Below are 65,047 nucleotides of genomic sequence, written 5' to 3' on the forward strand. Positions count from 1 at the left end.
ACTCAAGCTACCCATGCAAAGTCAGGGATGCGATTGCGTCCTTTGCACCACTGTGGAGGCCTGACCAGTGCTGGGTTCCCTGCTGGTTGTTCCGGGATGGCGTTCCCGTGGCTGTGCACGTCTGCCGAGCAACCGGGTCCTGTGGGTGGCAAGGCCTGGGGGACACCCGCACCCACGGGGGCCCTCCTCACCAGCACAGCCCGGAAACAGCTGCTTGGAGGATTTTTAAAAAGTCCTAAAAAGAGACATATATAGAAAGTGCTAAGAAGTTCCCTTTTTCTCTTCACAGCATTACAGCCTTTCCTGCTTTTGCTGTGGAGGACATGGAGATGGAGAATGAGAATTTCTCAGTCTTCCGATGATGAGCTAGAGCAATAAGCCTTTATGTATAAGCTTTCCTTTTGGCCTGAATTTTAAGCATTTTGCCAATAAAATTATATCAAGAGCAGTCATCACAGTATTTTTATATATGGTCTATAAATATCATGTTCATACATGGTATTTATCATACCATGATTTATCATACAAATCTGGAAATAATCCGCTCAGCTATGCCTGATTCAGATCCGGTTCCCAAGCTGGGGAAAGCGCACAGGTGTGTGGTGTAAATAGAGGCTCTAGCAACATGCCGAGTGGAAAGGAATCGAGGCGTAATGGAGAGGAGCCGACGAGAGCGCAGGGTAAGTCCTGCTTCCAGGCCCAGCAATGCCTTGTGCTGCTCTGGAGGAGGAGGAAGAAAACAGCAACTGGGAAGGGGGCACTTGGGTGGGTGAGTTCATGTTCCTGGAAATGAAGAGGGGTTCGGTGAAAACAGGGTGGCTGCTTCACAGGGAAGATTGGTAACCCGCTGCCCTTCATGCCCCGCGTTCCCTTTGCATGCACTGGGAACCTGCTTTGCTTAGAAACATCCTCCATGGAAATCACTTTTTACCACCAATGGGACTTCATTTCCTAATTATTTTACCAAAGGAAACAGGCTGTCCCAGCCAGGGGTTTCCACGAGTCCCTTAGGAGATCGTGGAAAATTTACGTTCTACCTAAATACACTTTGGCTGCTCCTCTATATGCCTCTCAGCATCCTTTGGAAGAGAGGTGCTGACACCTACCACACTAGGGATATCTGGAAATGAAAACCACATGCTCCCGAGCAAATGTTTACTTGAAAACCTGATTAGCATCACCAGGTCTCTGCACTCTGAATCACTCTGAATTTGCATTAGCGTGGGCTTTTCTGTTGAATTGGCTGGAGCTCAGTCTGGTATTTAGGTCTTTTATCTCACCCTACTGTCTGCGGAAGGATAAACAACACTAGAGTGTGAAGTGAGGGCTGTGCTCATAGCTCACATGTCTCCGACACAAAGCCTGGGCCTCGCGTTTCCCCCACACATGGAGTTTACTCTGGGTCAGTGTTTTGCATCACGAGCCTTGGTGGTGTTTGCTCCGGGCCTGAGAAGCCAATGGTCAAAACAAGTGTCACCAGCGCCAGCTCCAGCTTCCTGCTCTTGAGAGCAGGGCTCACCGCAGTGCACAGAGGGTCCTGAATTTTGTGGAGCGGCTTGTGAGGAAGCAGCTGAGCTCGGGAGACCTCATGAGACATCTCCAAGCAGCTGAGATATCCCCGCAGACAATTTTCCAGCTTGCTCAGCGGGTACCAGGATGCTGAACGGGGACCTGCTGTGGCTCTGCCTGTTTGTTGCTCTCGCTGACAGCGGATGCAGCATGGCACGATGCCACCCTGTGTGCCCCCGCTTCCTTCCTCAAGTTCTCCCCAAGCTCGTCACCATTTTTGGTAACTTCCTCAGGTTGCTGCAGGCCGGGAGGAGCAAAGCAGGTGACTCCAACACCTCGCCGAGCTTCAGTCTTTGTGGATTTGGCTCTCAAACGCATTGTGGTACCTCCGCGCTAGGGCTGAGGCAGAGCTCGGGGGCTGAAAGGTGGTGTTTTTGCACAGAGGTTGGAACGGAGCGGAAAGAGATCCCATCACACCCCTAAAATGCCCAGGCCTTTGAGAGCCCCAGGAGCAGGCAGCACCATCAGTGACACATGAGACTTTCCCCTTCTTGTTATTTTTGCCTCCGGAGCATTTCTGCAGAACTCACGGGGTCTGCTCAGCTGTGAGGCTGGAGCCACATCCCCGCCAGCTGCCGCTTCACCTGCGTGCGGGACGAGGGGCTCCGAGCCCGGCACCACCACAACCTGCATGCAGGGCTCCGAGCAACGTGGGTCATTGATACGGGGGATTTTCCTCGCTCACCGCTTCTGCTTTTTTAAAAATTCACTGGAATCTCGGTGCGCTACCCGCATCTATTTCAGCTCCTGAGCGGCTTTCGAGTCTCAGGGCAATGGTAGTGGCGGTCACTCTCTTTTGAAAAAATGAAACTCGCAAGGAAGTCTGAAAGCAAATTTGTTTTCCTGCCTGGGCCACCAGGTGGGCCGAGTCCGGCCGCAGGCACCACACGGCAGATGGGATGGCAGAAGGGACGCAGGATATTGCCAGCAGTGTGGGGCCTGTCACAGCAGTAAGTGATGGACCGTTGCTGTCCTGATGACTGATGCCATCGGAACAGGAATCAGTGTGGCATCCCCGTGGTCTGGGCTGGGATTGCCTGACCTGGTTGGGGCTACCGGTGACTTCCCACTCTTTTGCAGTGGGTCTGGGTGGCACCAGGTGCTTCCTAGGCCTGGCACCATGGGATGGGACCACCTTGCTCTGGGTTTGCTGGCTGCGGCATCCTCATGCTCAGCTCCTCCGTGCAGCGATCCCATCCTGGCACAAACACCATCCTATGCGTGGTGAAATGTGGAGGAACGGAGGGAAAGATGGAGTGAGGGATAGAGGAATGTGTGGGAAAGGATGGCTGGAGGATGGACAAGATGAACAGAGGGAAGGATAGCGAGATTAATGGCAGGAGGGATAGAGGGATGTGGGCAGGACATTGGGAGGGAAGGTGGATGGAGAGGTGGGAAGGGTGGATGGAGAGGTGCGGCTGGTAGGGGAGTGGACGATGGAGGGAGGGCTAGCAGGGATGGCAGGGTGGCCAGTGGGATGGGTGGTGGGAGATGAGGGCTGGCAGGGGATGGATGGTAGGGTGGGTGACGGGGCAGGTGGCAGGGTGGGTAGCAGGGTGGGTGGCAGGGGATGGATGCTGGGGTAGGTGGCAGGGGTCAAGGGTTGTCATGGGGTGGCTGGTGGGTCCCAGGAGGTCCCGGGGCGGACGGAGTCGCGGCCGCGCACCCGTGAGGGGGCGTGTCCCGGAGGAGCCCCGCCCCCCGTCGTAGCCCCGCCCCGCGCCCAGGGCCACCGCGAGGAGCGGCGCGGAGCGGCGCCCGGACGAGCCGAGGATGGGCAGAGCGCCCCGACGGGAGCTGCCCTGCAGGTGGGGAGCTGGGAGGAGGGTTGTGTCACCGCGGGGTCCGAGCCCGCCGTGTGCCTGGGGGGCCCGTGCGAGCGGGACATTGCGGGCGCCACCGCGCTGGGATGTCCGTGCCGCGCGGTGGGGGCTTTATAACCGGGGATGCTCCGTGCACCCGGTGTCGCGGGTGAAGCTTGTAATAGGGACCCCGTCAGTGTCACCGGGGGCTTCCCCTCTAACGCGGGGGAGCCTCCGCGGCTCATGGCCCCGCGGGCGTCCTGAGCATGGCGGCAGCGGGGACCCTGCACCCGATGTCCCCGCCCGCGGTGGCACCGCGTCCCCTCGGGGTCCCCGCGAGCAGCCGCCGGCGCCCGGGCTGGGTTCGGGGCCGCGCTGCCGTGACTCATTTCTGCACCGCGCTCACTTGTTTTCCTCGGCGCGGGGCTGTCCAGGTGCGAGGACGTGCCCTGTCCCTGGGGACCGCCCTGCTGCCGCCCCGGGAAATCCCGGGGACACTCCGGCCCCAGCCTGGAGTTTTCACCGAGGCGCGGGGGTGGCAGCAAGTCACCAGTGTCGCTTTGCGGGAGCACTGCCCATGGCACTGGGGGGACCCGGGGCTGTCCCACTGCCATCGTCCCTCACATCACTCACAGGCCACAGGGACCCTTGAACAGCCCCTGGGGCCCGCCCCGGGACAGACCGTGACCTCCAGGAGGGATTTGCTTCTCAGCAGCAGGATGTGGTTTGGGGTGCTACAAACCCTGCAACATTTGTCCCTCGTGCGTCAGAGCTGCAACGTGCACCGGGCTGGAGATGTCCCCCTGTTGCTTTGTGCGCTGTGAAGGATGGCACTGGACCTGGTGCTTTCCAGGGCGCTACCGGCACCTCTCGTTTGATTGCCAGCTCCAGTGACCTGCAAGGGGCACCCTTGAATGCCAGAGTGTGTGGACCCAGCTGTACCCACTTGCACCACCTGCAAACCATGTTTGGCTGCTTGGGATGGTGTAAACCCTATAGGAGGAAAGGGCCAGGCTGATTCAAATCACTAGCAAAAGAGGGAGATTTCAGAGCTTTGTTTTGATGTTTACTAAAATCTCAGTTACCACAGCCCCCATTAACCTGCCGGGTTATTTTTGGTAGTGCTGCTGTTGGTGCTCAGCAGCTGCAGCCTGGTGCTGCTTACCCTGCTGTAAGGGGCTTTCTGATGCTGAGCAGTTGCCCTCTGCTTAGGTTTTCCACTTACATTAATTTCCTAGGCCTTGGCTAGGTGCACAACCTGCAAGCTCTGGGCACGTGCACTTCATAGGTGGCAAAGAAGCAGGTCCAACATCTCTTCTGGAGCAAAACTGGGATGGAGGCACAGGCTGTTTCCAAAAGTTGCCTACTAAGTGTTGTGGAGCTGTGGGTACTGTTCACAGTAGAACTTTACCCTAGAAAGATGAGGAGCAAGAAATCAGCATTTCTGCTGTGTGGCAGTTGTGTCCTCAGCTGCAGGCACGCTATAAGATTGGAGGGCTTGGATGATGGGTAAGCTGAGCCAGGCACTGCCCCCAGTGCTGCGAAGCCCTGGGGTTCCAGCTCGCTGCAGCTCTGTAGCCTGAATCTCAAATTAAAGGCATGAGCTTGGCACCGCGAAAGAAGAACTGAAGCTAGATGGGAGCATGTCGGGGAAGCACCCTATGTGCTCCTTGAACGCTGCCTGTGCGTGGCAGTCCTCAAGGAAGGACCTACTCACACAGATGGGGGCTTTGCTGTTGGTGCAGCTCCGGTGCCCTGGAGCAGAGGAGCTTGGATGAGCCACAGGAGGGTCCTGTGACTCCCCCCTGTAGCTTTGGGCTTGTGCTCAGGAGCAGGCATGAGGACCGGTCAAGGTTCCTATGTTAGGAACATAGGAACGTGTTTTCTTCCGCTTCCCTATGAGGTTCTGTGCTGTGGGATTCCTGTTGTCACCTTATTGGAGATGGCCAGGGGTAGTGGGGAGAGGTTTGGGTCGCCAGTCCGCTGTCAGCACTTTGTCTGCAAGGTTCCCACCCATCCAAAGCCATAGCTCGGCCAGGGCTCTTCAGGTGATCTCTGCAGATCTCCAAAGCGGTGCCATCTCACGCTGAGTGAGGGCAGCTGGATCCCAGGCACCTTGGGGAGTACCAAAGCCCCCCAAGCCCAATATTCCTGGCTTTAACATCTTGTCCTTGACCACCAATTAATACAGCGTGAGGACTTGTCTCCCCAGAGGCGCATCCCTGTGCCTGCACAGATGCTCTAATTTCAGGGCTTTCAGCGCCCGAATGTGATGAAATGGCAATTGCTCCTTAATTAGGAAATAGGGCTGCTGTTAGGAAGGGTTGAGAGATGCGATTTTTCCCTAATGAAAGCTGCTGAATAGGCCTCCTTGTAATGAAGAGCAGCCTCGTGAGGGGCACTGCCAATTGCTCGTCTCTAGCGTTAATTTTGTATTTCCTCCCCATTGTTTCTAATACCCTCTTGGAAAAGCTGGGAGATAAATGCTGCATTTTCCTTCTGCCTTGTATCCTGTTTGGCAAGCCGGGAGTAGAGCCTGTGCAGCTGGAATACATGAATGGCCAGGCGTGAACTCCTTCAGACTCGCTAATCTCTGATTTCAAGCTCTGCCATTGAGAAAAAGCGAGTCAGGCTTGTGGTTGCAGCATCGGGGCTCTCTGCCTCCATGCAGTGAGGGCTGTCCCTGTAGTGGGGATGCTTGGCCAGCTTCCAAGATGCACATTTGAGTAAGAGATGAACCCATCAAGTATGAAGGCAGTATAACATGCCAGGAAATGCATCTTGCTTGCAAATGGTGTGGTGGGCCACACTCAACTCACTTTTGAGTTTTGGTTCTTTTTGTATCCCATGATTGATTTGACTAGATGATCTAGAAGGTCTTTTCCAGCCATAATAATTCTATGTGCCTTGTTGATCCATAGCCTCCTGTGCCTGAGAGTTCACCTATGTTTGAGCGTACTGATGGTAAGAAAGAGCCTGGAGGCCAGATCATGCGCCAGGCCAGCTGTGTGGCTAGGGCCAAGCCAGCCACCTGCACGGATCCTTCCCGTAAGGCTGCTTGGTGCATGGAGGTGAGCGGGAACCATCGCTCCTTCCCCAGCTGTGCCAGCAGCAAGGAGTTGTACAGATGTTCTGAGCCACCAGTGGGGCCAGATGTGAGTGTGGCCCCATTGCTGAGCCACAAGCGGAATTCGAAAGCACTGCTTGGCGTGTTGGCAGAATCTGGTTTGTGTGATGACAGTTATCAATGACTAGCCATGCTCCTGGGGACCATCCTTGTCCCCGGCTTGTGGGGAGATGGCAACATAGCTTGGATTTCCCTTCACTGCTTCATGCCCACAGCTCCTGCAGTGCTTGGGGCTAGCAGAGCAGCTTGGACACTTCAGCAACAGTGCTGGTGTCTGCTTTGGAGTGAGTTTAGGTAAAAGTGAGCAGGGCAGGAGCAGTGGCACGTGCTGTCTCATGTGACAGGAGACTTGTCCCAGGGTGTCTGGGAATGGCAGGGGCTGCTGGAGGGTGTCCCTTGCGGTCACGCTGCTCGTGGCTGCCTGGAGCTGCTCTCGCAGGAGGAGCTCAGCCCTGAGCCCAGTCTTGTGACTGCCTGTAACAGCCACTGCAAAGGGAATTTGTCTCCTCTATAATCCGGCATTGGAGTTTCCTGTGCTGTAACAAGACATTTTTGCTCTGCTACTAGTGGCTGAGTTAATAGCTTCTTGCAGTGATGGATGTATTCCTGGTGTGTTCACGCTTTACGAAAGACAGTGTTCTCTTGAACTTGTAGAAGTGTTTTCCATCCCTCCCACAAAAGCCCGTTCTTTGTTGTTTCAAATTAGCATGAAATGTTTCTCCTTTCAGCTGCTTCCCCCATTGCTGTGCCTCTATTTAAATCCTCAGCTCAGAGGCTCCTCTGCAAACAAGCTCTCATCCTTTCAGGTGGCATTTCCCGTTTTTTATTGTTTCTGGCAGTCTGTGCATGTGAAACTTCACAAATGTTACTTCGTTCTCAGTGTCTTTGTGTTGATCAGCTTGGCAAGTTGGTGCATAGCTTGGGTGCAGGCTTGTATCACTGGGGCTGTGTAATGATGTTATTGTGACTCTTAGGTTTGGAGACATTGCAGCCTGCGTGACCTCCAGTGATGTCCAGGTGACATCCTGCTGCTCCTCCTCACTTGCGTGTGTTAATCTTGCCCCTCTGAGAGGGCTTCTTCTTGGTGGTCCAGTCCTTGCTAAGGTAGAGCCCAGGTACTTGGGCCTCAGTTTGGGATGCCACTGCCCTGGGCTTTCCAGTCCCAGCACCCTGCATGGGTTGTCCTTCTGCAGATCTTCATGGATTTGCACATTTGGGATGCTGTGGTGCTGGAGCCTCCCTGACAGCTCTGGAGGTGAACATGTGGTTTGGAAAAGTGTTTGATGCTCTGGGCTGAATAACCTGGTGGTGGTGGCCACTGCTGGTCATTGCTAACGTTGGCTAGGACATGCATCTCTTCTTGGCCCAGTCTCCTAAAGGTCTGAAAGTTTCACCTTTTATGGTGGTGGTGTGGAGGTTGTACCAAGCCTTAGGGCCAAGGTGGGGTGTGAATCTTTGAGCTTTCAAAATCAATGCGAGTCAGTCTTGCTTGTTCTTGGCCTGAGGGTCACCAGGAGCAGTCAAAAACATCCTTGCCATCACCTTTGTTTTTGTGGAGCTGCAGCCAGCTGTGTGGGGAGCGAATCTAAGTCTTTGGGCGACCAAGCCAGAGACTAGGAAGGACCCTGTGTTCCCAGCAGGGCCTGCAGAATGGAAGGAAGTACTTCTAAAGCCTCCTTTGGATGCACAGGGCCTTAGGGGACAGATTTACTTGCTTGTTTATGCTGTAAGTTAATCTATTTAGTGGGTTTGGCATTAAAGCTCACAAAAAGCCTCCCGAAATGGTCATGCTGCTTGCTTGTAGTGCTTTGTCTCTCACTTGCTTTGTTTCACAGCTGGAGTAGTTAAGCAGAGGCAGATGCAATTGAAATCTCATGTGTTAAGTTTATTTTTTCCAAATAGGCTGAAGGATTTAGCATCAGTTCCTGCCATCCTTCCCCCTGGGGGAGCTGTGGGGAGAGACAGTGTGAAGCAGGGCTTGGAGACTTCTCTCCACTAGTGACTCTTCGTGCTGTCCTGCGACTCTGTCTCTCTCTGCCTTCTCCATCCAGATCGCAAGGTCTCTGTGCTGCTCTGCACAATTGCAGCATATGGATGGTCCCTGGTCCAGTTAGGGTCAATTGATGCTTTTGCAACGGGGAAAAAAAAATCAGCAGAGAGCAATATGGGATGGGTTTTGGGGTGAGAAGTTTTAGGAACAGTTTGGAGAGGCAAAGGCAAGTGTTGGGCCAGTGGAATGAGGAATAGGGTTTTTATTTTTATTTTTTATTTTTTGGTGTTCTCTCAGCATCCTCTTTTCTCCTGGTCTTTGATGCTATCCTCAATGTGACCATGCCACCCCCTGAAGACCGTGTCCAACAAATCCATTTCCATAAGAAGTGCATGACATCCAGAAGACCTGTGACCCACGCTTAGCAAATAGTGAGGCACTGAGCTTCCTGCCAAGTCAAGGACATTGCTCTGGCATCGTGTGTTTTGGGAGGCTTTTTCCTGCTGAGCATGAAAATAACTGAAATAACTGGCACCCTGTCTCTGTGCCATGTGAGCAGTCATTGGCCTCCACTGAAAGAGACTTCATTAGCCTGCCCTGCCAGGTGAGCAGCCACATGGGGGAAGCATCAGGAGGAAGTATTTGATGCTCCCAAAAAAGGGCTTCACTTCTTGCTTGGCAATGGCAGCTTGGGTTGCTGTTTTTATTCTGGGAAGCACCTTTTTTTTTTTTCCCCCCTCTAAATGTTATGTTTGCCCCTTTTTTAATTATTTATTCTTCTCTCACCATTCCTCTTCTGTGGCACCTGGCCACTTCTCTGCTCAACTTCCACCTTCTCTGCAAAGCCACCCTGGAGTTTCCATTGCATGCTGATGACCGTGCTCAGCAGCCTACCGGGCTCTGTTGAACGTCACCACTATCTCAAGCCTAAATCTTTGTAGGGCTTAACTTGATACTGAAGTCGTAATTGACTGTGGTGTTGGGTGAAACTTTAACCTTCACTGTTGTGATAAAGACTGATAGAAGCTAAAATTAACTCTTGCATCATGTGGCCAGGGGGTTTCATAATTGGTGCCAGGAACATGTGCATTTCCTCTCTGAAAAGTGAATATATATAACTAGTTTTTGCTTATTCAGATCAGATATGTGCCTCTCCGGCTGATTTCTGATGAGTAAAAGAGCAGGTGTTTCTTATCCTGGCTGGGTTTTGGTGAACCCCTGCAGGCATGAGAGTGGTCGTGTCTGGGTGTTCAGGATCTGTGCCTGTTGCAGGCTGGCCGAGGGCAGGGTTTGCACCCCAGAGAGGTGCAGACGTGTTGTGCAGCATTGGCTGCCATTGCAGGAGCAGACACCGACTTTGTGGTCCTGGCCAGAAGGTGAAGCACAGACTGCCAAAACCTTGGGGAATGTGGTCCAGTGTTTTGGGAGGTATCGATGCAGAAGAAAGAAATGGAAGCACAGGGTAGGGCAGGGTTTATTTATTTATTAGGAAGTTACTGCTCAGAGTCAAAATTCACTTCATAACTTTGCAATCCACTGCTCTGTAGCTGCTCCTCTGCCTGGAAGCAGGAGACTGGAAGAGTCTATGGGAATCAGGGGGCTGCAGGACTGGAGGGGCTAACAGGAGTTTCTTTACCCACCCTCAGGACAACTCAGATCTGTTGCTGTTTGTTCTGCCATCAGGAATGGAGGGAGAGAGAAACTTCTTCCTCTTACCTTTCTGTGATCACCTGTAGCCCGCTTCCTGATCCCAGCAGAGCTGGCTACATTTTCTCCCATTCCCTCACCTTGAAGGTAGTTTTTCAGCATCTCTAGCAATGCAACTTTTGTAGCTTCTTGCAGAAGCCATTGCAAAACGTAATAAACCTTATTCTAACAGCATCAGGGTGATGCATTCCTCCTTAAGCCTTTCACTTCCCAAAAGCTTGATACAGACCATTGTGTTAGAGAAGCTAGAAATAACAGAATGGAGATGGAGGGTGCAGCCCTTGTGTTTACCCAAGGATGAAGGCAGCATCTTGTGAATGGTGAGAGCATCTCTAATTGGAAGGACCCTTGGTGAGTCACCAGGGCTGTACTCAGAAGAAAGAGGGAGGGCACCATCACAACTGCTCTTGATGGTTTGGTGGGGACTAATTTAGAGATTCTGTTTTCTTGGCATTGAAGTACATCACAGCTTTAAGGGGGGAGTCAGTGGAATTCCCCGTTATCTGTTTGTCAAAAATACACTAGATCCTGTCTTGAAAAATGGTAATCGCGCAAAAAAAAAAAAAAAAAAAGAACGTTTTAAAAATAAGTCAAGAGGAAGTCTCATTTTGCAGAATGGGTGGTGAGGATGTTTGTAGACAATTCTGTGCTGGACACGACAACACTGTTGTGGTTTCAGTTTCCTCTTAAGTTTTGCTGCTACTAGTGTCTAGTGCTGGCCCTGTTCTCCACAACCGGCCCTGTTCACACTGCTAGTCTCATAGCAAGGGAAGGCTCACTTACAGAAAGAATAGAGTTTACAGTCATCTTCAGTTTGTGTGAGTCTGTGATGAATTATAAGCCATTTCCATCACACAAGGAAATGTACAGTTACACTAAAATTCAGGCCTTAACATGGAAGCAGCAAACCTCCAAATGACAAGTTTGAGTCCAGGTCAGTCAAAACACAAAGTCAATGTAAAGTGCTCTCATGATCCTCTAAGCAAGGTCCCTTGGCTTCCTAGAAACTCCTGCTGTTCTTTTCAGTGTCTAGTGTTATAGCAGATGGTGCCGTAACCTCACTGCAAACTGAATGCCCAAAGGGCACCCACAATTCCTGAATGGCTCTCCCATCAATTTCTATCAGACCCTAGTTTGGAGAAGAATTCTGTGTTATCTTCATCCTGCCACGTGTTCAAAGCCCAACTGATGGGAAACATGGTGGTGAACCTGTGAAATCAGCACACAGTTGTATTTACAGTTGTATTTACTCTGGTATTCACTGAACTCTGTGGGATCGTGGCTCCCACACTGATGCTCTTATTAGACGTTGCTGAGACTCCTGTTTGTCCAATTGCAGCTACTACTGCACAGATCAAGACTCTGGAAGGAGGCTGCCTCTTCCTTGCTAATACTAAAACTGCCGTTGCTCTGGACTTGTCCTAGCATGGCCAAAAGTTGAGCATAGCTGAAAATTCATCCCTAGATGCTATGTGTTTCCTTTCAGCTTTTGCACCCTGTTTTGCACACTGACTTTATCTTGGTATCTCTGGTTAGATTTGGAGGGATACTATCTTTTCTGCTTCATGAAAGGATTTCCTAAAGCAGCTCCCTGGAGCTGCAGTTTAATCAATAATACTGTGAAAAGAAGTCCATTACTTAAAGATATGGTGGTTTCTTTCTGAAACCACCATAATCTTGTTGTGGTTACATTTTGCACCATTTAGGGATAGCCACACATGCTTGTCTAACATTTTCTCATCAGGAATGGTTGAACCTCTTTTTTTTGGTGTGTGAGAAAAGGAGAGGTGAGAACTGTGCAGTGCAAAGCTGCCAACAACAGATTTCCGTTACAGTCTTCTCATGGACAGTTGGATACTGGAGCTTTCCTCACTCCTCTACCATGAGTTCAAATCCTGCTTGTGCTGGTGGGCCATAGCAGGGTGAGGAAGAGGCTAATGCCCTGCAGGAGGGATGAATGGGCACTTGATTATAGGCACCTTGAAGGTGATTTGAAGACTTTGGATGAGGATCAATGATTGGTTCTGTGATATTGAATGGGGATTTTCCTACTGACCTCAATGACTCCTTAGGTGTCTGGTTGAAGGCTAACACATCCTTGGTGTGGAGATAAATCCCTTGCTGCCTTGTGACCTATGTTCATGACTGCTGTTGCTAACCTTCATCTGCTCAAAATCTGTAAGTAATAATATGTCTATTTGCTCTTATTGTTTTGTTTTTTCTGGATTATCACTGTTCTAATATCTGTCAAATAGCTTCATAAAACTGTCCTCAGGTGGTTTTAAAGCACACACTGTGTCTTCAATGGTGGCAGTGACTTACTCTTTTTACAGCAGAGACTTTTAAGTGGCATGTTTGTAAAGCTTTCTTCAGTTATTAGTTTATTGAGAACTATATTACCTCTAGCACACTTCCTCAGAGCTTATATGTAGCTGTCCAGAAGTGGAAGTTTAGTGAGGAGTTCTGGGGCTCTCAAGCAGACAAAGCCACCTGCAGAAATGTTGGCTTCTGCTTTTGTTTGTTGTGAATCAATTTTTTCCGATGAAAGAAGTGAAAGCTAAACTAAGTGACTCTGTTGTAACTTCCATGTTCCCAGTATTGCACTATTGGAACTTCTTGCAGATATTGAAACATTCGGTCATGCAACTGCTGGATGAGGAAGAAAGTGTGATTATTCCTGCTTTGCATATGCAAAGTGTCTTGAGAGAACAAGGCTGATAGTTGTGTTGCTTGAGGATGGCTGCCTAGAAGCTGAGGCAGCCAAGCTAACCCTCGTGTGCTGCCTTGCAGCGAAGAGGGATTCACCCTGATTGGGATGAGCCAATCTCAATGACAGAAGCGCTCTCTCTGAGCTGCCCGTAGATGTTGACGTGCTTAGATGTTCACCTAATTTTTGCATAGCTAAAGTTAGGGGTGATGAACCCTACTCCAGGGATGGACCCAGGGTCATTTAGGAGCTTTATGGTAAATAGTTAATCTGGGTTCTCCAAAGATACTGGATGACTTCTGTTTCAGTTATTTTCATGCCTTGAATCCTACTGATTTTTTGACTCTGGATGATAATCCTGAAGTCGCCATCCCTGAACACCTTTGTGTGAGAAACATACCAAGAGCTTTGAATGGTTTTACTTGCCCTTATGAGATACTAAGAGGGTGGCAGCTTCCCAAGTTTTGCTTGTCTTCATTGTGCAATTTGGTGTGCTTTTGAGAGTCTTTGCAGGGGTGTCACCAGAGTTGCTGGTGGTCCAAAGTATTCAGAGAAGGAGGAGGAAACTGCTTTGGCAGAGAGGGATTCCAGATGAGTATTCACAGTGCAGGTGAGCACATCCCTTCTAGGGCTAAGCACATTACATCTGACCTAGCCATCAACCAACTCTGGATGGCTTATTTTCATCTGCATCGTTGTCATGGTCAAGAGTTTTGTGAACAAGTAATAGCATAATTCGCTGGTTTAGATGATGGTAGGTGTTGACATGCTGAGATTCTGCTGCCCGAAGTGTCTCTTTATCTCTTTTAGCTTTTGACAGCTTCACTTTGGGAACTTTTTGGAGGGGAACTGAATTATCCTGGTCAATCCACTCAACCATCAGGGTTTTCCTGCTCAGCAGCAGTGAAACCTGAGTGATGCTGTCCCTTGGTCCATTGCTCTGAGATTGCAGCTGGTTCTTGCTCCTGCTGATCTCTCTGCACGCACTGGGGGAGTGCAGGAAGTCCTGGGACAGTTTGAGCTACTCTAGCACTTCCTCGCCAATAACTTTTACCCACTGGAGGAAGCCCTGGGAGATGAAATCCTGGGTAGGGTGGAGTCAAGTAAAGAACTTCTTAAGAAAGGATCTAGATGGCTCAGGAAACTGAATATGCTCATCCTTATTACCAATTAATTTGAACTTTCTAGCCTTAACAAGGCTTGAAGAAGTTTGCTCCACCTCTCAGGTTTAAGATATTCCAGTCACCTGAAAGGCTAAAGGTGAATGGCTCTGTTGAGGGGCCTGAGTGGCCACTGACACCAGTTCAAAAACATACTCATAGCAGTTATCCCAGCAAGGCAAATGTTTACATTCCCTTATTTTTCTCCCTGAGCCATCAGACTTCTGAGTAGCAGTCTGCAAACCCACAAAATTGCTTCTAAAGACTGATTCAACATGATTTTGTTGTATTTTTTTTTTTGTTTGTTTGTTTTCCTTCTCTCTGTGAGGATTTTGACCACCCCAAAAAGTAAAGCTCCCCTTTTGTTTGCTTTGGAGAGATGTGAGCTTCTGTGCACAGAACCCTTAAAAATGGTAGATCTTGGGATGACTCTCATGTGTTCCATTTTTCAATAATTCCCAACAAAGTGTGAATTATTGAAGCTTCTTTTTGTTCTTGTAACCATAAATATATGGCTGTGTGCTAATTAATGCACTGTCATTCTTGTGCTAGCTGATATTTTCTCTAAAAATATCTAGAGGTGCATCTCTGCTGATAAGACTAGGACAATAAGTTTTATGCAGGAAATATGCTGAGACCCAGTCTCTGCTCTGGCTGTTATAGAAGGCTTCTGGTGATGGGTCTCAGGAAACTCTATTGGGCAGCAGAGGCAGGAGATTTTGCCTTGCAAACAAGATGACATTTTGATTGATGTCCACATAAACCCAAGTCCTTATGGTTAAGACAAAAGCCCCTCTGTACATAACTTTTGGAGTGGTTCTTGAATCTGTTGTCCAGACTGAAATAAAGACCCAAGCTGGATGGGGGACCAACATGTGGATCACATGAACCAAGTGTAAAACATGGCCTCCGTGCATATGTGGATAAAACAGGGGGGGAATTCCCAAAGGATAAGAGGTAGGAAAACTCTTCCCTTCAGATACTAGTCAGTGGTCAGTCTCTCTGTAGTTGTTCCTCTAACATCAAGGGGGAAACCTTCCTGCTCCATGAATATTGAGGAGGAGTAGGATCTCTTGGTTCCTCCAGGTGCACTCCTCCATGGGCAGGGGGACCAGCAAACTCGGATCTCCTTCCAACAGCAGGAGAGGACCTCGTGATGGTTTGAGCCTGAGCTACATGTCTGCTGTACTTCAAAATAAGAATGAAAGTCATTGTTTGGATCTGGGCTGCTGTTTTCATGTAATTTTCCTTCCCTTAGTGTTTCCATGTCTGAGCTGTGCAACCTGCTTCATTATCCTGTAGGTTGCTAGCAAGCACCAAGTGACAGCATAGTTATTTCTGACTGAATCATTTGTGTGTGGTCTTTATTTTTGTATTTTCTTGAACATGACTGTTAGGTTTCCTGGAACTGTTTGGCCTAAACCAGAGCCTTTTGCATGTTAGTAGCCACATGGCTCACTTGAGCAGTGTGGCGGGTGCCACGTGTGGCTCTCGGATGTGACAGGAGAGTGAAATCATAGTCCAGAATAGGAAATAGTGACACAACTTCCTCCTGAATCCAGAGTACTTCTCCTTTTGGCACCATTTCACGGGAAGGTGAAGAAAGAAGATCTTCATAGAGAATGCAGAAGTGCAGGTTACTCTTGGAAACCATCTTGATGGGCAACCCCATGTCAGAGTCCTGAGTGTTTAGGCTGTGGGGAGGAGTATGTTTTTGTGCGAGTGGCTTCAGTTACACAGCTTGTGGCTTCCTCTTCAAGCAGGAAGTCTACTCAGTGCGTGACGAGAGGTAGAGGATGGGTGGGCTGCAGGCTTTGCAGTGGGTCTTCTTCCTGAATTGTTGCTTACTCCATTTCTTCCCCCATGCACTTTGGAAATTGGTAGTTCGTATCCTTGCTTGCCTATATGTCATATTTTAGATGTCAGCCCTGCTTGGGGTATGTTGCTTAATTCTGCAAGATTATCACCATTTTCTTTAGTGATTCATGCTGTGCCGCCAGAGGAGGGGGAGTGATCCTCTAGCCATGGGTTGCAGTAGTTTGGATGTTGTTGTTTGTTTGTAGCGGCTGTTGCCAGGGTGGAACTGAAGCTGTTGTGGATTTAGTTGGAATTTTCTTTGACATAATTTGATTACCGAGTTAAACAGTACAGCAAAAACACCACAGGAAAAGGAGCTTATGCAAAAACACCTAATGCCGATATGTATTCAGATACACAGATGACTTTCCAAAGTCACGTGGTGGATTCTATAAGAGACCTTGTGCCTCATCCACAAAGTCCTTGTGGACTTGCCCTGGCAACTGATGGGGTGTGTGAGGTGCTTGTGGGCAAACATATGTGTTCAAGGGCACACGATGTATGAAGGTGACTGAAGGTGAGTCATGTTGGGCTCTGGGCTTCTGGAAACTGTGTATACGAGCAGAGGATTTTCCTTCTCCATGCTGTGCCTACTAGGTGGAGAAAGAAGTGTGCATCACAGCCAAGGAGAGAGCAGATTTCACATCGTGCACCAAAGCTCTTCTGCCTGCTAGGGCATGGTGGTGTCCAGCTAATTAAAGAGATTGCACGGTTGGGAGATGCTGGAAGACTTTGAGAACATTTTCAAGAGAGGAGGTGCCATGACAAGGAAGTGCCTGAGTTCTGGCAGTAAGAAGAACAGACAGCGCAGAGTGGCTGTGAGTCTGGTGCTGCAGCTGGTACAGGATCTTTGTGGTCTCCTTCCAGTTCTGCCATGGCTTTAAACTGAGACTTCGGGTGAGTTACTTTTCTTTCCTCTCTTGGCTCCTTTCAGCCCTTATTTTCACCAAAGGCATGGCATAGCTGTGAATGCAGGTGCCTGGGGCCATAGCACAGGCTGCCAGTACCATTTCTGCCAATAAGGGATGTGAAGGGATATAGTGGGGTGAAGGAACACAGGAAGCACAGGGGTAAATTGTGCTTCCTTCTACCTGAACTTTTCTGCAAGTGAGGGGCTATAATAAGTTTGCAAAACTGGTAGGAAATTTCTGCCCAGTGCTCTGTATATCATTGACATCTTCTGAAACACAAAAGACTCTGTTCTAGATTGGAATTTCTTGGCTACTGCTGGGAGTCCATCTCCTTTAGGCAGGCTATTCTGGGGATGAGCTTGCTCAAAGGCAAAATGGATGAGCTGAGGCTGTGGGCTGAAAGAGATTATATAGACTATTTTCAATTTTTGCATCTCTGAGGGTTGCTTTTATGAGACACTTTGGTTCATCACTTGCTTGGTTGTTTTGTGAATCTTAATCCAAGACTAACGGCTTTTGCTTTCTGCCTGAAAGGGTCAACTGCATCATGTGGACCATCTCTCTAATTACATTTCAACTAGAATTCGAGTGTTCTAAAAAACATGCATTTTAGAATGAGTGTTCTCAAAGCCAGAAGAACCATCTCCATCACATTGTGATGGTAAAGTCCCCTAGTGCATTGCAGTATATGGGTCTGCAGCAACAAACTTCCCAACACTCATCATAGCCATGGCAATATTTGTGTTGGTCTATTGAGTTGCTGTGGTGGAGGTTAGGCTGCAAACACAGAGCAGCTCTGCCATGGCACAAACACATAGCCAGTGTTTCTTAGTATGCAGATCATTGCTAAAACTGTGCTGGAGTTCTGAGAAGGTGTCTTCATCTATGACAGTATGAAGGAGCACAGTCCATATCTGAAAGTGGCAATTCTTGACTTATTTTGACAATGGTGGACAGTTTTAAGACCAAATCTCTTGAATATCATTAGGCAGCTAAATCTGCAAAGTTTTTCTGTCCATGCTTGGGATGCTGTGATGGTTAGGTATGGTCCTTGGCACTGAGAATGTCAAATAACAAAACCCACCACCATCAGCAAAAAAGCTTTGTTGGAAACCAAACTTTATTTTTCTTTTCTCTCTCTTTTTTTTTTTTTTTTTGGCAAGGAAAGGTTTTAGAAGCACTTTCTTTCCCAGTCTAAAGGAAGAAAACAAATAAGTGCACACTGTGTGTACACTAAGCTCCTGCCAGCCTCCCTGTGCCCATAGTGGAGGCACCTGCTTGGGAGATGGCAGCCTCAAATGGATTTGGCTCTGCTGCTCTTTTCACCTTAGAGCCAAGTTCCCCGATCACCGGGTGCTGAGCGATCCCAGGATCAAAAAGCATTTCCAGTGTTGGGGATATTTGAAAGCTCAGCCTGAAGGTGGTTTCTTGCCCAGTTCAGATTTTCAAGGTCATGCTTAGGAATTGTAGTTTGCTCCTTAATTGCAATTTTGAATCTTCTGCAGCTCTCAGGTTTCCCTTGATTGGCTTCCTGTGAGAGTTTACAAATGTGGTAAAAACAAAATTGCTGTTTTTGTGAGAGAGTTGGTGGCGTGAGATTCCTGAGCTCAAATAAAATGCAGCTTCTTGTGCAGTGCTTTGGGGGTGCTGCAGTCCGACCCGCAGCCAGACACTGCACAACAGTGGCATTATATCCAACGTAAGCTGATTTACATGCTTGCTTTTTAAAAGTGCTAATCTATTTTTTTCCCTTTTTTTTTTTTTTCTTTCTTTCTTTTTTTTTCCCCTCTCTAATCTTCTGCAATCTCTGCCAGGTTCCCAGCTCCTCTGCCTGGAATAGGCCCCAGCTGAATCTTTTATCTTTCTATTTGGCAACCCTGGGTGAAATCGTTAGCAAATGAATGACACTTTTCCTGGCTCATTAATTAGATTTACTGAGCTGAGTGGCTGCTGTTGCTACAATACTTCAATAAGGTATTTCTGTATTTTGTTTCTCAGGAATCTGGGTTAAAAAACAAAATAGCACTCCAAAGAAGTCCTGGTACTAGTGGTCAAACCCCCAGCTCCCCTGTCTGAACTGGTGTTGCTTTGATAAGAACACACATCCTTACCTTGCACAGAGCTTTATTTCTGCAATTTGATATTGCCCATGCTGATCTCATTGCCTGTCGTCATCTTTACTGCTTGGTGAGTTCAAGAATGGGTATCTTGATGCTTTGTTCCTGAGGTACCCGTGGCAGGATATCTTGGTTAAGGCAAGTGGTTCTTGTGGGTTAGAAATAACCTCTGTGAAATATTAGTAATGTCTTTTTTTTTTTTTGTATATTTTTTAATAAGGTTTTTGGCATGTGCTGTTCTCCCTGCCTTACCTGCCAAGCTTAAAAGTAGGGCTGTGAAGACTTCATAAGGAATTAAAAATAATTGGATACAAGAAAAATAATATTTTCATCTTTTCTGCTCTTGCTTTGCAACGTGGGTCTAACAGGGCGCTGTGGAACAGGAGCCCTTGTCTCTCATTTTGGAGGGGGAAACTGAGGCACAGAGAGGTCACTCAACATACCATGGGACCTCAGAGCTCTTGGTTTCTATTGCGGACTTTCGGTTCCTCCTGTAACCGCTAGACAACACTGTCCTCCTCTCATCTTAAGGTCTGAATATCCTGACAAGTGTTGGGGGGGGGGGGGGGGTGTCTCGCTTTTCAGTATGGGCCCGGGGTCCCAGTGCCAGGCCACTGCAAATGCTGTGGCCTGATCTGTGCTTGTGATGCTGATGTGCTGCTCTTGCTCTCATCTCATTCATAGATGAGCAGTTTGGACATGGAGAGACCAAAGCATCTAGTTGGGAGAGAAGGGTGGCTCCAGAGAACGAAGCACTAAAATGGACAGTATTTAGGATCCTCCTCTACAGAGTACTGCTTCTCTTGGGCTAAGCATCTAAAATTAATCATTTGCCTTTGGGCGGAAAAGACAGCTGCAAACACTTGTAAGTGGGTTTTTCAGTCCTTTCTACAGTCTTGCAGGTCTACATAGTGATGACTCCACCTAGGTCTCATATTTGTCTAGATTACTGAGGGTTTCCTGGACTAGCGACATCCAGGAGATGGACTCCAAGTCTCCTTGGTGCATTCAGTTGAGCATTTGCAAGAACACTAATATGGAGTCTGCCCTATTAGGGGGGTGTCAAGGAATGTAAGGGGCCTGTCCTGATTCTCCTCTATGGGACATTTCCTCCTTCATTGCTGGCTAGCTGCAGTGGGGTGAAGTGCTGCAAAGCCCCTATTTGCCCTACTGAGTCCTCTCCATGCTCATGTAAAGAAAGTCAGTGCTTCTAGCAAAGACTTCCTAAGGCGGCTATTCACGTTGGCTTTTATTATTTATTGTCTAATCAAGCACCACACTGCTTAAAGCCTTTGAAGGGAGCTGCCCTCTCAACACTTTCTGAAGTTTGGGGTCAGTGACCTGCTTCAGTCAATGGAGTCCAAAACAGGCTGCTCCTGCTGTTCGACTAAGACTGCCCTGAGGAAAGGGTTGGTTTGGATGCTGTGTCCTGCAGGCTCTCGGAGCCCCTTTGATGTAGTGGCTCATGGAGGATTGCAGGATGGTGACAGGCAAAATCAGGTATTGGCCATTAACACAACATTCCTCACCCTGCTTTGGCTCATGCAAAGAGCAAATCCCCATGGTCATTTGGGGGAAGCAATGCTTGGGCTTATAAGAACAACTGTGGTGTTTTGAGATGAACTGGTGCTTCAGTTACTGGAAGGAGTTTTGTAGGGGAAGATCTGCATGGGGAGTGCTTTTTTTTTTTTTTTTTTTTTTCCTCTCCTTCCTAAGAAAGTTATGACCAAACACTATAGCTATTCACACTTAGCCCACTTGAGATGTACCCTCCCAGAAACAGAGTGATTATTTATCTACTGAAAGGACCCACTGCTGCTAAAGTCAATTTCCTGCTAACTAGTTTTTCTGCAGAAGGTAGAGGGTTCTGGCTAGCTAATTAGACAGGTCTTTACACCATTCTCATTGAATTCGCAGAGTGGAGCATATTCTCAGAAGGGATATGAGCTTCTCAAGGAGGTCAAGCCCTTCAGTTTGGGCTTTGTGATCCCTGACAGGCTCCTGGGAACTCTGTGGTTCAAAGCTGCTGCATTGGCAGGTTCTAGAGAAGCTCAAACTTCATCAGTCAAAACAGATATATTTTGAGTATTAATATTTTGCAACTGAAAGCAAAGAAACACCTTGAGACTTTTGCAGAGGTAAAGGGAAGGGAAATGGGTTGACTCTGTCTCAGGTGTGAGATAAGTGCACAGGTCTGCTCTGAGCCTCCAAAAAGCTGTGCGTTAGCTGACCAGAATGACCTTGCTTTGCTGAACTCATGCTGTTTCTTTTACTATTATTTTTTTGTAATACCAAAATGAATTAATGTCTAGACATTCTCAGAAACAGAAAACATCCCTGAGTAACCAGCCAAATTCAGGTATGTTCTGAGTAGACAGATAAAATGGAAGGGATGGAACACCAGAGAAAAGCACAGAATTAATACAGTGGGCAGGTTTTATATGGGCTCTCAAAGGGTGAAATCGTTGTATATTTAAAGCGTTGTCCGGATACCAGTGTGGTTCCTTGTCTAGCCACAATCATCCTGTGTGACCTGGGCAAAATCTCCTTGCTTTTATGTGCCTTGGTTCTCCATCCCTGTAAGGGTAATACCATGTAGATGTGCACACACGCACGCATATATGTACCTTTTTGCATATGTTTCTATATATATATATTTTTTTTCCTTGACAAAGTAATTTGAGGAAAAAGGAATTAAAGATTGCCCAGACTTGGTGTTGAGGGAATAGGATGTAAACATTTACCTTAGTTTGTGATTCTGGGGCAGCTGGGTGCTAATCTGAGCTTTGGGAATGGAGTAATTACACCTTAGGTCAGTGTGACTTCCTGAGATATGTTAATTTTTTAATGTGGAGTAGAAGCATGCAAGAGCTGGGACTGTTTTCTCTCACTGAGGCTCTCTAATAAACGAGGACGTGTCTGGTTTACTGTCAGGAGGACTCTGCTTGTGTTGTTGTGTGGGATAGGATCTGTCATAGCACCCTGATGCTCCTGGAGTTGCCTTTACAGAGATGCTTCACATGGCAGTTGGAATAGGGGAAGAAATGATAGAATGGGAGATGCTGGATGCTGGTCTCCATACCCCGGGGGAGCTGAAGGGGTTGCTTATGGTGCAGGATGGAAGAGGGTGATGCGACTGCAAGCTTGAAATTGGTTTCAACCCTGTCAAAGTCTTCCAAGCCAAACAGCCAGATGGGGACCACATGCAGACAATGTGTGGGGAACTCACTGTGATGGGGCTACCAAGAGTTTTTGGGGTCTGGGCTCTGATTTCCTAGAAATACGTTGTCTTGTAGGCCGTCCTCTCGCAGCAGAACGCAGGGCAGCTGCAGCATAGCTCGCTCCCATCCATGCTTGGGGCTCCCACGGCCCATTATTACTTCAGTAATGACAAGTGGGCTCTTGCAGGATGCAGCATGTCTCATCCCCGCACCAGGCCTGCCTAGGAAGGGCTCTGAGCAGAGCGAGGGGACACAGGGATACTGCAACATGGGGGGAAGCAAGGCCCAACTGGTTGCGTCAGCACCGATGCATCTTTGCCCTCTTGGCTGGCAGCATCTCTGAGATTAAAGTCAACATCTCTAGCGGTCTCATGCTTGCAGCTTGGGGGTGATAGTGGCAAACAGGACTACGGAAGGGTTTGGGTGTCCTTGCTGAAAACCCTGAAATGATGCATCGCACGCACAGGATGCACACTTATAGTGGGGCTCTTCAGCCTCAAGATGTTAATCTTGCTTTGTTAATCTGAGCACAGTTCATGTCAAAGGCAGCTGGTGTGTGGATAGTTTAATCTGATGTTATTTTGTTTTGGGGCTGAAGCCCTGGTTCTTCTAGATAGAGAAGAAAATCAACAGCATGAAGCACTTGCCTGGTTCTCGTTTCCAAGCAATCCTGTGTCATTCAAGCCAGGTATTGCCCTCACAATACAATTTTTAGAACAAAGAAAGCAAACAGAGACCGAAGTAAAAACAGGAACTCTTACATAAACAATACTATGGTGCTGCTGGTGCTTCGCAGTGTTTCTTCCTGCTCTGAAACATCTGGCAAGCTAGCGCCAAGGCTCCGGGGATTTGCTGGGCTTGCAGAGCCCGTCTCTCCCGGATGGTCTGCCCTTCCCCGCAGGAAAGTCAGCTGGTAAATGACTGAAAAGCTTTTCCATTCACTTAAGTGTGTGTGTGTGTGTGTGTGTGTGTATATATATATATATATATATATATTCGTATCCCTGGAGTGTGATATCCACAGGGAGAGGGAGGACTGGTCCAGCCAGAATGCCCAGGTCTGGTGGTTACAGCCACCCTAGCATGGGCAAGATGTTTCTGTGCTAATGCCTTGATGTAGCTCCAAGGGAGACCAAGAGCCACCAGGTACATCTGAAGGGAGCCAAGGAACAGAGGTAATCAAGCTGCAAGCCAGATCTCCTGTCCAACATCATCTGCACATACGTGGTCCTTGGAAGAGCTGGCCAGGTCTCACTCACTGCAACATGAACCCAGACACTGGCATGCAAAGGATAAAGGTCTTGTTTGATCAGAAATGAGAGGTTTAATTTTTCTGGCTTAGTTTTACTTTTTGAATTGCCGTCAGATGAGTGCAAATGTCCTTTTGAAATGATTGGTTGAAAAGTTTCGCTCTGAGTCTTCAAGACCTCTCTGGTCACCACATCTTCTCACGCACGCTCAGAATAGAAACAGTTTGCTGAAATCCAGTCACATTCACTGGGGAATTTGTTTGCCTCAGATCAATTTCTCTAACTTTTTTTTCGTACGCTCAAAATTCACCTTGCTGATGCCAGCCCTGGGCATGAGCGGCTTAGCTCAGCCTCAAGGACAGGCCTTGAATTTAACCCTGAACGCATGCGCCCATGTGCTCCATGGGGCTCAACCACTGCATCTTGCAGCTGGGAAGAGAGGGATTTGCCTGGGCTGCATTTTGACACCTCTGATGAGGCTGGCTCAATGGGAGTGAGTCGTCCCTGCTCCCCTCGTAGTGAAGGGGAGTGAGGTGCTGGGAGTATGATTTGTCTTTATTTAAGGTATCTGTTTTAAGTAGGTCACTTGAATAGCTCTTTCCATGATTCGGAGCTGCTGTTTCGTGGCACCTCTTGGCTTCAGTTTTTTGGAACTTGCAACCTCTTCACCCCATAAGCCTTAGCCTTAAGCTCCAACTGCTAATACAAGTAATCTTGGGGATGGAATTTGGGAAATCACATTAAATAATTCTTCTTTGCATCAATGTGAAGGACTTGGATGGAGGCATTTATGCAGAGGTGACACGTCTTAGGCATTTTCCAGTTTCCTGTTGGGTTCCTCTCCTGATCCCCTTAGCTGCGGGGACTTAGTGACTATTAAGAGAAGCAAAGCTGTACCAAAGGGAGCTGGGGGAATAAGCACCTAGAGATTAGCGCACTGAAAATGGCCAATAATGTGGGCTCTAAAGCCATAGAGCGGTCACCTGGCATAACAGGAGGCTCAAAAAATGTGTCCCCAGCCTCTAAGAGCGGCTCCTCTGTGCCTGCTCGATGCTGTGGTGTTCTTGGGTAACCTGCTCCCCACGTATGGCGGCTCTGCTTTCTATGCACGGGGAGCACTTAGGTGCTGTATTTTTCTTTTTTTTTTTCCTTTTTCTTTGGTGTTGCAGTTCTGGGTGAAGCGATGCCCAGCCCTGCTGGATAGGATGTCGTGTGTGTGAAGCTTCTTTGTGGTTACGTGTCTCCTCCTCCTCCCCCTCAGCCAGGTCCTGCTCTTCTGCTGTGGTAATTCATAGGGATTCATGGCATCCTGCATTCGTATCTCACATGTGCTTGCTCCTCCCTGAGAGCAAAGTGCCCATGTGGCGTGCGGTACAGGCCTAGGGAAGCCAGACTGAGGAATAAGGAGTCACTCTTGTCCAGGTTCCTCTCTGGACCTCGGCTCCCTTAGCCTCATGATGTGGTGCTGGGGCTCAGGGGTTTTGGTTGTTGCATTGCAGCTCAGATGCTTTCTTGGCGGGTCTGCTGCTCCTTACTACAGGAAAGTGGCAGAGGCAGTTTTCATTCTTTCCATTTTCCCTAGAAAGGCTTTTCTTACCCCAGTGGTGCTGATGCTGGTGCCTTTGTTGCGCTGCCATTTCTGAGCTCTCAGCTTGGAGACCTTTTGCCTCTGGTCAGAGATGTTTCCTTTTGCACATTGGTGTGCAGTGTTTATGGTCCCGATCAGCAGCCCAACAGGAAGAGAAGGAGTAGAAATAACTGCACAGATATGTAGTTCTTAGGTGAGGCTTAGCTTTCTAAACACCTTCACAGTCAGCTGCTCATGGAGACCTCTGTGTGCCCTGGACTATATTATGACCACCAATCTGCCATCCCCCGGAGCAGTTTCCATTTGTGGAAGTGTATAATGAAGCAATTTGGACTTCTTTCTGCAAAGAAGCATCCTCTGATCCAAGTCCATGGTTTGGCTCACCTAGTCCAGCTCTGCCTAGCTGCAAGTTGGATGTCTGCACTGGAGTTCCTCACCTTGTTTTTAGTGGAAAGGAGCAGGCATGTCTCAGTAGGACACAACTGAACATCTTAGATGCCTCTTGACATGAACTGAACTTCCCCAGCATAGCCAGGTAACTAGTTTGTAAAGAGGTGTCTGAATTTAGCTACCTGCAGTTTGAGATGAATCATACCTTGCGTTTTGGCTTTCTTGGCCTGTCTCTTCCAGCAGTTTGCAAAGAGCTGCACCCAATGCCCATTTTCTATGGATGTGCTATGCCCAGCATGGGGCTGCCCAGTAACCTGTCAGGGACCTGGCAGCTTTTCTTGGGCACAAAAACTGGTTGCTGCTTTGCCTCATTTGTATGAACAAAGCTGCAGCTCAGTGTTAAAGGGCTCTGTAACAGCTTTCGTACGTTAGGTGCTTTCCCTGCTCTGTGGTGGGAGTCTTATTCAACCAGGTTCTCAGGCATGGTGAGAACAAGGGGTGAGCTCTGCGTCTTAGTAAGCTTTCCAGTTCTCACCATTTCTAGTATAAATGAGTCTTATAGTTCATCAACACAACAAAACTGCCCCCTGCTCAAGGAGAACTCAACTCCTGCAGTGCTCTGGTCTGCTGGACCCCAAGATCTTGATATTGAGGGAGCTACCAGGCTAGTGCCTCTTCTCTTTCCAGGGAGAATTTTACCAGTAATGCATCATATCTTCCTTCCTCGCAGTGAGCATGCTAGGGATTAACCATTCCATTTAACAGCCCTTCATGTGGTTATTCCACAAGCATGTTTTCTCCTTGTACTACAGGTTTTTTCTTCTTCATTGAGATGAATTCATGGTCGAAACCCCAGTCTTCTATTTCACTCCCAAAGGCTGCAGTTTGTTCAGAATCCCATTTTATGTCAAAATCCTGTGCCAATTTTAAGACCCCGAGCCTGTGTTGGTTCTTGAAGCTGTTTCTTCTCCAGTTTCTTCTCTGATGGTTCCTTCACCCTGATGGCAGCAAACACTCACAGCTTTGACTCTAGGTGCATTTGGTCGCCCCTCAGCCTTTCCTGCCTCTTGCTGAGTGCTCTGATCCTGCTGTCGCTTCCTGACTGCCTGTGTGCTTTGCTTGCCCCTAAATTCTGCTCTAGGTATGCCTTACTCACAGACTTGTCCCTAAGATGCTCAGGTTCCTCCTTGGAGTAGAGTGTGAATGAGGTCCTTGCCCTAATGCTTCTCCTGCATCCCTTGACTAACCAGATGGTAAGTGGAGGTGGAGCTGGGTTTGGCAAGACGGCATTATAGTTTAGTTTCTGCTTCAGCTTTCCTTCATATCCTGGGAGAAGTTGCTTATTATTTTGTCTTCTTTTCCTTTCTTCCCTTCCCACCCCAAATAAAAATGGGGTGGGAGGGATAAGAGCACATCCTTTTCCTGCTGCTTCTATTTTGTTTTGTGATGGGTTTTTGTTACGTGTAAGTACAGCAGGCAGCATCGTGGGGGCATTGCTGTGATTCGTGTCTGTAATCAGCCCTGTCCTTGCATTGCAGCTGAGGAGAAGGAGCAGTCCTTGGGGCTCCAGCCCAGCTGCCATTGACTCCTTAAGAAATGGGAGTCAATAACAGGTTTTTCAGTCCTAAAGCGCACTGGTTCATACTACCATCCTGTTGCAGTGGCAGTGATGATCTTGGCAAGCCGAGGTGGTGTGGGTGGGTGAGGACATGTGCAGGTGGCTTGGTGGAGCTGATGATAGCGATGCCTGAGCAGATTCCTCTCTTATTTGTTCTCCGCAGTGGGTAGTTCCCACTGGTTATTCTGTGTCTGGATTCAGTAATGGCTTGATCTGGGACTTGCTGAGCAGCTTTTGAAAAGACCCATGTCACTTCTCTGCTGACTGATTCTTCATTGATTTGGGGAGAGGAGACTTCCCTGGAGCTCAGATTCTGTGGTCTGCAGAGCGAAGGTCACTCATGGTGCTCCCTGTGGTTTGATGCGCTATATCTGATGAGCCTGCTGGAGGGCTCGGGGTAGGAGCAGCTTTCGCCCTTGCTCAGCAGGACAGGAACCCATGGCCCTATAAGGAAATAACACGATGCCGGGGTGTTTGGATGGTATATGCTCTCCTTTGCAAGCACCCTAAAAGGATGTTTGTCAAACCGGTTGCCTGCTGGATCTTTTGATACCATGCCTTTTTGTGGTTTGAACGAAACGTCTTATCACCTTCATCTCACTGTTCTTTGAGGTACTGCACTTACTTAGAGGTAAACAGATAGTAGATGAAGTGTGAATCTTAAAAATCGCAGTTTCCTTCTGTCTCTGCCCCCAATTTCTACAAAGGCTTCCTTCAGCTGTTGCCTCTCTTGGCTCTGAATTTCTATCTTTGGCTCCCATACAGGGTGTAGAGGAGGCAGTAAAATCTTGCAAGACAAGGAGAGCTAAAACCAAGATTTCTTGTGTCACCTAGGCATAACACATACTTTCACTGGAGCAGCAGGTATTGTGCATGTGCTCTGCTCTGCTACATAATCACATATCCAGCTCTCTTGCTGTGTGGGGACATATCTGTGAGGGCACCAGTGCTGCCCTGTTCCCCACTGCCCCATCTGGGAGAAAATGCAGAAAGTTGAGGTGCTTCTTGAGAGAGATGATGACCTTGCTGATGTGCTTGTAAAAAATCTTCCACAGGAGAAAAACAAAAAACCCACCAACAAAAAAAACACTGTCTAGGAGCAGATTGCTTTAACATCAAATGAAGTGGTTCTCCTCCCATTCGATAGCACCACCCAGGCCTCTTCTTCTTTAGTCACATCTGTCTGCCTGAGCTGTGTGCCCTGGGCTCCATACAACTGCAAGCCACGTGCTGAGCCAGATCCTCCTGCCCTCCTGTGAGGGGGCATCTCACCGACAGCCTTCGCCGGAGAACCCGAGCAACGTGTTTCCGAATCAATCCCCTGGGCTAGGGGGCTTGTTTTTCCTCTCCTGCTTCCTGCCATGGATGCTCAGCCAGCAGCCCAAGAACAATTGAGGCAGGAAAGGGTGTTATCCTTCTGCAAAGGTATCCAGGGGCTTTCTGCAGCCCAGCGAGGCAGTGCTGGGCCTCTGTGCCACAGGGTCCCTCTCTGAGGTGGTGGAGAACTTCCAGCCAGGTCCTTTCCCATTTGTGAATATCTCTGAGGAGCTGCTGGGATTTACCCCTGTGGAAGGGGAAATCTCAGTTGGTGACACAGCTGCTGGGTTTTCCTCTTGTGCGGGAGGTGATTTGAGCAGAGCAGGATGCTCCTTGCAGTAAAGCCTCTGTGTGACCATGGATTCGTAGTCCCGTAGGCAGGTGTGCCCTGGCCTGAACACATGGTGTCCACTGTTTGCCCAAGCTATCTCTCCAACCTGACTGCTGTGTGTACGATGTGAGTCCCTTCTTCCAGGGCGTGGGGGGCATGAAGGACCAGAAGGATCTCCTTTCCTCTGGCACCAAGCGGAAGAAAAGTCATGAAAGTAAAAGACCACAGAGCATTGAAGACAAACTAAGTGACTGCAATTGGAAACCTTCCAAAGATTTTTGTATCCATGGAAAGTGCCCTGAAAGCTTCTCAAGTTGTCTAAGAACCTTCCTAAACTACCTTTGATGCCATATCTCATTCATCTTAGTTTGAATAATCAAATCAAATTCGTTTCCTATTAGTAAATTCTCAAGTCACTTAGGGCATCCAGGCCTTGTGGGGATCAACTCCAATTCTGTTGCGTGCCTGTGACACTGTTAAGTGTCAGCCACGTGCCAAAACTGAGCCTAAACAGGGGGAAACCTTGGGGCAAGTTGCTTTTAATAATCCCCTGGTCCAAAGAAACCTGTGGAGCTTGATGCTGTCCCTGCTGGAACCGAGAGCGCTGTGGTGGTACCAACATGGTGTAATGCTCATCAGAACAAGGCCCATTTTCTGCATGCCTCATCCTGTAGCTGTTTACAAGCAGGTCGTCCTCTTGGCTGTGGTTCCCAGCTTCCCGGTTCCCCTTTCAGTCTCCGACGGTTCCTCTTGCCGCCTCCGCCAGGGTGTTTCGCAGATGCTGTGTTGATGGTGGGTGGTCATCCTGCGTGAGACGGAGCGGAAGGGTTTAGTGCCGCGAGTGGTGGTGAACGTCTTGCGTGACCACCTGCCTCCATGGAACTGCACAGTGCAAGGCAGCGGGGAGCCTCTCCAGGTGAGAGCTTGCCATCTCCTTTCACAGGTGTGGTCCTTGTTCAAGGGTGGCATTCAGTCCTTGACAGACTGTGTTCCTGCAAGCTGTTGTGTCTCCTAGGAGCAATATCTCGAATGGCTTCATATGGGGGTTGAATGGATGGGTGTGCATGCAATGCACACGCCCAAAGTGCTGCTGACTTGTGACAACCTGATTTCTCTTTATTTTCTCTATGTTTTTCTCTTAATTCATCCCTCAAACCCTTCTTTATTCCCCAGGATGTTCTTGTACCAGCTCCCAAGAACATATTTGACATGTAGAGAACAGTCAGGGGAAACCCTCATCTTTTGTAACATGTTGTTCTGCTTGGAAATGCGCAAAGCATTACCTTGGTGATGAGGGCATCTCGAGAGGGGTTCGCTCCGGTAGTGTTGTGAAACTGCCACTGTGGGCAGGTCACTGCACAATGTCTGCGTGGTCCCTGTCACCGGCATCAAATATCTTGTACGAGTGCATTTATTTAATTATTTAATTTTCAGAAATACTCAGCACTTTAACATCTTCATGGATCACTACTTTGCAACACTTTACAAGTCTTCTCTAGTGTTCCTGAGATATTTAATAGAGCTATTTGGAAAGTCTGTTTACGTTCTTCTGAACTGTCCCCTGCCTCGTTATTTCACGCCATGTGGGTGGGAAGGAAGGGAGATTTTGGGGAAAAACCAGTGGGTGAACCTGAAAAGTTTCTGCTGGGCTGTGGTGGGCAAACTGAGTTCCCTCTCACCAAAGAGTCCTCCACAATCACTGTCTTGGGGGAAAATGTTTCGATCTATGTGCGATCCATGTAAGGAAAATAATAGATGAAGAATCTGTGTTTTGTGGTTTGAAAGTTATGATATTTAGTCTGTAATGCTTTGCCCTTAGGCTTCCTGCCCATTCCCTGCTGGGATATGGGAAGCATCAGGAGGAGGGCACTGGGCTGGCGCGGGATCCTCTGGGAGCGCGCGGAGCATGAGGTGGCAGCGTGGTCCCCTCTGGTGACCACACTGGCCTCTGAAACACGCTGACGTGCAAAGATGTGTATTTTCTTTTGCGAGTTGGGTGTTGTAAAGGGTACTTATGAGTCACACTGTTCTCTTAGTCACCGCTTTCCTCTTGCCACAAGTCATGACTAAGATGCTGATGTGCAGATCTCTGCTCATTCGGTGCCTTGCACCTCGGCAGAGCCCTCTCGGGTGCTCCCCATCCGGACGTGGGAGATGTGTAAAACTTTCGGCAAAGGCTGGAATTACATGCTGGAGCAGCAGGAAACTAGGAGCAGGAGTCCACGAGCTTCTTCAGGGTGAAGCAGAGAGCTTGCATGTGGCAGGTCAGTGTTTCTTTGCTGTGGATGTATTTTTGACTTGCTTGGAGCCATTCATGGCTTTTCTTGAGCATCAGAAGGGCCGAGCAGCGAGGCTGGATGTGGCCCACCGAGCTCCCCAGCTGCTGGGGACCCCAGGATCCAGACACAGCTTTGCAGAGCCGTCCCAGGGGGTTGCCAGGACAGAGTCTGTGCTGGAGAGCTGTGCCACCAAGGCAGCAGGGAGGCTGGGGACAGCCGGGACCTGCTGGAGGCTCTGCTGGGGCACTGAGTGCACTAAGAATCCAGCCCTACCTGAGAAAGCTCATAAAAAAGTATATGGGGGTTGATTTGTGAGTAGTCTGAGCAGGAGCACATGGCATAGGGAAAGAAAGGAATGTGCTGACCTGGATGAAAGCAGAGGCCCCCTCAGCTGATGTTTTTCCTGGTGTTGGCAGGTTTTATTTCATTCTTTTCCCTGTGATATTTTTTGATTTTTCATGTTGATTTTAACCAAGAAATAGAGTCTGCAAGAGAGATTCCCTGCGTGTTGGGAGAGGAGAGGTGGGCGCCCAGTGTCAGTGCGGCTGGGGACGAGGTTGCAGTGAAGGAGGAGGTCTCTGGCTCGCAGAATGGGTGCGTGTGTGACTGCTGCTGTCCTGGTTTTATTTTCAGGGCCCCGGGCTGGTACGTTTGAACAGGGTGGGATAAAACCTTCCTGCCAGCCCAAGGCTTAGGTTTGTACCCTGAATGCTGGAAGAGAGGCGGACGCGTGGAGAGATGGATTGTGAAAAGTCTGCAGCCCCGCATGCAATCTGCTATTTCACAACATCCTCTGGCATTTGGGCTCAGCCTGGCCCTGCCCCAGTATTTTCCTTCATTGCCACAGGGACGTTTGGACCTTTTCTTCATGTTGGCTGCACAGCAGCAAGGTGAACGGTGGTGGAGACATCATGTAGCAATCCTGGCTGTTGCATGGCTAGCACCCGGGCTTTGCAACTGCCACCGGTGGATATTAGAGCCACCAGAAATGATTCCTGTGCAATGCAGACTGTAGGAGCTTGGGGTCTTCTGTCTCCTTTTCCACCCAAGCCTATTGCAAAGTGTTGCAGTGCTGATCTCTCGCAAAGCTATCATCGATGGAAACTAACCCAAGATTACCTCCTTGCCACAAACGTGTGTGTAGGACTTTCTCCATCCCACCAGCAGGAACCATGAGGACACAGACATGTATGTGACACCTTGTGGGGAGGCTTTAAGCCTGTTGGCCTCGCTGGTGCTTAAGTCCCAAACATGGGCACCTTTGCCGTGGTTGGGAGCAGAGTGGAAGATGATGGCTGTCAGAGGGGAGCATGATGTTGGCTTTGGGACTGGAAAGGGGGCATCAGCTGGGCTATCTTGTCTGCACTAAGGAAATGTTTTGGAGTTTTTTCCCTTGTTCTTGACTAAAGACCCAGTGCGCTAACTTTCTTCCTTCTCTTTCTTTAGGAGATGAATTAAAATGCAGCACACCACGTGCACAGAGGACAGGATCTATCATGCACTGGAAAGATGTCTACATGGGCTTAGCAGAGATGCTGTCTCCAGCAGATGGGCTGGTAGGTGACCTGATGGCCCTGGGCCAACTTCACTTCTCTGACAGGGGATGAGACCAGGCTCTTCTGTTCTTCTGTCTCTGGCTTCCATTTGGCTTCTGTTACCAGCCTACCTGAGCACTTGGTTAGGAGTGACCTGCTGGGAATACTGGGAGAGAGGAAGCCTTTTTTTCCCTTCCAAGGTTCATAGTTAAAGGTTGGATCCCGCCCAATCCGTCTTCCTGTGCTTCTCATTGCTGTGGGAAGATGTACCAAGATGCTGAACAATTTGTGTTATGTTTTGCATAGGTAAAGACCTAACAGAGATGCAGTGTATCCTGCCAGTCATTCCTACATCAGGAACATCTCTTTTCACCATGAGGAAAAGCTTTTTTGGTTAAGCCATCCACCTTGCTTTGCTTTGATACAAGTATATCCCAAAACCTGTGTGAATATCTCTGCTGCATTGTCAGAAACAAGTGTTATATCAGTCTCATTTAAATCTAGCTCAGATATCATGTTGATCCTAAGGACCTGCGCCTTGTTCAGAGGGCTGCGAGGGGATTCAGCATGAGGTGGTGAGGGCAAGGCAGCAGTGTGCAGCAGAGGTGTCATTTCCAAATGACATTTCCACGACTCTTTCTCCTACTATCACTTTTGCAGACTTTTACACTGCAGTTAAAGCCCTTGTTAGTCTTGTGGATAAAAGTGTATCATGAAAGACCTGCAAGCAGTATCCTACATGCTGCTGTGTACTGGAGTAATCTCTGTCTGGACTCAATTTCTCATGCCCACAGGAGTGGTACCAACTCTCCATCCTGTAGCATCACTCCAGGAAGTTGATTCCTGCTGCTGCCACCCAGGACTCCTGGGTCCTTTTGGCCTCCCCCATTGTGGGAAGCAATCCTTGAAATGTGACCTACAGTCACTGTTCCTGGAAGAGCAACCTTGCTTTTGGCTCTGTTAAAGTGCACCCTCAAAGGCGTCCACCTTGCCAAGCATTTCATTGTGCTCACTGCAACTCGCCTCTCCCGTAATTATAATTAATCAATCTCTGTGTCACTCACAAACTTCACCCTTGCATAATCCCAGACCCTCAGTGTTGTTTGTACGGGAGCAGCCTTTAGAAAATGACTTCTTCATAATTTGTCCAGCTCATTAGCAAAGGTAAGGCTTTGCTGGGCTGCAGTTTGGTGGTGTGGCCCCTCTCGGAAGCAGCCTGGTGACTTCTGTGTTCCAAATGATTTTCTGCTACCTATCAGCCTGCTTTTGGTCTGCTTCACATAAGCTTTATGCATGTGGCAAAGTGACCTGACATTACTGGGAGAATTTTGGGCGTTTTTCACATCAGAAAGTTCCCTTTCATCAGCCACATTTGTGCTCTTGCCAAAAATCTTCAGCCAACAAACCCCGGTTTCCGTAGTTATCGGTAGATGCAATGGTAATAACTGCGTTGTCCCCTGCCCGAGGGTACCTTTTCCGGACAGCCCTCGGGCAGACTTCCTCAGCCAAAACTTTTACCTCTTGGATGTGGGTTTTCTCATCCTGCTGACTCTTATGTTTGCTTTGAAGAGCTGCCGTCTCACATCCTACTCGGTTGCAATCGGAATAGGAAACATGTTGTTATTGCAGTAACATACGTGATTTGGGAAGAAAAAGAATAATGCAGATATCTATGTACGGACCTTAAGAAGGCGTCCTGTTTCTTTTCAAAAATAGAGCAGAAATGTTTTTCATTTTCTGCCTTTCCTGTGTTATGAATGATTTTGTCCTCGTCTCTTAACAGGTCTAAGCTGTTATTTAAAGCAAGTTTTTGCTCCACATATTCTTGATGAATCTTTCCATCCTGTTCTTAGTTGTACAGTAGCCTTCTCCTTTTTGCTTTTTAACTTCTTATATCACTTTTCCAATTTAATTGCTTTTCCCTCCTTTTCATTATTTTTAAATGGTAAAATAATGCACTGCAGTGCAGTTTTTTGGGTTGGAATGTCATTAGAGTTTTGTTATTTTCTGAATTATTTAGTGCTTTATTTTTACACAATAATTTTACGGCAGGTTGCTCCAGAGTGGCTGAGCGATCACTTCCGATACATCATCATCTCCCCACAGAAAGAGGTGACTGAGTAGCTGAGGTTTGTGAAGCTAGCAAGGCAGAGAATTGGCCTTGCACAATCACAGCTTGGCACTCCAAGTCTGCTCGTGGTGGCATCTGTGGGTTAAATAGCGCCAGCCCAAAGCTAGTGATGGGGTGTGCGAATAACAGTATGTTGAGCAAATTTTGTCTTTCAGACCCATTACCCCAGACTTACAATGGGTTTTTTCACTGCTCTCCATCCTTGTAGATATTAAAGAGTGGCCCGGATGTGTTTCTGGGCAACCTGCTCTAGGTGATCCTGTCTGAGCAGGGGGTCTGACCTAGATGATCTCAACCAATCCTTCTGTGGTTGAGGTCCAGCCATACGCAGCAGGATACTGCTGCGTAGGTCCCATTGCATGGGAGACCATGATGGGTCATGGAGCCATCTTGGGATAAAGAAAGAGCATCAGAAATGCTTGTCCTGGCACCCACAACCCTCACGAATGGGCCTCGGAGTGGGTGGAGGCTGAGCCCAGAGGTGCCCATGGTGGATGCAGTCCTAAGAGGTGCTGGGGAGCCCAGTGCAGGTGGGCCAAGCTGCTGCATGGGACACGGGAGCTGTGGTCCAGGATCCGGAGAAGTCTCCCTGGGGCTGCTCTACCTTGCAACTAAACGGCTCCTTGCAGGGTAGACTGTCTTGACCTCAGTGCTGGATCCTGCAAAGCAATTCCTTGAGCTGGTGAGACCTTTGCAGTCCTTCTGAGCAGCCTCTTGAAACAACCTAGGGAAATGATGACATCCCTTTGCTTTTTGTCAGCTGCTTGGTCCGTGTCACCTTTGGCAACACCGGGCACTACTCGCCGTGGGGCAATACGGCCTTGGTTGTTTCTTTTCCAAGCTGCTGCTTGCCCCCGTGCAGAGCAGCAAAGGGGAAACATCAACCGCGACTGCCAAATTCAGGAAGGAGGCACTCAGCGAGGAGAGGATGTCTCGGTGCAGTTCTGAGAACAGAATCTTCAAGCCTCATCCTTCCGAAGCCGCCCACAGGCTCTTCGCCCGCTGCCGCTCATGCGAGGTGCCCTGCCCTAAGCTTGGTCGGTGCCGATAGCGATCGAAGCGAGAGCGACAAGTGTGACCAAGCTCCTCTGCCACATGCACCGGTTGGGCCCGGGCTTGCTGCTGCACCATATCCCCCCTCCAAGGTTTTGAGCTCCCAAAGGGAGGTTTTTCTTGGGGTCAGGTAGTGGAGGTGTGTAGTGGTGAGCCTGAGGTTGCACAAATAAAACGCACAGCGTCCTGCACTGGGCTTCATGACAGAGGTAGCACATGGTCTTGTTCAGGCACCCGGGATAACCGGGGTCTCATTGTGCTTCTGCTCCTGTTCTGTTGTCATGGGACAAATTGGGACCCTTGTCCCTGTCTCCTACATGAGGTGCATTCACAAGGGCTACTCTCGGCAGTGTGGGATGGGAGCTCTCCTGTGATGAGCGTGTCGGGACTCTGGTGGCTGCAGTTGCATGATAGGATGCTCCTTGCTGGACTGCTTGCCTTGGAAATGTAGAACCGACTTGTTTTGGCTTATGCTATTTTACTTTCTGCTTTCCCGGGCTGGGGGGTGCTTGGCCATTCTGCGACAACCCTGCCTTGCTGGCAGCTCTGATCAGCAAGGTATGCGGAGGGATTCCCCACCAAGGCAGGACTTTCCAGCATGAGTCGTTCACTAGCGAGACCGCAACGGGAAGCCCAGGTCCTGCTGTGACGAGCGAGAGCATCCCTTGACAGCCCCGCTGCAGGAGGACACATCTAGGAGAATCCCCAGCTGCTCGGGAATCATGGCAAGAAATGATTTTGCAAGAATTACAGACGAATGCAAAGTCTAGGAGAGGGAGCAGCAGCCGTATGAGCTCCTCGTGTGTCGCTGTCTGCTGTGGAGATGATGCTGGTTTTCTCCACAGGGAGTCCATAGGGTATTTCCAGAGGGCAATTCCACTCTCTGGAAAAAAATGGGATGGAGTATGAAAATACATTGCTAGATTTGTTTTTTTTTACCAGCCCACCATCTCCCCCTGGCCCATTCTGACCCTTGGGAATAAAACTGATGCTGTGTTGCAGCTCTTGTCTTATTGCAGCTCTTAAAAATCCTGTCTAGCTGCTGAAGCACCCACCGCATCCCTGGTATGTGGTGCAGCCCTCCAGGCACCTGCAGGAGGATGGAGTGTGAAATGGCCCCATCCTGCATGGGAAAACATCATGCTCAGTGCCCAAATATCTTTATTAGCCGAGCTCCAGGAATATGTCCCCAGGGAGTAGTTCTGCTCACGGCACCAGGACATGGGTGCTGCCCAGGCCGTGTGCGCCCTGGTGAGCGAAGGCAGTTGCCACTGAGGGGCCCATCCTCGTGATGTCCTGGCTGTTGCCTGGTGGCACCAGACCCTTCCTTTTGCTCCTTGGTCTTTTTATGCGGTGTCCGGGGATTTCTCAGCTGCAATGTGTCGCGCTGGGGAGTGCTTTTAGCCAGGGCTCAGCTGTGCAGGGGCTTGAACAGCGGTGCTTTGCCAAATGCAGGGGCTCAGGCACGCGTGTCCCACTCCATGCTGAGGGACTGGTGCAGCCCAGCGGGTCCCCGCTGCAATTTCCTCCCCTCTCGCTAGGGCAGAGAGGAAGGAAAGAGCCTGCATCTTGCTGGGCTCTTTGTGCCTGCGGTCACGCTGGTGCAGGAAGCAGCCTGCTCCTCGTCTGGTGGTGTGCGGAGATGTCATCCAGCCCTGCTGCTCTCACCTGGGCTCCCCCTGTCACTCCAATTCCCGTGTGGAATTCGGGCCGAGCCTCAGCAGGTGCATCCAGAGCGCCCCGGCAATGCTCTCAGTGATGCTCCTGCCAGCACTTACTGCTCCTGCTGGGATAGGGGCTTTCTCAAAAGGGCTTTCCCTGGAGGATGCCGCGCTTGAGCACAATATTGATTTTCTTGAGCAATCTGCTGGGTTCGTGTCTCTGCTTTAGCAGGAAAGAATTTCAGAAGAAAACAGGAACATATTCAAACTGGCAAATTGCTGAGGCTGTGCCCTTGCAAACTGAGTATAGCAATACAAGGCCCCAGTAAGAGCATTTTGTTTTTACCCAAACCCAGCAAAATACAGGTAATACTGCAGCAAAATTAAAAATTGCAACCGTACTTGGTCTTGCTCACATACTTGTGCTTGGCCATGGAGTCAACTGCTGCTCTCAGCCATCCCCTGCCTGATTTGGTGGCCACGGATGAGGCAGCTGGCAGGTGTGTTGAGTGCTGCTTGCACAGCTGGAGGAACCACCGTATGCCCTGTCCCCCTTCAGCCTTGAACAGGGTGCATCAGGGCTGCTTGGGAACTTTCTAGCAAATGTGTTCCTCGGTCCTTCTCGCTCTGCAGAGCTGGATCTGCCCCTAGAGTGGCCAGAGCGGAGCAGAGGAGCTGTGCTGGCCCTTGCACTGATCCTTTCCTCCAAGGCCATGCAGGAGGTGTTAGGGCGGAGGTTGTCCCAGAGAAGCTGCTGAGACAGGAAGAGCAAAGACATTGAGAGACCCCTGATGCCTTGGTCACCAGTCACATCCTAGCAGTGAGAAACGGGAATTCTAGGAATAGGCCAGTGATTTGGTCACCTCGCTCCAACTTGTCTTGCTTTCTCAGTGACTGCGCCCACAGGAGGGAGCTGATGCTGAAGGATGGAGAGCACTTGACTGTCACCTCCTCAGCCCCAGCAGCCCAAGGCCCCGCTGCAGCCATGCTGGGGCCTGGGTCTTTTTGGGAGTGTGGTGGGGCAGGTCCAGTGGTTGTGACAACATCCCTGGAGCATTTGGGCCAGGCCATAGCAGGTTAGGGCCCTGGGCTAGCAAGCCTTCTTGCTTGTCCCAAGAGTAATGTGGCATGTTCACCCCGATCCATGCATGCACATCCCTCTGTCTGCCACTCCAGACCTGCAGCAGCGCGGGGGAGCGGGTGGATTAACTTTGCTATGGGGGCCATTCCCCAACCTGAGCTACGTGTGTTTGATCATGAGTCACAGCAGGACAACACGCGGGCACCATGCGATGCTGCCAAGGTGAAGACAGCAGCAGCAATGCCTTTGCCATGACCCCTTCCCACTGCGCGTCCCTCCTGCGGACCTCTCCAACTGGGAATGAATCGTGACTGCTCTGTGTTTCCCTCCTAGCCGGGCTATGCCTGAACTGCTGGAGCCTCCAGGAGCTAGTGAGCCGAGATGCTGGAAACTACCTCATCCTCGTGGAGAAAATCCTCAGCAAAGCCAAAGAGGTGAGCCCGGGGAGCAGAGGGGAGCCTGGCTTCATCCTGGCTCCAAAGATTCTCTTTTGCCTCAGCAATGTTTATTACGGGGGTGTGATGGATGCATGGGTGAATTAACCACATTAGTTCTTTGCTGTTTCTCTATCGATATCCCCTGGTGCTGGGTAAGGCTGGGAGACCTGCCCCATCCACTCAAAATTTTGCTCGTCCCCATCGCTCCTGGGTTTGGGACAATGTCAGCTCTGGCCAGAGCAGATCTCTATGTCCCAGGGGCTGCAAGCGAAAGCCTGAGCTGCTCCTCGAATTGCACCACAGATCCCAGAGGAAGAAGCTGGGGTTCCCAACACGCCGTTTGGCCCTGGCTGCTGGGACGCTGGTCCTCGTGCCACCTGGGCAGGGATCAAGCCCTTCCAGCTGCGTGGATGGAGCCGGCCTTCCCAGCGGTGGGAGTGACTAGTGCGGTCAGAGCAAACTGAGGGTTTCCTGTTGTTTTTAATGGAAACCCCAGCACGGCTCTGCTCGACCAGGGAGTGAAAGCAGGTCGAGTGGAGGTGGCACTAGCTGCCCGGCGCGTGGTGGGAGAGCCTGCCCAGGTCACATCCCGGCATGCCCGGGAAGATCGCTGAGGAATCCCTTGATGTAGCTGGAAAGGCAGGCAGTCCTCCCAATGCCGCTGTGCTCCCATTCATGTGATGGGGGAGATGCTGGTGTCCCTTCCTCAGGGCGGGAAGGGTGGTCCAGCAGCCTGGCTTCAGAGGAAGTCTGGAAAAAAGGCAATCTGGGAGAAAGAACCAGGCAAACTAAGAAGACTATCACTTTATTTCCCCCCTTCCCAAACGTGATTTTTCTTCTTTTTTTTTTTAACGGCTGTAATTGAGCTGATCATGGACAACTTTGGAGGTATATTTCACTTTATACCCTGATCCCAAGTGAGGAGAGATGGTGTTTGCAAGCATACTCTTCGCCATATCCCACTGAAATAACTTTTATATCAGTGAAGATGTGGCGAAAAGGCCCGATTTGCAGCGTGCTGCTGACTGCCTCCCCAGCGCGCCCACTTTGAGTCACTTTCCTAAAACCTTGTGCAGAAAGACCGAAAGGGTCCAAGGGTCAAGCGCGCAACCAAGCGAGGGTCAATGGGGATGGGGATGTCATGTTGCGGGGTTGGGCACTTGGTGGCATTATCGGGGACACCCTGGCATCTTGGAAAAAGCATCAGAGTGACGTTCATCCTTCTTCCCTTGTGCTCTTTCCTGCAGGTTCAGGAGAAGTGCGACTATGATCTTGTAACCCCTCTGGCTCTGCTTTTCTACTACGCGGTCCTATATGTAAGTCTTGAGGCTGCTGAGGGTGGCTTAGGCCCCAGTGCCTGGGGGACACCAGAGCTGGGGCCCCGGGGGAGCCCAGGAGTGTTGTCACGTAAATCAGGGTCCTTTTCATCTGAAAGATCCCAGTCTGCTTTGATCAAGTCATCTCGGGGAAAAAAAAGATCTAGTGCAAATCTACAGGGATTAAAACTAGGCAGCTGATGTGCAAGCTGCGAGAGGCGGAAGAAAATGAGCTCTCTTTGTATTTAAAGATGGGTTTTTCTGAAAGACTTGGACAATCTTTCTGTGCGGAGAAGGCAAATTTTTCATTGCCCCTTACAATTGTGCAAAATACACAGGCAATTCTAATGAAAAGAGGGAGCTGAGCTTTCACAGGAAACTTTTTTTTTTAACTATTATTATTAGCACAATATGTCATTATCCCAAGGAAATCATTGCTGCCAGATCTTGCAAAAGCTCAGGCTTTAATGAGATTCATCTTTTGTTGTCCAAAATCAAACAAGCAAAAAAAAAAGATATGTTTAATCAGGAAAAACTCCCTGGCTTTGGCACAGAGGTTGGGAGGTGCAGAAAGGATGAAGCCTTTTTGTAGCTTTGCCAAAAGAGGTTTCTTTGACCCTTCCTTGGAGCAGGACAGGCTGTTCCATGGCAAACCTCTGGTCCTTCTTCTCTTACTTCCAGCCTAAACCCTCGCTTTCTTATGTGGTGATTGCCTGGACATCTCTGGGAAGAGAGGTTGAGGGTGGTGGTGGCTCAGACACTGATGCCCGGCTCCTTGCTCTGCTCCTAACTGTGTTCTCCCATTCCTGGCAGGCTCCTCACTTCCCTCCAGACTCTGACATGCTCCTGAAGGCCATCACCATCTACCACAACTTCCTCACCTGGCCCGTGCCCTACTGCGACATCTTCCGTGAGCTGCTCAGCTTCATCAGCGACGAGCTCAAGGCCCCGGGTAAGAAGCAATCTGCCCGCACGCTCCCGCACCACAGCACTGTGATGCTGGCATGACTTTTCCCTTGGAGCACCGTAGTGAGGGGCTGAGGATTTCTCTGGAGGAGCAGAGCTGGATCACTGGGTTTTTTCAGGGAGTGCCTTGCTTGCAAGGTAGTGGGAGCATCCCACAAATGTCGGAGCTGTATGGATTATCAAAAAGGGTTATTGCCTTGTGGCTGCCTTTCGGTCTGGTGGGTCTTTTGCATGGCAAAGCACGTGCTTGCTCCTTCCGCCTGCCCAGGGCTTTGTTGGAAATGCTCAATGACTTGGTGCGTAATTGGGGTAATAACAGTGGGTCCGTTCACGCGCATCAAGGTGGCTTTAGCCTTTGTGCCTACCGTTGCATGGAAGTTTCCGTAGGGTCTGAGGAACTCCCCAGCTGTTTCTTTATAGTGGAGACACTACTTTGTGATATGACTTTGGGCACATCTATCACCAGTAGCTGTACTGCTCTTAATTAAGGACTCCTTGTGGATGTGTCCTGTTGTACTCAGTGGAGCAGCAATTCCAATTATTTCCAAAAGGCCCTTTCTCCTAGTCTTACCATCTTTTAATGGCTCGTGTAGAGTCATTATTACACAAATAGAGCAGATTTCAGCACTTGTTTAATCCCTACGTGAGGCTGTGACACCACGACCTGCTCCGAGCAGGGCTTAGGAGAGCACGCATGGATGCGTAGGCTGGCAGCAATGCTGCACCACGCTGCTAGCAGGGCATGTAACATGGGGACACCACCCCAGTCCTGCAGCAACGTCCCATGGAGATGCAGGGACAGCCTGGATGTGACTGGAGCCGGTGCTGGGTCTGCTCCAAAGGTGGAAACATGCCCAGCTACTGCCAAGCTGCTGATCCGCAAACATCATGGGCATCCTCACTCCTTCCTGGTCACTTATTGCTGTGACACCCACCGTGGCTGTTCAAGCACTGCTGGGAAAATGTCAGTGCCATGGAGATTTTGCTATATCCTGCTCTTGTCACGCTGTCACTGATGTGCAGGGGAGTTTACGCTGGGGACTTTGATCCAGGGGCTTTTCCTTTCTTACAAACATGGGAGGTTTCCCCACCCTGCCCAAAATTGTGGTGTTGGAGGTGACGTTGTGCCAGGGGAGAGCAGGGCCGCTCACTGGCCACTGCCTCTCCCTACCAGCTGAGCTGAGAACAGCAAAGTTGCAGCCTCTGCTGCAAGTCTGTCCGGGATCTCCTATCCTTTTCCATAGGATCTGGGACATACCACGAGGCTAAAGCCAAAGCTTTTTATTGAGATGCGAGTAAATATTAACTAAGAACAAGCAGCAATCGGTATTTGCCAAGGATGCAATATCTGCAAGCTGGGCCCGAGCTTTCTGCTGAGCAAGAGTGCTAAAGGCAACTGTAGGCCAAGGAATCCCAAGGAGGACTGTGAGCCATCAGAGAGCTGGTGCTGGGCAACCTGGGTCCTGGGTGCCTGTGGACGCTCCTCCCGGGCTGTGAGCAGCCTGGACTGCGGTAACAGGGGTGCTGAACCATGACGATATTGCAGGATCTTTCCCAGACCTGTGTTTCAAAGCTGCATGTGATCTCTCTGTGTTTTTGGGGTGAAAGAGGCTTTGCTATTGCCGTCCAGTCACAGAGAACTGGGCAGCTCTCCCTTTTTGCCCTCTGCTTACTCTCCCATCACCTCTATCTGTGCCTTGTGTTTCCAGCCTTTCCTTCTACACTCCCTCACTCACGGCTGGGTCTGTTCCTGCTCCGCTCCAGCACCTTCTCTGTCTTCACCACCAGGATTTGTGCCAGCTGGAGGGGACTGATTGCCAACCTCAGGCCAGGTTAGGGGCAGTAAGTCCTCCTCCAGTTGCCATCTCTCATGTCCTCTTTTCTGTCCCACAGGGATATCGTTCCAGAGGCTGGTGAGGACAGAGCAGGGCCTGCCCGTGAAGAGCTACCAGAGCTCCACCATGTAAGTGCGGCCAGGGCTGGGCTCTGTGGGCACTACTTGAATCGCTCCCTGGAACCTCTCCGCTGGTGCGGGCTGCTTTTCCCCTGCTGACCTTAATTAAAAAGCAGGAATGAGGCTGCAGCCAGCAGCATCTCGAAGGTTGTGGTAGATACCAGCAAGTCTGAAGGGGAGAAATCCGAGCCTCCCCCAGCTGTGGCAGTGCCAGGGCTTTGTGTTTGGTTCACTAAAGCCTTGTAGTTCTGCATGCGATCAACCTTTACACCTTGTGTAAGGGCTGTACCTTTCTCCCTGCTGGCAGACCTCATTTGCAAATAGGGAAATGAGGCCAGGCTGTGGGTGCTCTGCCTGGAGGTGGGTCCTTTTCGCACAGCTCCCCTACTCTGGGCAGGAAGGCAGTTCTGCTCGTTCATATGGGCATGGTGCTTCCCTGGTACAGCCGTGTCAGTCCATGCACTTGCACTGGTGCAAGGGCAACCATCAGTGGCTGTATTGGCAACCTGGAAAACCGGCACACAGCTATACACAATGCTGAACCTTAGTCTTATGGGGAGCCTGTGCCAATTCCCTGAGCTAGAAGCAAATGCACCAGAGCTTCCCCTAAGGACCTCTGCCTTGGGCATGATAACCAAGCTGCTGCCAGCATCTCTTGGATGACATCTGCACCATCTCACTGCTGTGAGCAGAGTCATTTAGCTAGCTTAAATCTTCACAGCATCTTAAAGCTCAGAAGTAGTGTTATCTCTGGGGGGGGCACTTTTGTGGTCTGTTGGGCTTGGGGAGCTGGCTGCAGCTTGTGCTGGTTGTGGCAGCTTGAGCAGCTGCAGGGCTGGAGGTATCCCCAGCCCAGCAAATGACACGGGACAGCCCTACGCAGGGGATGAGGCTGCTGGTGGCCTTTGTGGCACGCTGGGCACCCCTGCACGGAGCTGGGTCCATCTGCCACCACTGCGAGAGGACACTGCCATCTAGTGTCCTCTCGTGCTCCCATGTGCCGTGGTGGCCAGTGCAGAGGACAAGCCAGCCCACCTGCCCAGATAACCTCCGTCTCCTCCATCCCCAGCACTGTGCTGCTGCTCAACCGCTCCGAGGTGCAGAGCGAGTTCCTCTCCATCGCCGAGCGGCTGAGCTGCCCGGAGCCGTCGCGGCGCGCCACGCTCCTTGTGCTGCTGGAGCACCTCTACCAGGCCAACTTCGGCACCCGCTGTGACCTGGGCAGCCTGCGGCACCTCCTGAAGGTAGGTCCTCCCCCATGCCTATGGGCCCGTGGATGGTGCGACCTGTGCCCGGCGCTTGGTGGGAAGTGCTTGGTGCGCTTTGCTCGCCTGGCTGAGCCTTGCAGGCTGTGGGACCTTGCAAGGCAGCTGGGAATGCTTGGGTACTGGTGTATATCCGACCAAAATAATATTCCATCATCATAAAAGTGTGCTTTGACAGCTCTCATTGCGAAAAAACACCAAGACCTGAGCTCTGTGCTTCTGTGCGGGGAGCGGGGTATCTTGCCTTGTACTGCTTTATTCTTTTCTCCATCCCTAAGCAAATTTGAAATAAAGTTGAAATGGAGCCTAAGTTTTTATTCAGTCACTTTGGTGTTTGTGGAGGGTCAAATTACCTGTTAGGTATGCATAAAAGCCTTTTCTTTGCAGAAGTTTTGGAGAAGCTGTTTGGGAAGGGGCAGGAGGTAGTAGAGAGAGGCCAGGTCTACCCAGCAGGACCTAGTGATGGCCCTGGAGAGCTGTGCTTGGCTTTGCCAAGGGACCCATGCGCTCTCTCTTCTTGTCTCTCTCCCCTGTCCAGTCCAAGTCGCTGGAAGAGCTCTCGGAGATCTATGCCAGCGCCGCGGAGGCCCAGGAGGCAGCAGCCGCCAGCAGCGAGCCCGCCCGGGCGCGGGAGCAGCTGCAATCGGCCCTGCGAGAGCTCGCCGGAGCCGCGGCCTTCCCTGCCGCCGCGGGTGAGCGCGTCCCCTCTTCCCAGGCGCCGGCCTGCGCACGGATGATGAGCAGCTCTGTTTTGTGGGTGTCAGGAGCTGGCCCTTTGAAGTGTGAAATCCTGTTTTGCACAGGGTTTCAATCTTGCACAACAGAAAAACCCAGGTCCTATTTGCTAACCACATGATGAGACAGAAATTGTTTCTGGTCTTTCATTAAAACAAGTGCCAAAAAAAAATCTCCTGCCTTTGTGGGTGAGATGAAAACACTCAATCAGAGATTGGTTGTAGTGGTGACATTCTCCAGAGTCTGCAGGTGGCCTGGACTGAAGCTCTTAAAGGCGCCAGATGTGCCTCTTGTCCCCAGGCTCACCTCAGCTTGGTTCTCCTGAGTGATGGTACCAATGTGGCCTGGACTGCCACATATTTGGCATATTTTGGGTGGACAACCTCTGCCTCAGGCACTGTTGGCCCTGGGGTTGCTTGTTCCTGGTGGGAGGGTTGCCTGAGAGCAATATGAGGGCCTCATGCCCTCTGCTTGAGGGCAGGAAGGGTCTAGCTCAGACCTGTGCAAGGACATTAAATTTGCTTTGGGAGGAGAAGCTTCCCCTGTCATCCCCAGCAGGCAGACCCAGGGACGTGGAGGAAGAAGGCAGAGCAGTGGAGGGACCCGCAGTCTGGCACGGGGCCTCCACGACAGGGAGGGTCCCTGCAAACTAACCTCCCTTTTCCTCCTCTGCCTTCCCAGGTGAGGTCCAGCCCCGCAAGCTCCACACCATCCCCATCCCTCCAGCTCGCTGTTACACCTACAGCTGGGATCAGGATAACTTCGGTAAGCTGGGAAGTGAGCAGCCTGTCCTGGGGACTCCAGGGGTGGCAGCAGGTCAGCATGGGTGGACAGCACTGTACTTTCCAGCCAGGCACTGAGAGAAACCCATCCCTGTCAATGAGAGAGAAGTTTGTGCTCTTAAGACTTGTAAGACAGCTCTTCTACCCTTCCTACAACAGGGACAGCTGAGGAGGCTTTTTTTAATATCCAAGTTGATGAATCTTGATGCTCTTGGTCTTGCTGCAGCAGTTTTGCAGGGGAAGTGATGACTTCCCTTTTTGCCGTGCTCTTTGGTTTAAGTTCCCTATTCCTGGAAGACCTTTTCTTTTCCTGTGAAGGTTTGTTGCCTGCTGGCCCCAATGAGCTAAATTAGAGCTCTGGTTTCCACTTTGCTAGTAGGATGGCCTTGCCGGGAAGTGGTCCATAGTGGAGTGATGTCTTGTTCTCTGTGTCTGACCATTGAGTTTTTTTTGTTTATTGAAATACCTTGCTTCCCGCCCTGCTCCCTGGCCAGACGTGTATCGGACGTATGGAGCATTGCGAAATCTGAGTAGGAAGGAAGCAAAGCCCAAACTGTTGTTTGTGCTTGGGTTTTTGAGAACACAAACAGAATGTAATTTCAAAGGGAGAAATGCATTTTGTTTTGTCATCAACTTTGAGCACCTTGTGGAAATCTAAGAGTGTTGTCAAAGAGTAGAGATTTAGTTCTTTGTTTAAAAAAAACGTTCAGCATTAGGAGACAGCACTGGCCAGCCTGCAGTAGAGCTGGCAGCTCAAGGTGGGTGTCTGGGATGTCAATGCACTATTTACATCTCTCATATCTACGGTGGAGTCTCTTGGTGGTGTTGGAGTCCACATTAGACCTGATCTCTCTGCTGCCTTTCAGATATCCTCAACGACATCCTCAGCAAAGAGTGCCACATTGTTGAGCCCCTGGTCTCAGAGAACGAGGAGGAGGAGGAAGAGGAGGAGGAAGTGGAAACTGATGGCTGTTCTTCAGAAAGGGACTCACTGCTTTGCCCCATCTCTGCCATTTCCAAAGACTCTGTATACTCAGCGCTATCGGAGGAAGGATCTAAGCACTCACGAGTGTCCCTCTTTAGTGCTTCCAAGGACTCCATCTCAGAGCTGACAGTTGTCTCCAAAAAGTCCTTGAGGTCTTTTGTCTCTAGCCTCAAGGACTGCATGGACAGCGGCTATGCAGAAGACAGTGATGAGAGCTCTCTGGACATGACAGGAAGGCCAGAGCTCCAGGTGGAGAAGACCCACCACAAATACAGGCACACACTGACCAACAAGATCTACAAGCTCTTCAAGAGCAAAAGCCTCCTGGTCTTGAGGAGAGAGCTGAAGGACTGCTCAGACATGGGCTCGCTCTCCCTGCCCCTGCGCCGGGCCGAGAGCCTGTGCAACCCCGAAGCCAAGCACCGCATCCTGGCGCGTTCGCGGCGAGCCCATTCGCTGCCCCAGCACGTCCTGAGCCAGCGGCTCCCCGCGCACTATGTGCCGCAGCACGCGAGCCTCCACCGCAGGCCCTTCCTCAGCTACGACGAGGACACCAAGGTATCCACGCTGCGTGTCGTGGTCTTCGGCTCTGACCGCATCTCAGGGAAAGTGGCCCGGGCCTACAGCAACCTCAGGTGAGTCGAGACCTGGCTGCGGATGCCAGTGTGCCCTGGCTGATGGATATGTTGTGGTGCAATCACGTGGGCCTTTTAGCTGTGGCCCCTGTAGTCCTGGACCATCTGCCATAGTTGACCAGGACTCCCCAGTGCTGCGTGACATGGCAGAGGGACATCTTGCTGCCGTTGTCTAGGAGTGGAGGCGTCAGGGACATTTGCCACCACATGGCACTGGCATGGAGTCACTCCATGATGCCATTGCAGAAATGCCATGCAAACATGTGACAAAAAAAGGATTCCTGTCTGTAGGTCTTGAATTCTCTTTTCTTTCCATCATCTTATTGCTCTGGGAGTGGGGAAGGATCCTTAGGCTAACAGTGAGATCTAATTCTGCACATCATATCCCGCCTTCCCTGGGTATGCTGGAGTGTTTGCTCACCCCGTCCTCTCCCACCTTGATCTAGGCTGAAAGAAAGCACCTGCCCCTCACTGACAAGGTACTTCAAGCTGCAGTTTTACTACGTCCCTGTGAAGAGGAACTGCCTCTTCCCGTCGACCCCGCTGCTACATCCCCCCCACTCCCCAGGGGACCCGCATCTCCGAGGCTCGGCGCAGGCGGTAGGTGTCCTGCCCGCTGTGGGCTCGTGCTTGGCTTCCTGAAGCCCTAGAGCGGCTGTGAGGAGCCCAAAGACCAGGGGGGCATCTTCAGGGGAGCGCTGGCGTGTCTTCTTGAGTGAGAGGAAAGAGCAGCACTTAGAACTCCTTTCTTGGGGGAGCTCCAGAATGACCCTCATGTGCCTTGTTTCAGGAGCCTGCGTTGGCCAAGGTGGAGACTAGCACCAATGACATCTCTCACTACATTGGGATGTTGGACCCCTGGTATGAGCGTAATGTTCTTGGGCTGATGAGCTTGCCCATGGATGTTCTCTGTCAGGTATGTGCCTGGCCACATCATATGGTCTAGTGTCTGTCCTTCTTGACTTCCTTCTTCCCTGTGGTATGGTGGAGCTGGGCAGGGAGCATCCTGTGTGAGCACCAGGCCACCAAACCAGTGGCCTGATTGTGTACAGTGGAATACGGGATGGATATGGGGTGGTCCGTGGTCGTCTGGAGTCAGGAGGAAGGTTTCTGTTCCCAGCATGATGCAGGGGGCAGTTCTTGGTGCAGGGCTGTGGGTACATGTGCCCAGCACAATGGCAACTCACACACTTGCCCCTGCTATTGCAGTCTGCCAAGCTGGAGCCTGAGCCTCAGGAGGACTCCAGGGAGCAGCTGCCCATCCTGGCTGACATGATTCTCTACTACTGCCGCTTCGCCACGCGCCCCGTGCTGCTGCAGCTCTACCAGACGGAGGTAGGAGAAAGGGCCCAGCCCTGCCTAGAACGGGGGAAAGAGGGATCTTCTGCTCTATGACCAACTCGGCACCACCTGTAAAGGGGTTCTGGCTTTTTGGTTGGTGCTCTGACTCAGTGATTAAATGTATTGGTGGCCCCGGATTGGTCTGGGAAGACCTGGCTGAACTCTGTGAGGCAGCAGCGTCTGCCAGGACTGCCCAGCCGTTCTCCAGCATAGTGGCCAACACGGCACCCAGACTTGGTCTCGCTCAGACAATTCATGGCACATAGTTTTCCATCCAAATATATTTCCCCATCACAAAAGCAACTTCTATCAGTGTTAACAGGTCATACACAGTCCTCCTGTGCTTTCCTTTCTGGAAAAAAAAATAGCCTTTTTTGAGCTCTTGACCCTTGTGGTGTGCACAGGCATGATGGGGAAGGCTTGACTGCAATGCCATAATGATCGCATTGATGCTGCAGTGCTAGATGTGTTGCACCAGTGTCATGACCAGCAGAATTGCTGCTTATTCAGTGCAGGTTCTGAGCCTGGACGCTCATAATTTTTTCCCCCTCCAGTGTACTGAGCAGTTTTCTATAAGGAAATTGTCTGTTTTCACTTGGCTGAAGAAAACATTAAAGTGTTTGCCCAAACCAACCTGTTTCTTGCTGTGAGGAGTGAGAGGGATGAACATCATCCAGTGTGGGCCAGGCCCCCCAGCTGTGTTTCTTTGGAGGGGTTTCTCACGTCACATATCCTATCCTCTTCCCCTGGCAGCTCACCTTCATGGGCGGGGAGAAGATGACCGAAGTCTTCATCCACTCCCTTGAGCTGGGTCACTCGGCGGCCACGCGGGCCATCAAGGCATCAGGTTTGTGACTGACTCCCACTGTGCTTCTGCAATAACAGAAGCAGAGGTGGGTGAGACAGCCAGGCGGGGAGGTGAAGGGATCAGCTTTTTTTTTTTTTTTGGATAATCATTTGCAAAATACTTCTTTCTATTTACTTAGTCTCACTGGGCAGAGCGAGCAAGCTGCAGTGCTTTTTTGCACATGGCTGCAGTCTTCAAGCCAGTGCCATCCTTAGACTTAAAATAGGAATCCATGAAATTATTAGAGACAGGAGAAGTAATTACAGAAGTATTAATTAGCCTGCAGCCAGATTTCCAGCTCTCTCCTAGCCTAGGAAAGCCCACGTGCTGTCTGGTATGGCGCAGCTTGCAGAGACATCTTGTGGTCAACTAACATCCTGCATTTAAATATGTCAATTATTTACATTTTAAACCAATTGCTTTTCCGAAATCTCTCCTTGTCTTTCTAAACAGAAATTGTAAAATATCCTGCATATAAAGTGTTACCACCCTACACCCTCAAAATGTAGGCTAGGCTAAGATTTTTTTTGCAATAGCTCATGAACCCACAGATCTTTTCTGGCCACTTTTTCCTTTGGCTTGTCTGACAAACACCACTTTTTATCTCGAAAAAAAAATCCAGGAAAAAGTACTACTAAGTGTGGACCACAGAATTTCAAGGCTAATTTATTGTGGGCCCCGGATAAAAGAGAGCTGGATTAAATGTGGCCTTTTATTGCTTTGTGTATTCCTTGGAGTACCAACCGCACGGCACCAGCTTAGCTGGCACCGCTGTCAGTTTTGCAAAGCTGCTTGTTGTGCTGCCCTGGATTAATCGTTTTGTGGCAGCTTTCAAGCCACCTTTTCTTTTTGCCTTTCACTCTTCAGCTGTATTCAGCAAACCGGGAATTTTTCCCTTTCTGTAGCTCCCGAGCGCGCTGCTGTAGCAGTAGCCCACTGAAGAATGGGATAAAAGGCCACTGAGTGACGTTTGCTCCTTGTTTTGTGCAGGTCCCGGCAGCAAAAGGCTGGGCATAGATGGAGACAGAGAAGCGATCCCGCTAACACTACAAATCGCCTACAGCAAGGTGAGTCCATGGGACCTGCACAAAGACAAACGTGGCAGGACACCATTGCAAGGTCGTGCAAACATGGCCCTCAGCTAGGAGCTGAGGCTGGGGCTTGCACATGCTGAGTGTGTGCTGGGGAAGTCTGAATTGAGGTCACATGAGCCAAAATCTGGCTCAGATCCAGATCTGAGCTAGCCCAGCCAAAGGGTGAGGGATGGAGAGGTAGAGTAATATCAGGGAAAGTGGCATCTCACAGGCTTTTGTTGGTCCCCGCAGACAGCTGTCAGTGGAAGAAGTCACTGGAATGATGTTGAGAAGGTCTGCACGTCCGTCAACCTCAGCAAAGCCTGCAAGAAGTATGAAGAACTAGGTGGGTCCGGGTGTCCCTTGTGGCTTTGCATGGGGAGCAATGGGAGGGGTTGGCAGAGAGGAGAGCTTGGACCTACTCACTGGAGCAAAGGAGGAATGTGTGACGTGCAGAAGACACGTGGGAGATGCTTAGTGTTCCCTGGGGCAATGGATACTGTACTCCTTGGCTCTTCCTTAGCAGCACTTCAGAGATGAAGGGGATTTGATTTGCCCTTATCCTGAAGTTTCCAGCCAAGGAATTGTTGAGTTGCATTGGATGTCCAGCAGGAAAGGGACTGGGGCTGTGCAAGCAGAGGGGTAGTCACCAGAGAGTGGTGCTTTCCAGAAAAACACCCATGTAGTAAGAGACAGCTCACACCAGGGAGAAGCTTCTCCTTTATCAATCTTCATTTTAAGAGAAACTGGGTCTCCAGTGTTTTATTTTTTTTTATGAGTGTCTCCTTCCTCACCAGTTTGACCACAGGATGTCGCTGTAATTCCAGAAATGAGGAAGGATCTCTAGGTGGGCTGCCGCAATGATCATGGTGGCAGCTAGCGTTTCCTCCTGGCAAAGGGGAAATGATGCTTCTCCTCTTTAGGTCCTCATATAGTGAAAGGTCCTGTGCTGCAATGTTCAGAAAGCTGTCTGAGGTTATTTCATAGGCCAGTTTACCCCGTCTCCAAGTTGCCTTCCCTCTGTGTGGGCTGGCACGAAGGACGGAAGGCTGGAAAGTGCATTGGTTAGACTGGGGTGTGCATGGAGGCTCGCACTGACCCAAGAGAGTTGATGCCTCCAGGCTCAGCACTGGGATCTGCCCCTACATGTTGAATATTCCCTCTCCAGCCAGCTGCTTTTCCCTGATAGGGGATGGTCCTGCTGAGACAGGCCCATTCTGGGATGCTTTGAGGGGTGGAAGAACCACTCAGATTCCCACCAGTGGTCCAGAAGCCCCAGTACTAACAGTTTCCTTTTGTTACAGCCTCAAAAACAGAGTGTCTCAACTTAACCATGACTGAGGTGGTCAAAAGGCAAAACTCTAAATCCAAGAAAAGTTTCAATCAGGTAACTCAAACTACAAAGCTTTTACATTTGGTAATGAGAGGTTATGGGAGGGAGGCAGGGCAGGAGATGGAGTTTGAGACCTTGGAACCAGTTGCCACTGGACTTCAGTCTTAACTTACAGGGCTAGCAACATATGGAAGCAGGTTATTTCTCCTGCAGGGTTTGCAGTGGGAGCATCTCAGCTCCCACTCGCTGGAGGTTGGAGCAGGTTTGTTCACTGTTAGAAGCAAGGCCAGTCCCAGAATTTGGAAACTGGATCACCAAGAAGGCCATCATGTAACATAGCTCCTAGCAGTAAAGGAAGGGGTTATGCCAATGCTGCTTCCAGAGCAGCAAGAAAGGGCTCTTTTGACCTGAGAGGCAACAAGGGTCATTTCAGCTTTGGGTAGAGTTCCTCACCTTTCTGAGCCCGTGCCATTGCCTTTCCCTGGCCAAATCCTGTCTTGCAAACATCTAGTGCTTTCTTCAAAACAGTTTCCCTGCTCTCCTTCCCTGCACAGAGCCTTGTGAGTTCCCTCACTTGGGTACTTTTTCTCTCTGCAGATCAGCGTGTCCCAGATAAAAGTAGACAAGGTGCAGATTATCGGTGTCCAGTCCTCGTTTGCCGTGTGTTTGGACCAGGATGAGCAGAAGATCCTGCAGAGTGTAACCAGGTAGGACCTCCAGTGTGGCTGCCTGCATGGTCCTGAGCACCGTGGTGGATCTATCGCAGGCAGCTGAGCTGGGTGAAGCAGCTCCAAGTCCTGCAGTGAAACTGAGCCCAGAGCAGTTGGATGGTCCTGCTCAGATCCTGGCAGTAGTTTGCCTTTGTGACTGGCTGGTGTGGTCTAAAGGGTGCTCCACTGCTCAGCTTACTGAGGACAGCTCTTCCAGCAAGAAAATTGCAAACCCGAGGAAAGCCGTGCAGCATTAGTGAGATATTTAGGAGCACTGGAAACATAAACAGAATCGTCAACTCCAAACTTCATTGGGGTTTTCCATCACCATTAGCACAGCCCTTGTGGAAGGAATTGTGATCTTGACAGATTGGGGTAGAGGGGGCAAGAACTGTTCATTTGACTCTCCATCTGTTAGTGGTGTCCCCAGAGCACAAAGGTGTCTGACTGGGAATGGGATTTGAAAAATCATCAGAGGCAACATATGTCCAAGGGCACAAAAGGGTCAAACCAGTTGATCCATTGGCCTTAACAGTCTCCAAACTTCTTAATGCACTCCTTTGGGAGAGCAGAGCTCTGCAAATTTATACTGGCTATACAATCTGATAAAGATTATTTATTAAATTACTTCTTAAATTCTTAAATCTAAAGATAAGTTTCCTTTTTTTTTAATTTTATTGCCCAACTCATGAGGCAAATGTGAGTTTAATGCAAAAAAAGAAAAACCAGTTATTCTCCCTTCCCTAAATCTTGAGGATGCAAAAGTTCTCATTTTTCCCAATGGATTTCAGAGATTACTCTGTATGGATGGTTCTGCTTTAGGTCCCAGCCCAAGCCAGCTTAAAGAAACCTGAACTCTCAGTATGCAATTGCCAGTCCTGCTAGAGTGAACTGATTCCTCTTTGTTTGATGCTGTTTTGTTTTGATGTTTCTGGTGCACCCAAGACCTGTGGTTCTCGCATATCTTAGTAATATCTTTTTTTTTTTCTTTTTTCTCTGCAGGTGTGAGATCTCCGTGTGCTACAGACCAAGGAACAGTGATCCCCTTGCACTGAGAACATCCTCTTCGCCTCCCCAGGACCCGTTTGAGTTTCCTTCTCTTCTGTGCTTACCCATTGCTACCTTCAGTGGAGCGCTGCCATAGAGGGACCCTGCTCCCTCTCAAACCACACTCACATCCAACATCCCAAAACAGCCACAGGAAGAGGGATTTGGCTGTACCTCTTTGGGTTGAAGACCTAGCACTTCTCGTTGAAGACATCCTGCAGCCCAAAGCATGAGTGCAGTGGTGGAGCTGCTCCTGGTCTGTGCTTAGACTGCCCTTAGGAAATGGGTACATCAGTGTCATGCTCCTGCCAGGGCTCCTCGGCAATGCAAGGGAAGGAGTTTCCTTGAGATGTGTGCATGCTTCAGCAGACTACCAACATGTGGTTAGAGAAGGCAATGCAAGGACAACGCTGTTTTCCTGCCAGCAAATGGTGCTGTGGCTGTGCTCAACAGTGGCTGCAAAGCCAGCATGATCTGCAGGGAGCTGTTGGTTAGGCACTGTGGGAAGTGGATGGCCTTGGCTGTGGTTCTAATGGTTCTGAATGTCCTGCTGACATTTCACCTGTAACAAGTCTTGAGATTCTCAGGACAGTTCTTCAGGATGGGAATAGTCTTTCTCAAAGGTTTAAAATGCTTTAAATCGCAAAACTTGGGTATTGGCTATAGAGGGACCTAGCTGAGGCCCAGGAAGAGCTGCTGTTTGTGTTTTGGTGAATCCAGTGCAATAGGTTATACCAGTGCAATGATGGCTTGTCATGCACACATGTGTTTACTGTAAGTCCAGGAGCTGCGGGAGATTTTTGCAGACTTCTGATTTTTGCAGACTTTGAGAGCTCATTCAGAAGAGGATGAAATCCCTGTTTGGCCCATGCTCCCCAGCACTGAAAAATAGAGACATCACAAGCGTACGATCCTCAATAGTTGCTTGAAATATGGAGGTAGGGAATATTTCCCTACTTAAACTTGTAGGAGGGAAGGAAGCACAGAGGAAACTGCTCAGATTGCCTTGAATTCACCTGAGTGGGCAACTTCGGCTGAGAAGGACCCAGCCACAAAAACACTAGTGACCCTTGCAGCAGCAATAGGATTCGAGATCCCCTCTCCTATGCAAGGAGAGGCATCCCCCCTCCTGCCCCTTGCCTCATTCTCTCTACAAGGCTTTAGGTACAGAAAGGTGCAATAGTTGGGAGTATTTGGAGGTATTCCGAGTCCAGGAGCAATAAAAGAATTGGGAAGTCTTGCCTAATTTCTTAACTCAAAAGCTGTTTCTCAATAGTTGTTGATGACAGGCACAGGAGCGTGTCTGTGCAGCCTGATACAGGCAAAGAAGATCCGCATGCTGAGGACATGTTCCTCCTGGGAAGTGGCTGGAAATGTTGTCCACTGGACTGCCACGATGCTGGGCTCAGCTATGGAGGCTCAGATAAGCATGGGTCTCCCTGTCCTTCAGAAGATGAGACTTGAGCAGCTTTTAGCACTTCTTAGAGCAATCTGGTCTCTGTCCTGCAGGGCTGGTGGCAGAGTAGCAGTCCTGGGTATTGCAGGAGACTCAACACTTTGAAGGTTAAATTTGCCAGGAAAAGAGTCAGAGCCCCTTGGGCTTCAGTTGTCTCAGAGGAGCACAGGCCAGGCTCGTCTGTGGGATTCCTCTACTTCCTGGAAGAGTTTTGGGGATCTCCTCTGCTCTGGGCACTTGTGGCCTGTCAACTGGTGGACCTGTTTTCTCTCCCTGCCACCTCCATTTTTGTTTTGGAGAAGCTTCTTCCAGACCCGTGGGTCTGGTCTTGCCTGCTGAACATCTCAGGTTGACAAGGTGTTCTTTGGTGTCCTTATCAGCTCTGGGTGCAACCGTTGTCCATGACCAGAGATCAGCAACAACAGGACATGAACATGCTTCTGAGGTCTCTGCTTTTCATCCCCCTACTTTAATAGACCATCCCAAGAACGGTTTTGCCTTGCGAACTCCAAGAAAAGGCTGTTCAGAGCAAAGTATCACTGAGACACACATAGGTGTCATGACCGCGTTGTGACGCGAAGCTGGCCTGGACTTCTGGCCAGGATCCATGTTCCACGTCTGCCCCCCGACATCCAGAGCAGCTGATTTTCAACACTGTGCAGGGCAGTATCTTTCCTCTGCTCCCAGCAAGGACTTGGCAGGGACACCAGGCTGCGGTCAGGTCACGGTGGGATGCTCGGGCGCCTGCAGGATGATGTGGAAATGCCAGCTGAGGCCACTACTATGTGTTTTCTTCTGCACATCAATACTGTAAGTCTGACAGCCTCATGGCATCAGACACAGACTCCAGTATCTCTTTCCATGTACTTGGAAAAAGTTTTCACGCTAACTCTTCATTTCTCCAACAGGTTTGTGTGCGTTGTTTTAAATGGGACTAGAATTTGACATCTGGGGTTTTTTTTTGTTTAAAGATGCTTTAAAGAAGCATCTTATCCTGTCAAAACATTGCTATTTGTGATCTTGATATCCATGACTAAATATATCCTTGCCTTCATGAATGACATAAACCTTTTGGTTTCAGATGGCCCTTGGACAATCCTGAAGAAAAAAAATTTCATGTCATGGAGAAAAAAAGCACAAACTCTAGGGACCTATAATGCCACCATTTTTTTGATCTCTAATGTTTTTTTTTAAAAAAAAAAAGAAAAGAAGGAAGTTGGAGGTTATTTCAAGCCATTCTTGTACATATGTGAAGCCTTACCAAATCTTTGTAATATCTGTGCTGATCTGTAAAATATTGTTTGAAGAACTTTTAAGGTAATTGTAAAATATTAAATGTTGATTTATTTCAAGTATATGTACAGTGGTCCTGCTCCTGGCTGTGTCCCCTCCTTGCATCTGTTCTCATGACTGATGGCCAAGAAGCTGATTCAGCCCCAAGCTAGTCAAGGTGATTTGCTTCTTGTTCAGTTCGTCTCCTCTTGGATTAGGAAGCTGAGTGGCTTTCCAAAAGCTTCCTGAAAGATCAGGCAAGGGCAAAAGAGACCAAGTGCAGGCAACATCTTGTATCTCTGCTTGTTCTAAGAGACATCTGACTCCTTCCTGCCGTGGATGGTATGAATTAGGCACGCGTTTCCTCTGAGATGTGATGTACTGCAACAGGCGTGAACAATTTTGGTGTACAGGGAGATTGAGAGAGAGCTTAACTTTACAGCCATCTTGAAAGGACATATATACCCATCTTTAGTCAAAAATCAACTTCTTCCTCTCCTATGGAGCCACATGTGCTTTAATGCATAGCATGTCTGTGGGTAGTCAAGATCATTCTGTTAATTGTACCAATCCTGTTGGGGAAAGACTGCAAGGACAGGGATGAGGGCTGGAATGGGAGAAAGCAGCTATGGAGCCATGAGGAAGCACAGGGAGACTGGAGGGAGAGAAACTTGAGAGGTTCTGCTCATGTTGCTTTCTCGGTTTGCTTGTAGAAGGAAAACCAGAAAAAGGTATCTGGCCTGATCAGAAACTGCTCAGAAAAACTAACAGCTCAGTGAGGAGAGAGCCTGGGCTTTCAGGCTTTTAGCCTGGACTGTGTATAAGGCATCAAGGATAGAGATGCCAGCTTCTGACCTGTTGTCTCCAGCTTTTCTGTTTCCTTGTAGCCTGTGGCAATTTTTGGCCTGGCCATTATGGGACATTGCTGGGATTCTCCTAGCATCATTTCCAGGTTGTCCTTAGCTCCTGGAGGACACCTGGGACAAGGTTGCATCTGTTGCAGTGGGTGAGTGAATGCTCTGATGGGCTGTGTGCTGGAGGACTGGAGCCCATCACCATGGCTGAAGGCCTTCGTCCCCTTGCCCCAGCCTGGCAGTGGTGGCTGGGGTGAGCAGTAGGGCTGCTTCTGCTCATAAGGAGGAGAAGTGATGGTGACCACAGTGTCCTCCATCCCTCTCTCCTCGGGTACTGCTTCTGGCTAATATCTGACTTATTTCCTGGAACCCCTAGGGTCAATTGGCAGCCTTGGGATGGCCGAACTGTGTAAATCAGGTTCCTTACTGACAAGTGCAGTGGATATAGCTCATGCCTGTTGATCAGTGGCTACAAAATGTGGTCAAAAGCAGGCTGTGATATTTTAATGTTTTTCACTTTCTATTTGGAGACATTTACAAGTAGTTTAAAATATAGAGAAAAGTTTTGTGAACTCTCCCGGTATGACTAGTGTGTCTAAATATGCAACTGGTGAAACTCTGGTAAGTATGAATCAAGAGAACTATTAGTCATTAGTAAGCCTCTGAATATCTCTTGCACATAAAACCATGCCAGGAAATATGCCAGGAAATGTACATCTCCTTATTTGTCTCCATGTATCTCAATGCGCTACTTGTATGACAGATTCAACCCCTGTGTGTGTAGCATATATGCACTGAATTGTATATTTCAGATGCAATGCAGATGTGGGCAGGTGGGTGTACATTTACCTATGCACCAAACATTTATTTTTAGCATATAAAATACAATTGCACATATTTTATTTGGTAAAGTTGTGTAAAATATATGTGTAGGTCTCTGTGCAGCATGAATCTTGGTTACCTAAACACCTCCACCCCCACACCATAGTATTATTAAATATAGAAAGTAATATGATAAAAAGAGACCTGGTTTGGTTATTAACTCATGGTAGAGAGCTGGCATGTACCCCATGCATAGGCCTGCCCTTTATATAAAGTTTCTCTTTTAGTAAATAAATGATCAAACCCAGAAATACAAGCAGCCTCTTCCTCTGGCAGTAGCTGCAGCACTGCAATATGGGCAGTGTAAGTTTTTGTACCTCCTCTGTAGTTTTCTCCTTTCTTTCTTCTTCTCCTAACTCTCCATTTCACTTAAAAAAATAGTATAAAAAATAGGTGTTTAGATATTTGACATTCCTTTCTAAGAAATACACATCTGGTATAGGGGGCAAAACAGAGGCATATGAGTGCTCCACTGGGAAGTCTTTCATGACCCTGAAGATAAGTGTGAGAGGCTGGTTGGTGTCAGCACATGTTTTCCTTTCTTTGGGAAACAAACTTCTGCACGCTCTATATCAGCACCAGCAATCTCTCACCTTCATTTGGTGGCAGGAACAGATCTCTTCATGCTTCACTCAAGAGGGTGATATCACTTTTCTTAAGCTAGAAGTATATAAGGCATAACAAGGTGAGACAGCTCATCTGCTGTCAAGCACCATAACCCATTTATGAGCCCTTTTCCAATACCTTTCCTTCACCAACAATGCACAGCACAGACTAGCCATGCTCCTAAGGGATGTGTTGATCCCAAGGATGTTGTCACTCTGGCATGAAGCGAACTGGCATGATGGGAACATTGTCACTAAGGACAAGGATTAGACTGAGGTACTTAATGCCTTCTTTGCTTCAGTCTTTACTATCCAGATCAGTTATCCTCAAGGTACAGGGTCCCCTAAGCCAGAAGACATCTATGGTGTCTATGGAGCAGCATGAACCGTCTATGGAGCAGAATCGACCACCCATAATTCAGGAGGAAACAGTCAGTGATCTGCTACTCCGCTTGGACACTCACAAATCTATGGGGCCAGATGGAATCGAGCCAAAGGTTCTGAGGGAACTGGTGGAAGTACTCGCCAAGCCTATCTCCATCATCTATCACTGGTCCTGGTCAACAGTTGCGGTCCGAGATGACTAGAGACTGGGCAATGTGATGCTCATCTAAAAGAAGGGTCGGATGGAGGATCTGGGGAACTACGGGCCTATCAGCCTGACTGCAGTATTGGGGAAGTTATGGAGCAGATCATCCTGGGGACAATCACCCAGCATGGGACCATGCCGAGTCAACAGGAGTTCATAAAAGGCAAGTCCTGCTGGCCCAACCAACCTGATCTCCTTCTATGACCACCCGCCCAGTGGATGAGAGAAAAGGTGTGGATGTGGTCTGCTTAGACTCCAGTAAGGCCTTCGACACAGCCTCCCACTGCCTTCTCCTGGAGAAGCTGGCAGCGCATGGCTTACGCAGATGTACTCTTTGCTGGGGAAGGTGCTGGCTCCGTGTGGCCTCCCAGGGCCTCCGGGTGCACCGGACTGGAGCAGGGTGGGCAGAAAGTGGGTCCCAAGGGGCCTCCATGCCCCCCCCCACCGGGCCTCCATGCGCACGGGGTTGAATGGGGCCTTATGGGCCTCTCCGTGGTGCCACAGGGCCTTGGTGCACCCACAGGCCTCACTGCGGCCCCCCTGGGGTATCCATACGATTGGGCTGGGGTGACCCTACGAGCCTTGGTGTGGCTCACCCCACGCCAGGGGCCTCTCTGTGCACGGGGCTTGGGGGGGGTCCCAAGGGGCCTCTGTGTGGCCTCCAGCGGCCCCTGTGCAAATGGGAATGGGAGGGGGGTCCTTAGGGGTGACCGTGCCGTCACCCAGGGCCTCTGTGCACACAGGTGTGGTGGGGCCCTAGGGGCCTCTGTGCAGCCCTCAGGGCCCTCCATGCACATGGAGGGGGAGGCAGCCCCTACAGGTTCTCTGCTCCTGCAGGTCCCTGGGGGCTCCGTACGCAAAGGGAACAGAGGGGCTCTACAGGCCTCCATGCAGCCCCATGGGGACTCCAGGCACATAGGAACAGGGGAGCCCTATGGACCTGTGTACAGCCCCACCCGGGACCTCCATGGGCACAGGGATGGCAGGTCCCTGTGGGCCTCTGTGCAGCCCCAAGGAGCCTCCATGCGCATGGGGCGGGGAGGTGGGTCCCTAAGGGTTTCCCTGCGGTCTCACAGGGCCTCCATGCTCATGGGGCCCGTGGAGGCCCTATGGGCATCAATGCGGCCTCCGGGGGCTGCCGTTGGCAAGGGTATGGCGGGGGGGTCAGTAGGCCTTGGTGGGGCCCTCAGGGACCACCTTTTGCATGGGAACAGGGAGCCCTATGGGTATCTGTGAGATCCCTGGACCGACTTGCACATGGTGACAGTGGCCCTATAGGCCACTGGGCCGGGGCGAGGGGTCCCTGTGGACTTTCTTGGAGCCCTCCCCTCTCTCCGTGCCCACTGGGCGGGGGGGACTCTATGCATCCCAGGACCGCCAGGCACACTGGGCTACGGGGACACTAACGCTATTTGTGCAGCCACCCTGTGCGCTGGGCCAGGGGGCACTACGGGCTTAAAAATAAATAAATAATAATAATAAACCTTTATCAATACAGACACGTCACTCCAGAGGGTAGGTGGTTGGGACAGACCCCCTTGGCGTGACTATGCATGCTATGCAGACTCCATCCTCCCATTTCTTCTGTGTTCAGGCAGCCGTTGGCCGTGCTGTCTCTATTGGCTCATTGAAGACCAACCTACACCTGTATCTTTGCTCCTACTTGGTGCAATCCGCACACAATCAGCAAGTGCAGTGTTAGGAGGGAAGGATGACTGAGTAGTGGCCGTTTTTTTTTAACCTGCAGTATCAAGTTGAAGTGTTCTCAGCACCCGTTCCATGTTCATGCAGTACAGGGGACCTGAACTAGCGTCGCTGCTCCTCATCTGTACAGGATTCTGCGTCGGTAGAGACCTGCTTATCGCCACCCGCAACCCATCTGTGTATATATGGTAAGGCTAGTATCATGTGACCACCGGGGGACAATAAACACACGACACAGGCAAAATTAATTTGTTAATGTATGGCTGAGCAGTGTTCAGGACATAGAGGAGCCAAGTAGCTGCACCGTGACCTAAGGCCCCCGCGATGCCTTAGCCAGCCGCGGGGCTGGTCCACGGGCAGCCAGAGCAATGCGTGGATGTGTGAAAAGGATGGGAATCTTTTCACTAGACACCACAGTACTACGACAACGTTACATATATAATTTGCCTATATAACAATGATTTAATGTAGTAATTTCGACTGTGCTTCATATCATGTACCTTCCTAGTCCAAGTGCATTATTGGTATTAGTGACAATAAATCAGTGTTGACTAGGAAATTTCCTCTGCCACATGCTGGAAACAACATGGATTTCCTTTCTGGTTAAAAGCTTTTACATGTGTTGCAAAGAGTTTTTTTGTGTGTGTTTGGATACTTTTAATCAAACTGGCTGTTGACCACCAGGCATCTGGCTTCAAATATCTTGTTTTCTTGTATACCGATATTTCTAGACAATAAATTTATTTGTTATAGATGTAGCCGCCTGCTCTGTTTACTTCCAGGAAGAGCTATCTCCTGAGGCTGGCATAGACCTTAATAAACAAGAGTCTGACTGGACGCTGCCTCTTCCCTTCTTACTGCTTTTGGGTTTTTTGCTTTTCTTGTGACCTATGCAGAGCAGAGGCGGCCTGGCCGTGGGGCCAGACCTCGTGCTGCAGCTGCACGTTGCTGTCAGAGGGAGATCGGGAACCCAGCACTGCTGTTCTGGACCATTGCACAGGGGCACCCCCTTCTTTGGCCTCAGTTTCTGCCTTTAACTAGTGTTGTCCTTTTCTTGGCATAGACGCAGCAGCCATATGGACCCAAAACCGCGCGAGCTGGGGCTGAGCATGATCCCGGTGCCAGGGTCTGCCCTGCAGGGGCAGTGGACGAGTAAAAAGGGGCTTAATACAAAGGTGACAGGCCTAATGCCTTCACCAGGCGTTATGGGTGAAAAACAGAAGTATAAAAATAGCAGCTTAACACCTTAAGCTCAGCATCGGTGACAAAACCTGCTGGCAGCCACCTCCTTGGGAAGACCCAAACCCCCAGAGCCACCAAGGCTACAAGGGAGGAACAGGATTCTTGCATAGGAGGCTCTGGGTCACGACCAGGCACCAGGGAACCCCCCTCCTTCCACCATCAACTCCCTTGTCCCCCCCACCCAGGGACCGACCCGGAGAACAGGACACAGCACAGCCACACACCCCCTTCCTGCAAAATCCACTCCTTCCACATTAAAAGAACTTTATTTTTGGAAGATTACTCCCTCGGATTTTTTAACCCACATGATCGGTGTCACCACTGTGGTACAGTACACTGTCCTATTGAAACATGCCATATAGATTCTGAATAAATAAACTACAAAGCCCAAGTTATGTACAAAGATCTTAGGCAAAGATATTATGTTTACAAACCTATGTACAATAAAACAAATGTAAACAGTCAAATGCAGCCAAGGATGCACAGAAAGAGGAACGTACAAAACCCAATGGTAACTGGGGACTCTCCCCCTCCCTCCTGCTGGGGCAAACACGGGTTTTTCTCTCAGCAGTTGTAAATAAACCAACTTGGAGCTGTGGAGCCAAATAAATGTGACTGGACCGATAGGGAAGGAAGATTTTTAAACCCACAGACCAAACCCCAGCTGGGTTTGCTGGTTCATTTTAAAATCCACCAACTCTGAGGCACATAAAGACAGCAAAAAATCGCACAAATAACATTGCCTGAAAAACCCACAAGGTACACAGTCGCCCAAAACTGTCACAGAAGCCCATAGGTGACACTGTAAAATCCAGTCATATGGTACAGAGATCTGAACATGGGTTGGATGCCTACACGGTTCTGGGAGGGGGGGTGCCCAGGGGCAGTGAAGCCAAGTGGATTTGCAGCTTCCTAAAGCTCTCGAGGAGTCTCTGCTTTGGAGGTGTTTTAAGTTTTACGGATACAGGCAGGTTACATTTGTTTGGTAACGGGAGGGGCGCAGGGGGCCGGGGAACACGAGCTCATCAGAGCTGCCGAACGCCCCGCGGCCGCTCGTCCCGGCGCGGCCCTTGGCCCCACGCAGCGCTGCTGGCCGGGGGCCCTCGCTGCCGCCCCCAGCCCTGTGTGTGGCCGCAGGGCCCCTGCTCTCCCCCAGAGATGGGGACAGGGACACGCGTGGCCCCAGCCCCAGGCAGTCACTTAGGCAGCTGCTGAGGCTGCAGCCAAGGCCGGGGTGCAGAGGGCTGAGCAAACCCCTCTCCCAGCCCTGTCCTGCCCTGCTGTGGAGGAGTGGGAGCTGTGCTGCACCAGCAGCCCCTGCACCTCTTAAGCACCTGGGTACTGGAGCAGGGAGAGGGCGAAGGCTTCGTTTTGGAGGAACCGCTCAACATCTGGATCATGCTAAACCTACACTAGAAGAGATAAAGTGACGGGTCGAGCGCCACCCGACCACGTTTGGGCTGGAGAGACCCCCCGCGTCCTGTGAACCAGAGCACTACACGTCTCAGCTTGTGCAACACGCAGCGTGTGGCCAAGGCAGAGAGCAGCTGCTACAGCGATAGGAGAAATAAGTTGTATTAACATGGCATGAAGGGCTGCGGCGCAGGGCCCTGCGGCCGGGGGCTGCGGCGCGGCCGGAATGTGCCCGGGGCGGCACGGGGGAGGAATCCGAAGCGCTTCTGCTCGTGGTGGCTTGAGAAAAGCAATTGCGAGTCCGAGCACGGGCTGCCCGCGGCTCATACGCTCAGGGGGAGCATGCCCGGTGCCGACGACGGTCTGGAGGAGCCCAGGCCAGCGGGACCTTGATCGAAGCCGTTTACCGCCCTGGGAGGGAACAAGAGACAAGTCAGTGAGTACCAAGCGGCCCCTTGAGGAAGCTGCTGCTGGTGCTGCTCCCCACCACCACCCAGCAGCTTGCTGGTGCTCAGCTCTCCCCACCACCGCAAGACAGGGGACCGTCCCCACCCTCGTGGCACCTTAACTGCGTCTGTCCCAAGGCTGGGCTCCAAGGCAGCGGAGCGGCGGGTGCAGGAGGGAGGTGGACGCTGCAGCGCGGGGGCAGTGGGGACGGAGCCAGGGATGGAGCCGGAGCGGCTTGCTCCGAGCGCTGCGACGGGGCGCAGGGGAACAGGGCTGCCCCCTGCAGCTGCACGAGCCAACGCTCAGTGACAGAGGAGGGCTGCGCACACACACGGAGTAAACACGTGCAGTGCCCAGGGAGGTACCTGCTGGCCAAGGGTCACCAGACAGGGGGGGGCCCAGGGGCTCCCACAGCAGCTCTGGAGCTGCTCACTTGGGTCTGTGCAGCTGAAGACCCCCTGGCCCTCGCAGCCGAGGGGGCCCTATCCTCACATTTAGCTCCCTTTCCTTCTTAAAATTGGCCTGCTTGCCACAAAGTGGCTGTTCCCTCCCCCACCTGTCTGCATGACCTCGGGGCTGGGTGCGCGGGGGGCGCCAGCTCTACCAGGGGCTCCCGGCCCGCTTCGCGGGGCTCTGCTCCGTTCCCTCTCAGCACAGGGGCTGGGGACACCCGTGAACCACCGCAAGTGCCATGAGGGGCTCTGCACGGGCGGGCCAGCATGTGTCAGCGCAGAGCTGCGGCCCTCGGCGCTACC

The 65,047-nt window shown here is 50.2% G+C and overlaps 1 protein-coding gene across 1 annotated transcript; it reads left to right on the forward strand.

Moving 5' to 3' along the window:
- The first annotated feature begins 2,465 nt into the window (after positions 1-2,465).
- PIK3R5 (phosphoinositide-3-kinase regulatory subunit 5) lies at positions 2,466-54,121 on the forward strand. The gene is made up of 19 exons (XM_088523450.1): positions 2,466-2,523; positions 32,388-32,497; positions 38,736-38,836; positions 40,087-40,155; positions 40,969-41,107; positions 43,015-43,084; positions 44,145-44,319; positions 44,879-45,032; positions 45,757-45,840; positions 46,724-47,477; positions 47,924-48,077; positions 48,268-48,393; positions 48,687-48,812; positions 49,572-49,665; positions 50,656-50,732; positions 50,991-51,084; positions 52,043-52,125; positions 52,669-52,778; positions 53,784-54,121. The coding sequence occupies exons 2-19, from the start codon at positions 32,401-32,403 to the stop codon at positions 53,923-53,925; spliced, it is 2,649 nt and encodes an 882-aa protein (XP_088379576.1). The 5' UTR covers positions 2,466-2,523; positions 32,388-32,400; the 3' UTR covers positions 53,926-54,121.
- The last annotated feature ends 10,926 nt before the right edge of the window (positions 54,122-65,047 follow it).

The sequence above is a fragment of the Tinamus guttatus genome, unplaced genomic scaffold, assembly GCF_059628265.1.
Source record: "Tinamus guttatus ecotype Peru unplaced genomic scaffold, ASM5962826v1 Tinamus_guttatus_pri_ptg000188l, whole genome shotgun sequence".
NCBI classification, from domain to species: domain Eukaryota; kingdom Metazoa; phylum Chordata; class Aves; order Tinamiformes; family Tinamidae; genus Tinamus; species Tinamus guttatus.

Bases quoted from the DNA above. Each gene is read 5' to 3' on its own strand.
- PIK3R5 (XM_088523450.1), top strand. From the start codon at position 32,401: ATGCAGCACACCACGTGCACAGAGGACAGGATCTATCATGCACTGGAA. The intron at 45,841-46,723 runs GTAAGCTGGGAA...GCTGCCTTTCAG, and splicing joins CTGGGATCAGGATAACTTCG to ATATCCTCAACGACATCCTC. The intron at 47,478-47,923 runs GTGAGTCGAGAC...ACCTTGATCTAG, and splicing joins CGGGCCTACAGCAACCTCAG to GCTGAAAGAAAGCACCTGCC.